Source organism: Arachis hypogaea, chromosome 10 (assembly GCF_003086295.3).
Source record: "Arachis hypogaea cultivar Tifrunner chromosome 10, arahy.Tifrunner.gnm2.J5K5, whole genome shotgun sequence".
In the NCBI taxonomy this organism is placed as follows: domain Eukaryota; kingdom Viridiplantae; phylum Streptophyta; class Magnoliopsida; order Fabales; family Fabaceae; genus Arachis; species Arachis hypogaea.
The window spans coordinates 21,787,419-21,859,507 of NC_092045.1; the positions used below are offsets into that span (position 1 = coordinate 21,787,419).

At 32.5% G+C, this 72,089-nt stretch overlaps 2 protein-coding genes and 1 long non-coding RNA gene across 3 annotated transcripts; 2 read left to right on the forward strand and 1 right to left on the reverse strand.

The window, feature by feature from the left end:
- Positions 1–18,128: 18,128 nt before the first annotated feature.
- LOC112715362 (cation/H(+) antiporter 15-like) lies at positions 18,129–22,302 on the forward strand. Its single transcript, XM_025767122.3, has 5 exons — positions 18,129–18,506; positions 18,837–19,808; positions 20,254–20,674; positions 20,987–21,203; positions 21,594–22,302. Exons 1-5 carry the CDS (start codon positions 18,276–18,278, stop codon positions 22,234–22,236), a joined length of 2,484 nt encoding a protein of 827 aa, XP_025622907.1. The 5' UTR covers positions 18,129–18,275; the 3' UTR covers positions 22,237–22,302.
- Positions 22,303–29,047: 6,745 nt separating this feature from the next.
- LOC112715364 (laccase-12) lies at positions 29,048–34,305 on the reverse strand. The gene is made up of 7 exons (XM_025767123.3): positions 33,955–34,305; positions 33,719–33,870; positions 32,618–32,862; positions 32,106–32,234; positions 31,375–31,837; positions 29,903–30,378; positions 29,048–29,443 (listed from the first exon to the last, which is right to left on the reverse strand). Exons 1-7 carry the CDS (start codon positions 34,054–34,056, stop codon positions 29,313–29,315), a joined length of 1,698 nt encoding a protein of 565 aa, XP_025622908.1. The 5' UTR covers positions 34,057–34,305; the 3' UTR covers positions 29,048–29,312.
- A 33,856-nt stretch (positions 34,306–68,161) lies between these two features.
- On the forward strand, positions 68,162–70,785 carry LOC114924573 (uncharacterized). The gene is made up of 8 exons (XR_003811915.2): positions 68,162–68,570; positions 68,664–68,760; positions 68,873–69,000; positions 69,089–69,173; positions 69,265–69,627; positions 69,717–69,840; positions 69,970–70,277; positions 70,360–70,785. It is a non-coding gene; the product is annotated as an uncharacterized lncRNA (long non-coding RNA).
- The last annotated feature ends 1,304 nt before the right edge of the window (positions 70,786–72,089 follow it).

Genomic DNA, 72,089 nt, shown 5'->3' on the forward strand with positions numbered 1-72,089 from the left:
AAGTTCAGAATTGACGTAAGTATGCCTAGACAAGGTTCATGCAAGTAAGGAGTAAAAATTCGAAAAGATGGATAATTCATTACGAGTGTTGCAAAACTTATCGGGTACTCGCGGGTTACTTATATTTGTTTTTTATGGCTAAATGACGAGAGCTGATAAGGTTAGGAATTAGCGAGTAGGCTCGGGATAAGATCGGTTCTGGTTTGTTTGATGGCATTGTAAGAGATGAATTTGTGATTGATCGTGATAAAAGTTGGCTGTGTGTGAGTCGAGAGCAAACACACAATTGTATTTAAGTTAAAATGTGTAGTAAAGCATGGAGGGCTTGAGTAATTTAAAAGAATTATCAACTCCAATTGTTAAAAGGGCTTCCAAATTTAAACAAAACTATGAACTAAGAAGTAGAATCGGAAGAGCTACCAAATAACCAACTATAATGTTGAAATAAGCTCGAGTAATAATGAGTATGGAAATGTTTGGGCTGCTGACTTGTGATGTAACCATGGTACATGGACGATTTGACAAAGGTGATATTTGAATTGGCTTTTAAATTGAACTGTATAAGTTAATTATCGAAAGTCTTTCTGTTGTTGTCTTCCTCTTCCTCTGATATCATCGGTATTTCACATTGAGAGCGCTTAATCGAACAGACTTCGTTTCTACTACTCACTTCATCTAGCTTTCCAAGTTTTGTCGACTTTGACAGTGTTATTGTACATAATGTAACTAAGAATGATTCGGTCCTCAGCTCTAATCTTTATCGCTACCCACACTCTCTCGCCACCTGAGCAATTTGTAGCTACAAGCTAAATCCGTGTCATGCCTCTTCCTCGCAGTTTTGGGTTGTTAGGATTGACACCTACGGTTCTGGTTTATCTTAAGTATGGATAAGTGCGATGTCTCACTTCCTATAACACAAATAAAATTCAGGAATCAGTTTCAGCCTGCCCCCTCCTCGTTGTTACCCACCATTACCTCGGGCCCTCCTACATGGACAAACTATCGCCCTATGCCTCTGATTCGCTTATCTATAAGAGTCTTGATCATTTGTCCAACGCCAACCCGAAATTTCACTAAACTCTGCAAGCTTTGATGGCAATACCCTACTCCGAACAATTTGGTTTGGTTCTAAATCCAACACTAGGTTTGACATTTCAATGTTAGATCTTTCTTCCCTATCCTAGTCTATGAGTAATCATGGTATCCTAGAATGATACATTACCCCTCAAATTCAATCATTGCAATTACCTTAACCTTGTAATTGTGATCGATCTGCATCATGAGTTTCCTCTACGTGGACTAGGACAGTCCTTAACTAGATGTCCTGGTGATCCGCACCGGTAACACATGCCTTGCTTGTTTTTATGCTGCCTATTTGGTCGGTAGTTCTCAGTCCTCTTGAACTCTTGACTCCTTGGTGCCAGGTTTGATGGTGGTCCCTTCGGCGAAACTCCCATTTATCATTCTTTGCCACAGCTGCATTCCTCACACATTCTTCAGCTATTCGACTCTTGTTCACAAGTTCAGAAAACACCCTGATCTCCATCGGTACAACAAAGCTCAGAATATCACTTTGAAGGCCCCCCTCGTACTTAATGCACTTCCATTCCGCAAAATTCTCAGGTGCACCTTGGAAAATGCGAGAAAATCGGCATAGTTCTTCGAATTTATTAGTATACTCAACAACAATCATTTGGCCTTATTTTAATTGAAGCAATTCAAGTTCTTTGGCATTTCTGACTGAGCTTGGAAAATACTTTCTGTAAAATTCTGTGCGGAATACTTCCCAAGAGATTATAATACCGTCTGGCTGCAAGATACGCCGTGTTCACTGCCACTAATACTGAGCCTCGTCTTGGAGCTGATAAGTTCCAAATTCAACCCACTGCTCTTTAGGAACCTGCTGAGCCTGCAATGCCTGCTTCATTGCCTGAATCTAGTTATCCGCTTCAATGGGGTTTGAAGTTCCTCTGAAGGTCGGAGGGTGAACCTTCAGAAAAGAGGAAAGCATCATAGGGCCCTCTTCGCCATTATTTTCATTGTACCCATTGTTCATCTGGTTCCCTAGCGCTTCGGCTATCGCAGCCATGTTACCCAGGGCAGCCATGAAATCTACAAGGTCATTCCCTGTCGGTTCGGGATTAGCATTCCCTAATCTACCTCTGCGTCGCCTGCAACTACATCCACGAGTCGCCATATAGTTCCTGTTCACACCAAACAAATGATATCAAGGTGATCTGTTTTAATATCGCAAGTCTAGTGCTTCAAGTCCCAAATGCATGCTTATGAACGTTTATTGTAACACCCTAATTACCCTAAGCCTTACCTCATGTCGGCAAAGGTTAATCAAAGGTTACGACAAATATATATATATAAGGAGTAATAATTCTAGAAGTCCGATAGAGAAAATAAGCTCAAATACGAAATTACAAAGAGTGAACGTTCACACAAAGCTACAAGTGTAAAAGACAAGATCGACTATGTGAGATAGCAAGATATATGTAGTTATATAAGAGTATAATAATCATAAGATACTAGTCTAAGTCTGCGGAGTTTAGGTCGACTAATTAAATATAGACATATAGAGTTTTGACAGTAAAACAGCTTATATAGTATCTCTCTCAAAGTAAGCCTCTAAGGTAAAATAAATACAAAAGTGAGAGTACTAATAAAAATAAATCGAAAGACTCCAAAAACATGATAAAGATCATCCACTCTGTCACCGTCAAGCAACTCACCAAGGTGGGTCGCGACCTGTATCTGAAAAACAACAACAGCATATGGTATGGGAACCGGAGGTTCTCAGTATGGTAACAGTACCCAATATGTAAGATGTAAGGCTCTGGGACGCCGAAGGCAATCCTAGAACTTCACATCGAACACGGATATTCAAGCTTAGAATAAAATAAATAAATAAAGAACTTAAACCATAAACCGGGTTATCTAAACTTAGGGGAATTCTAACTAATACTAATCACACTGTTGTATCCCACAGCCTTCGCCAACCTAACCTCCGTGCGATCCCAGCGCCACCACCTACCTAACCTCCTCAACACCAGACAATCACAAATAATGCAAACAAGTAATACACAGGTAGTAATCATATATAACAAGTAATTCAATAAGCAAGTAAGCATATTATACAATTAGGCAAACTCAAGTAATCAAAGCAAACAAACACATAAGAGATGCATATGATGAATGCCTGTCCTATTGGCTTGTGATATCACTTGTCGGTCCGTAAATGCCAACTCGACACATCCTTCCGGATGTAGTCTTTTCTGCCACGCCAGAGATATAGTGCCATGCACACTCATGTATCAGCGAATCTGCTACGCTAGAGAGATAGGCCCCGCACACTTCATGAAGCAAAGAAGGAAACAATCACAATAAATCATGTAGCAGAAAAATCTGCCACGCCAGGGATATAGGCCCTGCACACTCTCAATGACAACTACTCCTGTAGTAGAGACATCTGCTACGCCAGAGATATAGGCTCCGCACACTCTCATCAACAACTAGTCATGCAGTAGAGAAATCTGATACGCTGGGGATATAGGCCCCGCACACTCTCATATAATCCAATAACTTCATCGACCTCAAATCATCACCAGACATCACCATTTCTCATCTCAAATCACTTTCAATTATCAATTCTCAACATTCCAAGGATATAGTGCCTCGCACACTTTCCTTCAATATCCGTCAAGCTCATAATAACCATCATCAGTTCTTAATTCCATTCCGAACTCATTCGTTCATCAATTTCTCAATTCATTGTCAGTAATCACTAAGTTCACTACTCTTCCTTCTCTCTCAACCAAACTCATCCTCAATACACCAGAAACTTAAACCTCCATTCTCTAACTTTTCAAAGTAAAACCCAAATTAAATCTCCTAGGACCTTTCCCATGTTTTGATACCCGAAAATAAGTCAAAGAGTCTTAAATAGGTGTCACAGAAGTTTACAAGCTTGTTGAGAAGGTGAAACAGTTAAAAATAAGATTTTAGTTGAGAAACAGGACATGTGCATACGGACAAGGGTGTGCGTGCGCATGCCCAGGAAAGTTTTCAAATGTGTGCGTACGCATAGAGGTGTGCGTACACACAGGTAGTAACATTTTTAACTCTGTTCATCCGCACAAGGCATGTGAACGCCCTCAACGGAGTGCACCTTCCAACGTGTGCGTGCGCACAGGTTGCCAAAACTTCGTTGGTTGTGTGCGCGCACAGGTTGTGCTAGCGCTCTCAACAGCAAGCCTTTCCTTGTGTGTGCATACACACAAGGCTGTGCGTGCACACAGGTTCAAAAACTCACAGGGGTGTGCATGCGCACATAAACCAAAAATTACAAATTCTGCAGCATGCACAGAATTCAGATTTTGACACCAAACTTTGAATGATCATAACTTCCTCTACAAAAATCCATTTCCTACAAACTTTAATTCCACTTAAAGATTCTTCAATTAACTTTAATTTAAAGCAATTTCAACAAATTTTTAAAAACTGAGGCTCAAGTTATGATCCGACAAAATTCACTGACATTGGAATTTTTGCTAGTAAAGAATTTCATAAAAACAGTCGCGTTGTAGATATAGTCTCTAAACCGACAGAAATCCCTTCGTACAAACGTTTTGGTTGTCACAAGTAATAAACCCCTAAATAAATTGATAACCGAAGTATTTAAACCTCGGGTCGTCTTCTCAAGGAATTGCAGGGAGGTATGTTCTTATTATTGGCTATGAAAAAGGAAAAAATGGGGTTTTGGAAGTAAGGGGGCAGTATGTTGCACAAAAAAAAATAAGAAAAATAAATAAGTAACTATAAAATAAACTCTTGACAAGGTATGGGAACTGGAAGTCCTTTCCTGGTTATCCTTATCGATTGTAATGAGAATTGGATTTTTCTCCCACTTTGTTAACCTCTAACTATGAAGGTAAGTTAAGTGGATGAATTAATTCTAATTCTCAACTAACAATGAGTTTGATAACTCAAGAGTCACCAATTATTTAACCAAGGCCAAAAGGGGAAAAACTAAATCTACTAGAATAACAATATCTTCAGATTGGGAATAATAAAAAGAAAGCAAACACAATTCTGAAATACCTCAATTATATTAAATAAAATATTCAAATCATAACATGGAAAAGTTCATAAATTAAATTGGGATAAATAAAAATAAAAAGGAATATTGAACCTGAATCGAGAGTCACTCTTAAAAACCAAGAGAAGTCCTAAATCCTAGTTTCTAAAAATCCTAATTTCTAATCCTAATCCTAATCCTAAGAGAGAGGAGAGAACCTCCCTCTCTGAAAACCACATCTAAAATAATAAAAAGAGAATTATGAATCACCTCCTAATGAATGGATGCATTCCCCAACTTTATAGCCTCTAATATGTGTTTTCTGGGCCAAAAACTGGGTCAGAAACAGCCCAGAAGTCACTTCCAGCGCTTTCTGATCCGTACAGGTCGTGGAAAAGTGACGCAGCCGCATGGCTCACGCGGTTGCGCGGGTTGCGTTCCTGCCAGGTCACACGTCCGCGTGACTCACGCGTTTGCGTCGCTTGGCGTCGGGGCAGCTATGGCAAATTATATATTAAATCGAAGCCCCGGACGTTAGCTTTCCAACGCAACTGGAACCGCGTCGTTTGGACCTCTGTAGCTAAAGTTATAGCCGTTTGAGTGCAGAGAGGTCAGGCTGGACAGCTTAGTAATTTCTCCAACTTCTTGTATTCATTCCACTTTTGCATGCTTCCTTTCCATCCTCCAAGCCATTCCTGCTTTATAATCTCTGAAGACACTTAACACACATATCAAGGCATCTAATGGTAATAAGAGAGGATTAATAATAAGCAAATATAAGTCCAAAGAAATATGTTTTCAATCAAAGCACATAATTATGAAGGCAACTGTAAAACCATGCAAATAGTATGAATAAGTGGGTAAAGAGTTGATAAAAACCACTCAATTGAGCACAAGATAAACTATAAAATAGTGGTTTATCAACATCCCCACACTTAAACAATAGCATGTCCTGATGAAGAAGAATGGTAGAATGTATGAAATGCAACCTATAAATGTAACTACATGCTAAGATGTTTCTACCTACTTGGTTAAAAGTAAATAAATCTTTCAAGAATAAATATGAACTGGATTTCACTAATTCAAATCACAAAATACAATACAAATAACTTGCAAGAAGAAGATAGCTCATGAAAGCAGGGAACATAGAATTGAGCGCTGAACCCTTACTGGTAGTGTATATCACTCTAACTCTCAAGTGTCTAAGGTCAATTCTCTCAATTCTCTACTAATCTTGCTTTCTATAGCTTGCTTTTTATCTAACAATCAACAAAAATTTAATGCACCAATACACAAATCAAGAGGTCTTTTAAAGGTTGTAATGGGGTTAGGGTCAAGGTAGGATTGCATTTTGGCCAAGTGGATTAAAATCTGAATCCTTAATTAACATAAACTTTTCCACCTAACTTAGGACAATCCATATAATCATAATATAAAATCTGACTTCCCATTAACTATGTTTTCCACATATTTATGCATTCCAAGTTTTGAGTACAGCTCATATGCATTGATTTCACTATTTATTTTGGGGCATTTTGTCCCCTTTTTATTAATTGCTCTTTTTTTTTCTCTTTTTTTTTCAATGCATATGATTAAAGTATTGAATGCAATAATATGTGCTCACTATTATTTTGCACATTTTCACTAAAATATACAACACCCAATTATTCAAACCAAATAATTTCAAACTCAACTTCCCCACACTTAAATCATGAGCACTTTACTAGTCTAAGCTAACCAAGGATTCAAATTAAGGACATTATTGTTTTTCGCTTAGAGTTAGTAATGAGCTAAAGTAAAGAACAAATGGGTATATTAGGCTCAAATTGGTTTGCAAAAAGATAATGAAAGGGTAAGGCCATATGGGTATGTAAGCTTAGTGAAACAAAGGCCTCAATCATATCAGTGCATGCATACATTAAACAATGGAAATATAGAATTAAGCAAGAAAAATATCACAATTTTAGAGAGAAAAAAACACACACCAAAAATAAAATATTGGTTGATAAAATGCAACCAATTCAAATAGGCTCAAAATCTCACAGGTTTTGTGTGTCCGAACTCTAAACCATGTTCCAAAATAATATTTCTTCAAACAAGTGTAACATTAAATTTTATTCAAATTAGTGAAATGCTCTAAAAGGTTTCTTGAAAAAGAAAATATTACTTTAACCAAGTGGTAAAATATGCACAAAATCAAGAAAATATGCAATCAGATATGCAAATGCAACAATGAACAAACAAATAAAATAAAAATTTTAGTGTTGAGTCAAGAAATAACTAACCCATGGAGATCGGTATCGACCTCCCCACACTTAAAGATTGCACCGTCCTCGGTGCATGCTGAGATGTACAGGTGGACGGGTTGTTCCAACTGATGCCTTTCTTCAAGGATTGTGCAGATGGACTTGTTTGTCTCCCCATGTAAACGTCTTCCGGTTTCCCTCCGGGTGGCCATCTTGAAAAAAAAAAGGGAAGAAAAGTAACCCAGAAATAAAGATAAGAAAATAAATAAAGTATGGGTGGGTTAATGCCAAATGATAAGGGTGTCAATTACATGGTAGTTACAACATGTAAGTGAGAAAACAATAGAAGCCATGGCATACCAGTGGTATAAAAATGTGTAACATAGGGGAGGAGAGTGGGTAATGGAAGTATTAATACAAGCTCATGTCAATGCAAATGGAGTGCAAGTATCATAAAAGATTGGCATTGGCAGATAATTAATATCATCCCACAGTGTAAAACAAGTTACCAAAATAAATTCAAGAAAATATGCAACGGTTGAATAAGAAAAATTTTTTAACACCAATAAAAATTCAGAAAAGGAAAGAAAAATATGCACAATTTTAAAATGCAATGAATGAAATATCCAAATAAATGAAGTAAAATAGGATGAAGGTGAAAAAGAATGAGAAGTGAAAGAAATAAAGTAAGAAAGAAAGAAGAAAGAAGAAAAGATAGAAGAAATTAGGATTGGGGAAGAAAAGATAAGATATTCGACAAATCGGGATATGTTGTGCGGCGCAGGCAACGCGACCGCGTGGGGCACGCGTTCGCGTGGATGCACTTCAAGTATGGTGACGCGATCGCGTGACCCATGTTATGCTTCTGGCGCGAGTGCAGCCTCGCGCCAACACAACTCTCTGTTCAAATTAATTTATTTGCCAAAATTGGGGTGACGCGATTGCGTGGGTCACGTGATCGCGTGGGCGGCCAAGATTGGAGGATGACGCGGACGCGTGGGGCACGCGTTCGCATGGTAAGGCTTGTGCTTCTAGCGCCAGTACAGCCTTACTTCAGCACAACTTTTGGCCATGCACCCCTTTTATGTCGATTACCAGGTCACGCGGCCGCGTGGGTGACGCGGTCGCGTGGGAGGCATGTTTCTCATGGGACGCGGACGCGTCAGCGACATGGTCGCGTGGATCAATTTGTGCCATTAGCGCGCCTCCAGCCACGCTTTCGCGTGACTCTCTGTTCAACCTTATTTTCTTCCAAACGCACATACGACGCGGACGCGTCGGCGACGCTGTTGCATCGCGTGCGAAAAATCCCTTTTTCTTTTTTTTTCTGAAAAATGAAGAATGCAGTGTTAATATGAATGTGATGCAAAACTCCAGGTTCAATATAATAAAATAAAATAAAACTAGAAAACAAATAAAACTAAATAAAAATGAAAAAGGAACAATCATACCATGGTGGGTTATCTCCCACCTAGCACTTTTGGTTAAAGTCCTTAAGTTGGACGTTGGTTGAGCTTCCTGTTATGGCGGCTTGTGTTTAAATTCATCCAGAAATCTCCACCAATGCTTGGAATGCCAATGGCCTCCGGTGTCCCAAACTAGGCATGTGAAGCTTCTGAGCAGCTTCAAACAGACTTTCAGACTCCCGGGGTGATGAATATCAGAATATTTTTCAGGATCCCAAACTCTGGTTCCAAATTCACTTTTGTTGTGATCTATACTTTTCCATCTGGGCGGTTTGGAAATTAGATTCTCACCACGGTGGCCAAACGTTCTCCGTGATCCATTCAATTGAGCATGATACCAATCCTTGCGCTTCGAGTTGAAGCGTGGAATCTTATTGAACCTTGTGCACCGGCTCTGAGTATGAGCCATTTCCCTTTTGCTCTTAAAGCCGCAGAGAGCTCTAAGCTGGCCATCTGTTTCAAGCAAACCATATTCAAGTGGAAAAGTAAAGATAAAAGTTAAGGATTTTACCCACTTGGAGACTGTGTTGGGTGGTAATGGCCTTGGGATGGGTGTTTCTAGTGGCTCTGCAAGCTCTACTCCCTTGTGGTCTTCAGTGAATTCCTCCACCTTTTTGCAAATTTCTTCAACTTCACCCATGTCTTGATCAAAGTCATTGATATCTTCCTCGTCACTTGAGTCATAAATAGGAGGTTGAGAAAAGTCGACCTCTGCATCATTTTCGTATTCACTTGGGGAGGATTCTTCTGTCTCAAGAAATTCACTTGCATATGCAAGTTCATCACTGAGAGAACAGGACTCGTGATCATCATCATCAAGGAAACCTGCGTCCTGGGTTATTCCGTCCAGTTCTTCATAAGATATTTGCATTGGAGGCGGTGCAAAATCCTCCTCAGCGTCAATTGTAACATCCTTGACGGAGTTCTCCACAACAACCGACTCTTCCTCTTCTGCAATGTCAGCTTTCTCTACTTGTTCTAATACGAAGTTATGCTCTATGCTGTTCACTGGAGCTTCCAGCATCTCCTTTGTACTGCGTTCTTCATTAGATTCTCCACATAAAGCCATGGGGGTCTGTTGAGGGGCTGAGCGTCCGAAAGATAATTGTTTTAGCCTTTCCACTATTGCTTGCTCCAGTTGATGAAAGACTGTAGTACATTGTTTTATTGATTCTTCGAGGCTACCCTGTGATTCTGACTTTGATGGATATCGGTAATGTGTATGGGGGAGTGGTGGTTCTTGGGAGTAATTGGATTGGTATTGGGGCGGATAAGGATCGTATGATGGCGAATGGCAAAAAGAAGCTTGTGAGTGTGGTGGTTCGAGGTCATGTTGAGAGGATGGTCTATAGGCACGGGGTGGGGCTTGTTGGTAGTTACAAGGTTGTCCACCATATCCTTCAGCTGGATATGCATTGTAGAATGGTCGTCGTCCATGATATCTTGGAGGGTGTTGTTGCCAAAAGGGTTGATTAGATCCTCTTGACTGCATCCATCCTTGATTGGTCTGACCTTGATGCATATTCCTGCTGTGGTTTCTATTTCCTTCAACAAAGTTAGAACGAAACTCAAAGCGAGAGGGGTGAGAATTCATAGTAGATATCAGAAATAAGGGGGAAAAAGGAGAAACAAGTAAACAAGTAAAAGAAAAATATTTACAATAACCAATAATAAGGCACACGTTTGCAATTTCCCGGCAACGGCGCCATTTTGACGTTGGGATTTTTGCTAGTAAAGAATTTCATAAAAACAGTCGCGTTGTAGATATAGTCTCTAAACCGACAGAAATCCCTTCGTACAAACGTTTTGGTTGTCACAAGTAACAAACCCCTAAATAAATTGATAACCGAAGTATTTAAACCTCGGGTCGTCTTCTCAAGAAATTGCAGGGAGGTATGTTCTTATTATTGGCTATAAAAAAGGTAAAATTGGGGTTTTGGAAGTAAGGGGGCAGTATGTTGCACAAAAAAAATAATAAGAAAAATAAATAAGTAATTATAAAATAAACTCTTGACAAGGTATGGGAATTGGAAGTCCTTTCCTGGTTATCCTTATCGATTGTAATGAGAATTGGATTTTTCTCCCACTTTGTTAACCTCTAACTATGAAGGTAAGTTAAGTGGATGAATTAATTCTAATTCTCAACTAACAATGAGTTTGATAACTCAAGAGTCACCAATTATTTAACCAAGGCCAAAAGGGGAAAAACTAAATCTACTAGAATAACAATATCTTTAGATTGGGAATAATAAAAAAAAGCAAACACAATTCTGAAATACCTCAATTATATTAAATAAAATATTCAAATCATAACATGGAAAAGTTCATAAATTAAATTGGGATAAATAAAAATAAAAAGGAATATTGAACCTGAATCGAGAGTCACTCTTAAAAACCAAGAGAAGTCCTAAATCCTAGTTTCTAAAAATCCTAATTTCTAATCCTAATCCTAATCCTAAGAGAGAGGAGAGAACCTCCTTCTCTGAAAACCACATCTAAAATAATAAAAAGAGAATTATGAATCGCCTCCTAATGAATGGATGCATTCCCCAACTTTATAGCCTCTAATATGTGTTTTCTGGGCCAAAAACTGGGTCAGAAACAGCCCAGAAGTCACTTCCAGCACTTTCTGGTCCATACAGGTCGCGGAAAAGTGACGCGGCCGCATGGCTCACGCGGCAGCGCGGGTTGCGTTCCTGCCAGGTCACGCGTCCGCGTGACTCACGCGTTTGCGTCGTCTGGTGTCGGGGCAGCTATGACAAATTATATATCAAATCGAAGCCCCGAACGTTAGCTTTCCAACGCAACTAGAACCGCATCGTTTGGATCTCTGTAGCTAAAGTTATAGCCGTTTGAGTGGGAAGAGGTCAGGCTGGACAGCTTAGCAATTTCTCCAACTTCTTGTATTCCTTCCACTTTTGCATGCTTCCTTTCCATCCTCCAAGCCATTCCTGCCTTATAATATCTGAAGACACTTAACAAACATATCAAGGCATCTAATGGTAATAAGAGAGGATTAATAATAAGCAAATATAAGTCCAAAGAAACATGTTTTCAATCAAAGCACATAATTAGGAAGGCAAATGTAAAACCATGCAAATAGTATGAATAAGTGGGTAAAGAGTTGATAAAAACCACTCAATTGAGCACAAGATAAACCATAAAATAGTGGTTTATCATTCACCAAAAATCTGTTTTTACCAAAAGTCTCAAAACCTCAATTTTACCAAAATTCCCAATTTAAAACCAAACTAATCACAACCCAAACAAAGCTAAAACATCATAGAAGTCCATACGATTCTGCTCCCAACTCAACCATCCATATTATCCCAATTACATCATTCAACACCATCAAAATCCTTAATCATCAACATCCAAAATCATCATAAACACTCATAATCATCATCAACCAACAACAACATCAACAACCACTTCAAATCCTCATCCATTTCAATAATCATCACTTAAAAATATCAACATTAACCAAATCTATCTAAATTTTTATTCCTCACATTATCCTCATAAAACTCACATCCTCTAACAATAGTCATCAAAATCAACATTCATACTCCTCATCAATTAACCTCTATATTAGCAATCATAATCAACATTCATATTACCACAATCAACATACACACTCATCAACCTCAACCAACATCATCAATATCATCCATCCCTCATCAACAACAAATAAATCACAACATTCTTCATCCACCTCCATACAACTTATCATCAATTTTACATACAATTAAACATACACTCAAATATTCAACCCTATCTTAAGGTCAATTATCCTCCATGCACGAAACCACCAAAAAGCCAAGACAATTCCAAAAAGCACCAAAGCTCAAACTAACAACACACATATCACCAAAATCAAAACCTAGAAACCACAACATACAAAACTAAAAGGGTTTATGAGGAACTTTACCTTGTCAAAAGAGGATTGGGACAATTTCCAACAATTACCCGCTTCTAGAGATCACCTAAACAAGTAAAGTCACAAAATCTACTAAAAAATCATAACCAAAAAATGCAGAGATCTAGGGCTGGAAAATGGAGCTTGAGCTTCAATTTCTTACCATATTTTCTTCAATAGAAATGAATATCTCAACGATAGCTTCGCGTGGCCACAAACGGCTCGTCAATCAGAGTTCCGTAGCTCAAGTTATGGCTTCCGGAAGGTGAGGATGAATAGTGACATTCCCCTCTTCTCCTCTCTTCTCAATTCTGCGCCGCGGCCCTCTCTCTCAAGTTAGGTCATAATGAGCTAAATGCTCATTAATTGGCCTTATATATGTTGGGCCTTGGGCCCAGTTTAGGCTCAATCCAACCCGCTAGCGTTTTTAGTCCGTTTGGCCCACTTTGGGCCAAAACCTTTAAGATTAGTGTCCGGTTTTCAATTCTAAATTATTTTTGTCCTTTCAAATAAATAAATCAATTTTCAAAATCTTATTTTCCAAAATACGCGATACTGGACATACTAGAGCCGGTACTGCCAGCTTAAGCATTAGTACGTGTTTTTATAAAATTTTTTTGAAAAAGATACATTTTCCAACTTAGAAAAATTTATTGAAATCAAATTTCATCTTTATATTTTCAAATTAAAACCTCTAAATTTTGAATCTACTCCGGGCACTTAAAATTATTATTTTATCAAAACGGTTATGCCGGTTCTTACATTTATGCCATATATCAGTTAGATATCCTAATAGCACATAGGCACATATACAGAGAATGCACAGAAGCATAGTCAGTCCATCTCTCAGGCTCTATAGGAATGAACTGCTCTGATACCATAATGTAACACCCTACCACACAGAGCTTTACACCTAGGATGTAAAACAGAGGTAGCGAGGCACTTTGACTCTAAGGATAAAATATATACATATAATAGTAGAAAGAATGTGATAAACTAGGAGCCTTGCAAAATAGTTGAAACAAAAATCACGAAAATAAAAAGTGCAACACTCAGGAAATGTGATTACTTGTGTATTAAAAAAACTAAGGTTTAAAAGCATAAATAAATAGGAGATAGGAATATAGAGACAAGAAAACGATATAACAAGCTCCTAACCCAGCTTGCGAAACTAAGGCTAGCTAGAGAATATTTACATGCATATATACAATACCCCAAAATCCAAAATACAAAGATAAACCCTAATTCTCCATAAATCTCTAAGAGGTACAAAAGTAATATATAGATACATAGGGAGAATCTACACACACACACACACACACACACACACACACACACACACACACACACACATATATATATATATATAACAAAACAGAACAGAAATATAAACCCAAAAGCCCACTTCGCTGCAGAGAGCTCCAGACGCCTTGCGAGGTGCCTCTCGACCTACATCTGAAAAATACAACATTATATGGAATGAGAATCAGAGGTTCTCAACATAGCAAAGGTGCCACGCACATAATATATATAAGGTCCTGAGAATGCCAGAGGGAATCCTAGAACGCCGACACTCAGATTATAAAGTTTAAGAGGATTAAATGGAAGCCATAAAAGGTGGTCTTCTAGGATATCTAAGTCTAACTTAACTTAATCGTAACTCTAAGTCTTTCCTCATTTCCTCCATACCTCCATCTCCGATAGTTCGCATAGACAAACAAACAGACAAGACAAGCACAGGTAAAAAACAAGTAGTTCAAGTAACAATTACAACAATTAGTAGAATATAATCAATTAGGCATTCCCCATTAATGCATAGCAAACAAAGCACACATATACATATGATGAATGTCTAACCTACTGGCCATGAGCTCACGCGTCGGTTACTTTGCCAGAACCCGACACATTTGGTAGCTAACCCAGTCATTTGTCTCTAGGTTGCGCATCTCCAGGAGGATCATAAATAAAGGAGAGTGCCTTTCCACCTTCTCCTGGAGGTTTCACGAAGGAGAGTGCCTTTCCACATTGAAAAAGTGTGCCTTTCCACCTTACAACCAGAGAAGAATGTGGGGGAAACAATACGAAGGATAGTGCCTTTCCACCTTCTCCACATCCACATCACGATAAGAGAGGGAACTTCCATCCTCAATTTTTCATCCGAACACATTTTCAAGTTAATACGTAAGCGGGATCACACCCAAACCTTGCCATCTCGACCATTTCGGCCACATACACATCTCGACCATTCCAGCCACACACAGTCATCCCAAATCTCATCATTTATCATCATCATTTCCTTACATTCATTCTTTATAGCCATAGTTTAGCATGGTCTCATACATACACCTCATATCATTGCAATTTGTATCTAATTCATCATTTAAGATTATTACTTCACTCTCAAGTTATCACCTTTTCCTAGCTTCAGCTCATTACTAGACTTACTATTATAGGTTAAAGCTAAAAGAATGAAAACGGAGGTTTAGAAGTTTGAAATTATGCTTGGAAAGACAAAATACAGTTTTGTTGAAACGTGCAAAAAGGCTTGCTCGCGTACGCGTGGATCCTAGCCCAAGAGGGTTGGTCGCGTTGCGAGCGACTGAACGCGTACTCAAATTCCAGGCCCACACGTACGTGAGGACATGCGTTTTCCAAAAAAATTTTGCCAAGTCTGAAATGCTGTAGAATTCCAAACTTTCGACGCACATAACTTTTTTGTTTTAAAATATTTTTCATCCATTCTTTGAACGGCGTAAACTTCACGGACTTAATTTTCATTTAAAATAGATTTCAAATTCTTCAGAGGTTCGGAAGCCAAGTTATGACTCACCGAAGTTCGGCCAAAAAAAAACCAAATTTACATGATCCAAACCTTCATTTTCATAAACCAACCTCAACTCTTCCTTCCTTTACACATATAACCAATCACAACAATCATACCAATTATAATACCAAAACTTCCATCACCTTACTTTTGTCACTCACACATCAATATATACATAAACTCTTTACCCATAACTTATTACTCTAGTCACAATAATCACCATCAAACCACTACAATTCATATTCATTCACCTTCTCCACTTTACAAGCACCAATAAATCTTTAATTGGCATTCCAAATTCAGCACCAACAATTTAAACCAAAACTCAATATTTATCATCAAACACTAATCAAACACTAATCAATTTACATGTTTGTACATTCATCCCTATCTTATAGTCCACTAGCCTAAATCTTCACAGAACATTATATATTATATACGCGAAACCTAAACCATACCTTGGCCAATTTTCACACATTATCCCAAGCAACCCTCTTAGACGAAAAGGCAAAGATTTAACACCACAATTCAGCTCTAACACCCACCAAGTTTTCAATCAAACTTCCAATAGCTCCAAATCATATATATACACATACACCTAATACATGATTCATATACCTAAATACCGAATTCAATACCCAACATATAAAATTAAGGAATTAGATAGGATTCTTTAAATTCTCACCTTACCAAAGCGTCACACAACAAGAGTGAACATTTTTCTCAAGCTAATCGAGTCCTATAACATCAAGGATAAAAAATCTCAACACATGTAGTCATGATTTTCGAAAATCAAGGGGTAGAGAGACTCGGTGATCGAAAGAGAAGCTTACCAATGAAATTGTTCCGATAGGTTTGTAGAGATCGACGCGCTGGACGCGTGGCCACAAATAGTGCGACGATCGGAGCTTGGAGTGAGAAGTTATGGTGGTTGGAATCAAAGCCTAGGGTTGGAACCCTTCTCTTCTCTCCCCTTGCATAGCTTCAGCATTCTCGGCTGAATGGAGATGAAGAGTGTTGCTTCTCTTAAGTGTATGGGCTGATGGGTTGGATCTTGGGCTCATTTTGGTCTTGGTTCAATCGGTTCGACTCGTTCGACTCAATTTTAGGCTAAATTCTTTAAAATTTGTGTCAAAATTCTCGTTTTAATGAGTTTTATCCTAATTTAATATAAAATTCACATTTTTAATTTTTTTATTAAAATTTAATTTATTGACTATTTATTTACTAATTTAACGGGATTTACAAAAATATCCTTCAATAATCATTATTATAATTATATATTAGTAATAATAATATAAAATATATATTTATTATTAATGTAATATATTTAATTTATTTTTAATATTTTAACTTCTTACAAAAATATTTAATCTAAATTTTTTATATATTTCATGATTAATGATAACATATTAAAGACAAATAAATATATTATAATAATAAATATATTTTATATTATTATTTTTACTACTATAATAATATCAATAATAATTTTAAAAGTAATAAATATTATTTATTTTTGATATTTTTTATTAATCATAAAATATATAAAAAAATTTTGAATTAAATATTTTTATAACAAGATAAAATATTAAAAATAAATCAAATCTATAATAATAATAATAATAAATATATATATATAATACTAAAATAATTGTCACTAATTTATATATAAAAATAATTATTAAAGAGTATTTTTATAACAAGTTAAAATATTAAAAATAATTGAAATCTTTACAATAATAATATGTATATATTTTATATTATTATTTTTTTCTAAATTAATAAAATAATTGACTAATTTATCTATAAAAATGATTATTAAAGAGTATTTTAATTAAGTAGACTAAAATATATGTTATTTAATTCTAGCAAGAAAAAAAAAAAGTGTACATTTGAAAGATAGAGAAAACAATTAGTATTATTTAGACATCTTACAAGAAAGAAAAGGATCATTTTCTAAAAAAAAAAAATTATTAATGGCGTGTGAAGAATTATTTAAACGATAAATACATGAGCATATGGATCCATGTCTTTCTCTAGCTCTCTCTCTCTCTATATATATACACCAGCACTAAACTTGTCCTTTTACCTTGTTAATTTGAAATAATTTTTTCTAAGAATAAAATTTCATTAATTAAATTAGTCTTGGTTTTACAGTTAGCTTCATCTCTATTAATGTAAACAATAGCTTTTGGAAGGAGGTGATCTTCAAAGTGGGAATATTGGTGACTATGAAAGATGAAATAGATTTTAATTAATAGGATTAGTTAATGACTTGTTGTAATTGCGAAAATAAATCAATTCCAACTCATCCTTTGAAAATATTACATATTGCTAAATATCTAAATATATTGTTTTGCACACCCATCACAGAATAAATAATAATATATTACACTCACAACTCATCTTCCGATCAAATTTCAAGTGCCAGACATAAAAGTAACTGTCATATCTACCAAACTTAAAAAACTATGGAAAAATAAGCTATTTTCTGAATTTTCACTTTTAAAGATTTTGTGAGAAAAAAAAGTAAAGAAATTAAAAACGTTTGATTTATTGTCTTTTTCACTTAAGGGGTTATGTAGAATTGTGCACAAAATTGCACATAAATATTTGGGAAATTATCTGGTGCTGATAGAACTTTTATCGAATTTATGGAAGAATAATATTGAAGTAAGGTGGGACTCATCTTTTTATTTTTGAGCCCTACAAGTGAATTTCAGACACCATATTAATGGCAAAAGAAGGAGGAACCATCGTATCTGGTGAACATGGTATTACCACAATCTGTGTGCCTAGGAGGGATAGTTACTTGCATTCTGTAGGCATGTGGGTTGGAGATAATCCATTTGATTTTGTTGTTCCTGTCACGTTGTTCCAAATCATTATCTTCATTATAGCTTCCCGAATATTGTACATTGTTCTCAGGCCTCTAAGCACACCCAAATTCGTCTGCTATGTTCTGGTAACTTTTATCATATTTAAATTTTATTTTGTTTTTCTCAATATTCAACATATATATAAGATTAGCATTTGTTTAAGACGAAAAAAAGAACTTTATGAACACAAGATGTATTCATCCTGTCTATTTGTCTTTATATTATTTATACATACTTCACATATTTGTTTTTATTAGGGAAACCAATTATTAAACTAATTGGTAAGCAATTTTTTTATGATAGTAATGAAACTTGTCATGACATAATAATTAAATTTTGCATAAACACAAAAGATATATTAGCTACATTATAATTGATAGTGCCTACTTTTCTAAGTACTTGCCAAAACATTTCAGGGTGGCATTCTGGTAGGACCATCAATTTTGGGCAACCATTTATTTGAAGTTGTATATCCTCCTATACAATCTCCAATTTTATTCTTGTTGGGAAGGTTAGGTGCTGCATATAGTGTGTTCTTCATCACACTAAAAATGGACATAGTCCCAACTATAAAAGCAGCCAAAAAATATTGGAAATTAGGTTTCATGCCGTTCTTAAGTTCTTTTCTTGTTATGTACACCCTAGCACACTATACCAACTTGGAATATAGAGGTAAATTAAAGCAACCAAGCATCCCTTGTTGGACTAGTTTTCCCGTTGTCTCAGATTTCTTGATGGAACTCAACCTTATAACTATGGAAATAGGTCAGATCGCTCTGTCTACGGCTATCGTGTCCGAAATGTGTCAGTGGATTGTGTTGATAACCTACGTGTTAGCAACAAACACACTAAACTTCTCATTTGCAAACCTAAGTTTCCTTGTGGCCTTCTTGATGTTCTTGTGCTTTGTTGTAAGACCAATAATGAAGGTGATAATTAAAAGAACACCAAAGGGGGAACCGGTAAAACAAGGTTATGTTACTATGGTCCTTCTAGGTGTTATTGGCATGGCAACAATTAGTGATATCATTGGAATAACGTTCATAATGGGACCCACACTTTATGGTTTGTTTATCCCTAATGGTCCCCCTTTGGCAACAACAATAGTGGAGAGGTCTGAAGTTGTTATATCGGAACTTATTATGCCTTTTTTCTATTTGACGTTAGGCACAACCACAAAAATAAGTAGCATTACTGATGAATATTGGTACCAAAATTTGATGGTTGAGTTTGTTGTTTTGTGTGGGGTCATGACAAAAGTGCTTGTAACTATGGTCCTTGGCATGGCGCATAATTTAAGATTAAAACATGGGTTTATTCTTGGCCTTATGATGAGCATTGAAGGCATACTTGACCTAATCTTATTTCATGGAATGATGAGAGCACAGGTATGTACTATCTTATTAATCTTATTTTACAATTTATAACTTAAAAGTTAAATGTGACTTTTGATTATGTAATTTTTTGAATGATACTAACATTATAAATGTCAAAAAAAAAATATTAAAAATAACTTAAATGAAAGACATTTTAAATTCAAATAGTCATGTTCATGCACACTAGCTAAAATTTATTATATATAAAAATAATATTTGCATATAATAGGACATTTATTAACAATTCATGGGTTAGTTGTAAATATATATATATATATATATATATATATATATATATATATATTTGCTGATGTAAAAATACAGAATTGAATGTCAATGTATCAAAATTAGATTGATCATTAATGTTTACAAAGCATATTTGTATAATTACTACACTAAATTTTTATTATAATTTTAAATAAACCCATTTAACTAGGAATATCTCTTTTTTTTTTAGATTTTTGAAGATTACATATTTGTTATACTCGAGCTTCATGCTTTGTTGATAACCGCTATTTCTGCACCATTGATAAAGTTCTTATACAAACATCATCCTCGTTTGTCAAAAGAACCAAGTGCACATGATGCAAGAGTGAGAACAATCCAAAGAACTTCTTTAACATCAGAATTTAGCATCATTTCTTGCGTACACAAAGACACAGATGTTCCTAGCATGATTGCGCTTCTAGAATCCTTTAACACCTACCAAGAGAGTCCTCTGTGTGTCCACGTCATACACCTTGTTGAGCTCTTGGGAAAAAGTACACCCATTCTTCTTCCTTTGAAAAAGAAAAACAAGAAGGTCAAATCATCCGCCATTTATCTTGAAACCAACCAGATCATGCGAGCATTTGAGAATTACTCGCAAAACTCTGCAGGTACAATGATAACTAGAATTTCAATTTAATTCTTAAAATCTTTTGATCTTGTCATTTTAAATGGGTCAATCAATTTTACAAATAAAAAATGTTAGAGGAACAATATAATTTTTTTTTTCTGTAATTAACCATCAATACTTAAAAATATAAATTAAAAGTATATTGTTAGATTGTTATACTAAAGAAATTGGTATGATGGCTATACTAAAAGTGTTGGTCAAAATAAATAAATTTTACCGATCTTGTAACTTTTCTCTAAAATTTATACTAACTTTGACAATTTTACTATTTAAAATTTTTTTAACTTGACAGGTGCGGTAACCGTGCTTTCCTATGTCAACATTGCGCCTTACAAGATCATGCATGAGTCTGTTTGTAATCTTGCTGACCACAACCGGATATCTTTGATTCTCATCCCTTTCTATGAATACAACCAAAGCATTAATAGCCATGACGGAACCTTTATTCGCGACCTTAACACCTCCTTTCAACTAAATGCAAGATGCACAATAGGCATCCTAGTGGACAGGTATATTTCCATACATGGGATGATAAAATATATGACCAGTTCTTTTTAATCCTTTTATAATAGTATGAAACATTGTGTGCCTCTTAATTACATCCAAAAATTTTAAAGGGTTAACCATGACTAAATATTAAAAATTGTTCACTAAAAAATTTGAAATTCAACATTTTAGTTCCTAATAATTTTTTTTATAAGTTCTCTAGCATTATTTTCTTCTAACATATTAGTCCCTTTATAATTTTAAAGAAAGACTAATTTATTTTATATAATGATATTTTTGTATGTCTTGACACTATCTAGTGTCTGTGTATATATAATTCCTTGGAACTATTAATAACTTTTTTTTTTTATCTTTCACTGTAAACAACTAATTTGTGGTATCATATATATCAGATATTCAACATTGGCTTTGAATGCATCGTTATCATGTTTTCATGTGGCTATCTTCTTCCTTGGTGGGCAAGACGATAGAGAAGCACTAGCATTAGGTATTAGAATGTTGGACCGTATAACCATAAAGGTCACACTAGTACAATTCATTGTACAAGAGCAACACAACTTTGATAGCAGCAACCCATCATCATCATCATCATTAGGGTTAGATAATAATAATAATAATAATAATAATAATAATAATAATAATATTAATAAACCAGTAGAAGAAGAACAAGCAGAAGCAGATAAGATATTGGACGAATGCTTGGTAGATGAATTCAAGGGGAAGAAGGTTGTCCACAACAATGCTAATTTTCATGAAATTTTGGTAGAAGATTCCATAGGTGTTTTAGAAGCGATTCGGGGCATGGAGATGGAGATATATGACCTTGTCATTGTCGGAAAGAGGCATCAATCTATGAGTATTACGGATGAAGAAATGATGGATTTTATGGACAACGCGGATCAATTAGGAGTTATTGGCGACATGTTAGCGTCCACAGAGTTTTATGGTGGGAAAATTTCACTCTTGGTGATGCAATGTGGAGGGAGGAAGGTTTTGGAAAAGAAAACCTCTACTAATCGAGGTTTAAAACTTTAAGATTTTAGAAGGTCTTTTTTGTTTTAACCAATAATTTAATCAATCATATTTCATGTACATTAGAAATCTGTTATCAGTATAGAAATATGAAGTGGCTTCACATTCATAATTGCACGAACACGACTATGCCGCACGCATCGTCTCTTCTATGTCACCGTACACTGCTCACATCTTTTACTAACTAGAGCAGAAGCACTGTTCCTCCTTTCGTCGTGACCAAAATCATGGCCGACGCCGCACCTCTCTCTTCGTTTATCTTCCTTCTCTTTCTCTACGTTATCGCACTACACACCTCTTTCTCAACCATTGTATGGAAACTTATTTAAGTCGGAAATTATTGACATTTTCTATCCACCAGTTTTTATGGGCATATTAAAATAGAATTATGCTAAGTGTATACTAAAATCAGCCACCAAAATTAGCCACCAGTATAAAATACATGTTGGACTACAAATACACATTGAAAATAAATTAAACCACATATGTATTTATATATATAAATACATTAGTGACTGATTTTAGTGGCTAATTTTAGTATACAAATAGCATTTTCTATTAAAATATTATTAGAGACGTTAGTAGTTAGAAGTTAAGTTAATAATTACTAGTAATTAGTAAATGAATATTTACGAGGTGAGTTAGTAATATTCTTATAAATAGGATAACTCTTGTATCATGTAACAACAATTTTGATATAACAACTTCACATATAAGATTATCTTCTTATTCTATTCTTCTCCTAGAAAATTAACAAATAAATTAAAAATTAGGTTTGATTAATTGTGGGATTTGGATTTGATTTAGAGTTGGAAAGTACTTTGTTATTAGCTAATGGGTACTCGCATTCTGCATTGCTTTTCTTAATTTGTTTTTAAGAATCAAATTTTTTTTATTAAGATGATTTCTTTGCTGGTCAATTATATGATTTAATTGCTACTCATTATTGTACTCTATATATCAAGCAAGATGGTGACAGCATTAATTGTCATTGGTTAGTGGTTAGTGGTTACTTATTTTCTATACCATGAACAAAAATTTAAAATTAACATATTTGTGTGTGTTTGGCGTTCACGATGTTGATTGCACTTTCTTAGGTGGTGTGAGCATTTCTTGATTTATATTATTAAGCATACCATGTAGAAATCTATGCCAAGCCTCACGACTATTTTATATATAAAACACTAGAACTGATAGTACAACTAATACTTATATACTTAGCTCTACTCTCTACAGTCGTCCAAACTCAGCCAACCTGAGTTTGTCAAAATATTTGGGGGAATACTGAGAGAGGCTAGAAATATGAGTACCAGCGACAAGCCCCTTGGTGACTTGATCACGAACAAAATAAAAGTCTAGTTCAAAGTGTATGGTTCGATTGTGTAAAATAGGATTATAAGCAAGGAGCACAGCGGACATATTGTTACAAAAAACTGTAGGTGACATAGTACAAGGTTATTGTATCTCAATGAGTAAATGCTGAATCCAAATGAGCTCAGTAAATACCGTTGCAAGCGCACGAAATTCTAGTTTGGTAGAGCTTCTATTCATTGTTGATTGCTTGCTACATTTCCAAGAGACAAGATTTACGCCAAGAAAAACACAGAAGACAGAAGTAGACTTGTGATAAATCAGAAGCCCAATCTGAATCTGCAAAAGCTGTAAGGCGCAAGTCAGTGGATTTCTAGAAGTGTAAAGCAAATATCAAACGTACCTGCAAGGTAGTGGAGATTCTCTTCAAGGCTATCCAATGTTCTTGCTTGTGAGAGGCCATAAATTGGCTAATTTTATTGACCCAATATGCAATATCAGGTTTTATGATTATGATGTATTGTAAACCTCCCAACAAAGAACGAAATAATGTAGGATCATCACATCACTTGCCATCTGTTGCTGTTAAACGATTAGAGCTCATCATAAGTGTAACACCCTAATTAGTCTAAGTCTTACCTCGCGTCGTAAAGCAAAAGTTAATCAGAGATTACGACAGTTCTAAACTCATACATAATATATATAGAAAGAATAGTATAATTTAGAAGCCCGATGAAGGATATAGTTCAAAAACAGGATTTTAAAAGCGTAAAACATACTAACGAAGCTACTAGCTTAAGGCACAAGAAACAGATAAGATATAACAAAAGATAAGTATATAATATCATAGGAAACTAGTCACGACTCGCGGAGTTTAAACCGGCTAGCCATATACAGGTAAGCAACTCATCGAGGTGGGTTGCGACCTGCATCTGAAAAACACAACAAAAATATGGTATGAGAATCGGAGGTTCTCAATATGGTAACAGTGCCCAGTAATGTAGGACATAAGACCCCGAGACGCCAAAGGCAATCCTAAACTCCATATCCATCACAAGATTTCATTACTTAAGCATTGTAAAATAGATAAGCATGATATACCAACATTGACTTAAATAAACCAGGTAATCTATCTTAGGGAATTTCTACTCTAACCAAACACCGCTGTCCCACAGCCTTCACCAACCGATCCTCCATGCGATCCCATCGCCACCGCCTTCTGAACCTCCTCAATCCCAGTAGAAAATATAGGTAATATATAATGCAAGTAAAGCACAAGTAGAAGCATATAAGGCAAATAATTCAGATAGCAAGTAAGCATGTTATTCAATTAGGCAAGCCATTACAAGTAAACAAAGCATACAAATAGATAGAAAATGCATATGATGAATGCCTGCCCTACTGGCTGTGATATTACATTGTTGGTTCAATTGCCAACCCGACACATCTCCATGGAGACGTCGCCCTTCGGATTTCTCATATGGGAACCCCCGAGATATAGTGCTCGGATCACTGTCTAGGTACCGGCGCCTGCACGCTCTATAGATCCGAAGGGATGCGAGCGGGATACTCTTACCTCAGACCTCACATCTCAACGTAAGCAGGATTAACCACCGTCCTTACGCCACTGCCGCTACCTTGACAGGCGGGATTAACCACCGTCCCTGCCGGGCGCATAGCGTCTCATAATCTTAGTAAAAACAATATTTCAGTGGTTTTTAAAAAGCATTTTCAATATACAGAGATCCATCATCTCAATCCGAGTCCCCGACTCATCTCAACCACTATCCATTCATAACTCAGTTTCCAAATACCACAAGTTCATCATTTCTCATCTCATATATCAATCATCCTTCACCTAACGTCAAACCATTCTCAGCACACCAGAAACATAGGCCTCCATTTTCTAATTTATCATAAAATCATGTACTAGAACCCTTAAGTTATACCCCATGTTCTAATACTTAAAACTAGGCCCAAAAGTCTTTAAATGGTGTTGTAGAAGTTTGCAATCTTGTTGGGAAGGTAGAATAGTTGAAAACAAGTAAATTTGAGAAACAGGACGTGTGCGGCCGCACAGGGGTCTGTGCGTACGGACGCCCAAAAAATTTTAAAATGTGTGCGTACGCGCAGGTGGAAAAACTTACAGAATCTGTGGAAAAACTTACAGAATCTATTCACTCGCACAACCTGTGCCAGCGACCCTAACAGAATGGCCTTCCCAACGTGTGCGTCCGCACAGGTTGAAATTCTTCCTTAGATATGTGAGCGCACAAACTGGTATATATGAAGTTGGGTCAGGATACAAAGTTGCTTATGAGTTCTTTCATTCTCCTACTTCATTGAGACCTCAGAACATACAGAATAATAGAGTATGTAATAGTATTTGGGAATTGAAATTACCTCATAAAATTAAGATTTTCTTATGGAAGAGTCTTCATGAAAAGCTTCTGATTTTGCAACAAATCCATAGCCGGTTTGCTTCCACCCCCGCCACTTGCCCAAGATGCATGCTGAAAGATGAATCAATTTCTCATGCCTTGTTCCAATGTCTTCTATCTTGAGTCTAAGTTTAATAACCCCTGACCTATGGCAGAGAGAAGAGGAGACCTTCATCAATTGGTGGCAACGAGCCTTATCTTGGGCAGCGGCTCAAATCGAAGGTAGACAAAAGATCCTCTTCATCGTGTCACTATGTTGGAGCACTTGAAAAGGGAGGAATATGTATGTCTTTGAGAAACTAATAAGCCCAACGCCGGAGATAGTGCAAGAAGCCAGCAGTTTAGTGCGTGAACTCAATAGCCATACCTGATGAATGCTGCTCATTTCTCTTTATTCTTATTTTACTCTTACTTAAACTTTTTGTCTTCTAATCATATTTGGTGATAATTGGGAATACCCAATTTTTTTTGTACTTTCTTATGGAAACAACTTTATTTTATAATAATAAAATAATATCTATCTTAGAGAAAAAAATAAGTTAAAATAGCAATTTAAAAAGATGAGAATATTAAAATTTTTAGATTTATAAAAATAAATATATGATTACCCATCATCAAATTCTAATTCAATAAAATTGCCATTCTTTTCAAGAGTTCTCTCATTTCTAATTCCAGCAAAATATCCAACAACATCTGAAATGATTTAAAATAAAAAAATTGTTGTCAATAAGTTTGTTTAAAAAAAAAACATAGCCAAAATTATTAATAAAATAAATAAATCTATAAATAAATTATACTTTTTCTAAAACAATAAACTTACCTACTAAGTAGGTTTAATCTTACTCAGGAGCATTGAGAGTGTCAAAACTCACAAAATTAAATCCATATCGTGAGATACTTGACGATTCTGAGAGTCTGTACACATCCGTACGTTGGTTTAAATTAACCACATACTCATGATGTGAAGTCTTGAAGTTACCCTCATTGAGTTCAAAACCAAAATAATTTGGTACGATATTCTTTCCTTTAGCAAATTCACGAATCGAGATATAAGAACCCTCTTAACCGAGGCGTGTATTTTTTCTCCCGAGAATTGATAAATAAAAATTAAAGAACAATTAGTTGGGGATAAACAAACAAATTTAAAATAAAATATAAAATTATTAGTAGAAAACTCACATCTTCATCGAATCAAACCATCTCAATTGAGTATGGCAATGAAGAATTTTCGTAACTTGGCAGTGTCTATAACCATATCACTCGTATACGTATACACAAATTGTCGATTGTAGGATTGATTTCTGTAATTTTGTGATACCAGCCATTAGAATAAGTAGAGAAATTTTAGATTTTGAATGTATGTAAAAAAAAGGGTTTGATGTACTTTGAATTGTGGTACTATACATATCTCATAACTTATATACTTTTATAGTTGACTCATAATTAAAATTTTTTAAATTTGATTAACTTTAATTTAAATTTGAATTAAATTTGTAGATAAAGTAAATAATATATTAACAATTTTAAAAATTCTAAATTAACGTAAATATATCTAAATTTACGTATGTAGCTACAATTTTTGAAAAAAATCTACAAAAATTTAAAAAATAATGCTAAAAAGAATCAACAAATTTTAAAAAAATAGTGTTAAAATTTAAAAAATAACAACCTAAATAAAATAATTTAAAATTTAAAAAATAACAACCTAAATATAACAACCAAAACAAATTATTTAAAATTTAAAAATAACAACCTAAGCAAATAAACTCACAGACTCAATGTATGAGACCACATCAACATATGAGCTCTCCATTTGTATTACTATAAAGATGTTGTGCCTAAAAATTGATGATTCATGATTTGTTTTGGTTAGCTTGTTTCTAAGACTACGTTTGTTTTGTCTATCCTTTAATAGATAAACACAGAAACATAGACATTAAAGACACAGACACAATAAAACATAAATTTTTTAAACTTGTTTGGTATACAACTATAAAACAGAAGACACAAATCACAATTATATTAAATTTTAATATTCCCCTTGTTACAAATTGTTATTAGTACCACTACTACACACTACTATCTCAATCAAACTATCACCATTAATAATCAGTGACCATGTCAACAAAAAATAACTACCAATAACAATCTAAAATTAAATAGTGTGTTTATGTCTCAAGTTTAGTGTTCTACTCCTCTCTACTATATACAAATTTTGTGTCTTTGCATGCCTTTGTCTTTTCATATCTATCAAAATTTTATGTCTTACTAATCAAATAAAAAATGTGTATTTCTATGTCTTTGGCTTGGGTAAACACACCCACTAACCAAAGGCATGCTAAAAGAACGTGTTGATAGAAAGTGGAAATGTGTGGTTTCTTGAAAAATGAAGTGCATGGTTTGTCCAAATTCAAGGATTTGCCTATCTATCTAGACTCTAAATACTGAGTCCTATTGAGGTGATTTGCCTAGCTATTTGGTCAAAGTATAAATGGATGGGACTTAGGCTTCACTTGCTCTTCTTAATAGAAATTGAGCAATAACTTATTGCTTCATGTGAACGAAGTCTATCTTGGAAATCCAAAAGTATTACTCTAATTTATCACTATGATGATTGTTAGACAAAGACAGAAAATGTTTATAAACCGGGATCATGTTTTACATTAAAATGTATTGGGTTAGGAGTGGAAAATAAGGATCATGTTTTTCGCTCATTAGAGGTGTTAGTTGTGGTATTTAAATGTATTTTACTCTGGTTGATTTTTTGTGAGTTCTAGTCTCTTGTTCCTCATGTTTTGAACATGTTACTTGTCTTTCCAAAATAAATAAATAAACAAATGGTTGATTATTAGTAATTTTTTTTGTTAATTTTTCTTTAGTATTTATCCTTTTTCTAAAATCGAAGACAGATTATTTTTGCTATTTTTCCATCGTAATTAAGAATTTTAACTTGTGACCTGTGAGGCAGATACATTTAGCACTAAGCCACTAACATTTGTTTCTCTTTTCCTAACAGATCTGTAACATTGTGTTTGTTACATGAATTTTGAAAAAAAAAACAATAATAATAATAATAGGATCAATTAAACTAATCGGGCTAAGATTACAGTGTGTGTTGGACCACATCACAATGCCCAAAGTCCTTAACCCAATTTTGATTTTTCTCTAAATAAAAAATATTGGAAACATACCCAAAAATCCACAAAAATATCAAAATATCCTTCCCCAAATGTTGGGAAACATACACCAATAATAACAACTTCGGAACTAAGCAAAAAATACAACCCTTTCATTATTGGGTTGAAGAATTCAATGATTTTGGTGGTCCTAACAGAGAGGCAGATCCAACGGAGGGGGCTCTATGGATTGCAATTCTCCATTTCCATTCTCTACTAAGAGAATTGTGGCCAAACCCCATGTAATGTGAACATCCAAGTGACAATGCATAAGCCAGGCACCTAAAATATAAGATCAAATCAAACATCAAAATATTATTAATCACTTTATCATCACAAGATTTATAACTAGTGCTATTTAAATTAAATCTATTAAAGCTACTTGAAGTTGTCTAATAATAGTGAAAAGACTTAAATAATATGCATAAGGTCCTAAGAATCATTATATAAGTTAAAAATGGAAATTTAAGGGTGTGTTGGATTTATATTTATATTTTTATTTTCATTTTTTTTAATTCTGTGAAAAAAATAGAATATAAAAACAGAAAACTTGATTTTATTATTTTTAATATTTTTTACTTTTCTTTAACAAAAATCTAAAGACAAAAAATATTGAAAATAAAAACGCAAACTAAAGGTACTCAAAATATTGGAATAGTAAAATTTTCCTTCATTTGTAATTAAAATATTTTTTAATGAAATAATTTATTAGAAGGATAAATAAATAATTTTATTTTTGACCTGGATTATCAGCAACAAACCGAATAACTGCCCATCCATTCACAGGCACAGCCACAGTGTTCCTCAAAGGTGGATCAACAAGGTTGAACTTTGATGCATCTTTCTTGGCATCAAAATTTCCAAAACCTTGAGCAACAATGTAGAAATCATAGCCATGAAGATGAATAGGGTGGTTCTCAGGGGTCACAATGCTAGTGTCCTGAATTACAATCTGCACTCTTGACCCATACTTTAGCTTGTAAGCCTTGGTCCCTCGAATCGGCTGCCACAACGAACGGCTAACGTTGCCCGTGTAGTCGAATTTCACGGCTGGCTGCGCCGGAAAATCAGTGGTGAACACTCCCGGAATTCCAAGTTGGTGTGCTTGAAGGATGGAAATCTTGTTTGGGAGAACAAATGAGACATTGTTTATGCTTGCAGTGAACCTTGTCCCGTTTGGTCCTTGGCATCGATTTTTCCTAAAATTTGGTGGGCACCTATTTTCCAACATTTTAGGTAAATTTTTAGATATCATTAATTGGGACTAAAAAGGATTTAAGGCAATAAAAATAGAGTTCAGAAACATAGGAACACACTTAGATGGAGGGAACATATAGTCCAAAATTAGAACTAAGTCACAAAAGAGAACATATCATAAAACGGTTAGTAACAACTAACTACAAGACGAGCGCGGTGAGCAGAGGATCTAAGTTTAATTCACGTCATTCTTTTGCTTTTTCTAAAAAAAGAGGAAGTTATAAAACTAAAAAATTATGAAATATTTATTACTTATTAGTGAAAAAAAAGTGTGCACAAGTATTCAATATCGTTTCAAGACTCTTAAAATAATTATTATTATAAATTTGATGTGTTACTTAGTTGTTGGTAAAAAATTATTAGTCATCTAAACTTTTTAATTAAAAAATATTCTTAAGAAATATGACATTAACTAATTTTTTTCAACTAACATCAGTAATTTTTTAAAAATTATTTTGTTTATTTTAAATTTTACATCATAAATCATAATTCTTTAATTTTGAACCCTAAATTATAAATACTAAATTTTTAAAAATAAAAACTTTTAGAATTAAAAAAAATAACTAATGTTTATTAACTAAAAATTAAGTTTTTTATATTTTTCAACTTTAAAATAAAAAATATTTAAAAAATTAACTTTTAATTAGTTAACATTAACTAATTTCTTTTAAAAATTATAATTTAAAATTTAGAATTAAAAATTTATAATTTAAAATAATTTAAAAAATTTAACTGATTTTATCAAAAAAAAGTTATTTGATTATTCTTTCAAAAATGTTATTTTTAAATTAAAATCAGTCACTAAATTTAATTGTTATATATTTTTATAATTTATTTTTAATATTTATTTTATATTTAAATATTTATTTTATAATAATAATTAATTTTTATGACTAATTTTAGTGGATATCTAACATCTTGGTTGTTTAAAGTATTTGTGCATAGGGCATATATACCTGTTGAGTCCCAAGCCAACGGTGAAAAACAAATTGTCGTCAATCTGAGTAGGAACCTCAACTTTTCTTGGGCTGAAGAAGCTTCTGCTGAATGCAGTAACTGTATTTGTGTCATTGTAAGCAGGAAGTGATGGCATCACTGGTTTCATAACAGAACTTTTCCTGTATTGCAGTATGGCGGTTGTGGTGGTGTTGTCAAAAGCAGCGTTTTGTGCTGATTGGTAGGCACGCGCCGCCATGTAGTACCGGGAAGCTGGCTGGTCGCCGGTGATCAAGACGTCGGTGGTTTGCCCCGGGCCCAGCATAAGGACTTTGGTGGTGAATGGCCTTACGTAAGAGGCATCGGCGCCAACCACCGTCAGCTTATGGTTGGCGACGGTGAAAAACAGTGGTTGGTTGAGTGCTGCGTTTACCACACGGAGGAGGTTGGTCTCGCCGGAATCAATTGTAACAATGCTAGTCCCTGCATTGCAAATTATTATTACTTAAAAACAATATTAATGATTATTGTTAATACTAGTGTCTAATATTAATGATTTCATTTTTCTTTTCAACAGTTTCCCCATCAAAAGTTCACTTCATTATTATGATTATTGTTATTGTATGTGTCCACTTTCGACACATAATTATTTAAAATCCTTTTCCTAAAGTAAAATTTATTAGCCAAGACATATATCATGTGACATGTTCCATTATTTGTAATCAAAATTAACAAAGAATAATAATCAAACCTTTGGTAGAGCACTTATAGAGATCACCAGGTTGACCATTAATAGTGTAGGCATCAGAGACATTAGGAGCTGCTCCTGTTCTTGTGGCCTGCCTCACCACATCGATAGGGTTTGCATCCCACCATTCCCCTAATCATCATTATCATCACTTTCAATATTAATTAATTTAGTTTGGTCATTTTTAATGAAATACTTTTAAATTTGGTTTGGCCATTTTTTCATTTGTATAAATTTGATAATAATTTTTTTTATCAAAAACAAAAAGACTTAAATTCACGACTTTTTAGGTGAGTATAGAAAGATTATGCCATTTAAACTATAATTTATTGGTATAAATTATCTTTTATTATGATAGTATGAAGTTATAGTTTAACATTAACTTGTTAATAAAAACTAATGCAACCTATAAAAAGCTACCGCATTAAAGCTCTAAGTAATAATAATGTGAAATGTTACACAATGAATGTCAACTAATAATTAATTAGCTAGATTGCATAAATAAGAATAATTACCTAGAAGAATGGGTGTTTCTCGGTGAGGCTTAGGGAAAGGGTAGGGGTGTCCTTGTATAGGACGAATGATTAAAGCTCCATAAACAGTGGCCCTTAGCCATGAGCTATGAGCATGCCACCAAAGAGTACCTTCTTGTCCTTGAATTGTGAACCTGTATGTGTAACTCTCTCCAGGTCTAATGGGACACTGTGTCACAAATTCTGGTCCATCTGCCCACCCTGTTCTCATTTGCCTAACACCGTGCCTAAGCAAAAATATATACAACAATATAATTAAATAATAATATACTATGTTTCTAAATTTAGAAACATTACTGTACTCAACCATTGAGACTACCTTATTTTCAGACAATTTATCTGTTGCTACAATTTTTTTCTTTATTTTGTAGTATTATATATGTTAAAAATATAAATACATCATATTTCAAAAAATTTATAAAACCATATATACTATAACAAAAATCACTTTTAGTGACAATAGCATAATGATCTATATATATCTTATTTAATTATATTTTTGCAATAATTATATATTTGTTATTATTATTGTATGTTATAATGTAGTTATCTATTTTTTATAATTATTAAAAAGATTTTTATTAATAATAGTATAATTGTCGCCAAAATTATTTAGTGACAAAATATAAGATAACTAATATCTAATTGCTATTGAAAACAAAATAAATAATCGTAAAATGTGATTTTTAATTAGTCACAAAAAAAAATGTGATTTTTAATTGTGCGTAACCTAATCAACACGAGCTAGCACATATAGACAAGGATATTGTGTCTCTTAATTAACCATTTCTTCTAAGTTAGATTCTCTCAAAAGATTAAGAGTCACTCGGTTTAATTTATTTTATAGTATCCATTCGGGAGATTAGTCATTGGATCTTCAACCCAATGGATATCTTGATCCAAACCAAAAAAAAACAAATATAGAGAAAATGATCGATATGTCCAGATTTTAAAAAAATTAAGAACTTAAATATATTTTTAAATTTTCGAAAACTTAAATGTTTATTGACCAAAATGTCAAAGACCTATTTATTTTTTTTCAAAAATTTTTTTGATGTTATGTATGCACTATTAGGTATATACCAGTGAATGGTGACATTGTAGCGAGCTTTGTTAGTGACTTTGACGACCAAAGTGTCTCCATTGTTGACTTCCAAAGTAGGGCCAGGATATTGTCCATTCACAGTTATTCTATTGTGAGTTTTGCACAGCCTCTTCACTGGTGTTGCTTCAACCTATATATTAAAATTAAATAAAAGAAAAAAAAGGGGTTGGGGAATAAGAAATAAGAATGAAGAGAGGGTAATGAGAGAACTTACAACAAACTCGTGCTCACAAATTTTGGCATTTGCTGAGGAAAATGCGGAAGTTAAGAGAACAAACATGGCTAACAGAAAGATGAGAATAGTAGGATACTCCATGTTTTAGAGTTTAATTATTATTTGTGCTAATAATGCTATGGAGATTAAGGTTTTTGCTATATGCAAGTAAGAGTGTATTAAGAGAGGGTGCTTTTATAGGGAAGATTAAAGAAGAGAGAGATATGTTGGAATATTTGGTTTAGTTAAGAAATAATCCGTGGTCAGAATGAATGCTGGGAAAACATGGTTCGTGCCAATAAAAGTTGTTGCACCCACTTGTTAATTGATGAGTTCGTAAATGCTTGCTTCAGAAGTCTTCAAATTAGGGGTTGAATTTTATATATTCGCATATATAGTTAATAATAAAATATATTAATTTTAATCTACTAACCTTTTTCTAATTTTTTTAAATATATAGGATTTATTTGGGTGAGTTTAAAAAAAAAAATTTTCGAGTGGTTTTTTTTTAAAAAATTATTAAAAAAGTAAAAATAATTTTATATTTAGATATCTCATGTAAAAAATTTTTTATTATTAATTATATTTAAACATAATAATAATATAAAAAAATTATTTATTTATTATGTGAAAAATATTTTTTTAAAAAATTTTTTTAAAAAAAATGTATATGATGATTTCTAAGAATTTTTTTTAATAATTTTATTTTATTATTAAAAATTTACTAAACACACGAAAAATAAAAAATATATTTTTTATATAAAAAGATTTTTTTTTCAATAATTTAATGACGTTCAAATAATTTCAGAGTGAGATGTGATCGATCAATAATTGATTCCATATTCATATTTTTAGTAATTTACTTGTAACTAACCTGCTTGTTTAATTTCTTGTTTAGAAATAGTAGTATATCATTCAAAAAGAGACCAAATAAAAGCTAGGCACAAGAGTGTTTATATATTATTCCTTGCTCTATATTACAATTTTATGCTCCACAAAATACCATTGGATTGAGCAACAAAAGCAATGCTAGGGGCCAGCAATTTTTATGATTGTTAGCTATCAACTAGCCATCAATGATGATTTCATGGTGTGAGATTGGTATGAAATTTCATCCAATGGTTCACCTTCCTCTGCTGGTTACATGCTGGCCAAAATTCAATAAAACTGCTGGCCCCCTAGACTTTTCCGAGCAATAATAACGGTTATAAAAAAAGTAGCTCTTGTATTATATGTGACTTTTGGATAATATTTTACTTGCGGCTGAAGAGTTTCATTATTATTATTTTAATTAGATAAGGGTTCATCCTTTAATACTTCTTATTAAATAAGAGCGTTTTATTTTTTTTATTAATTATGCAAATTTTAACTTTTCATTCTATTTTGTTTTATATGAATAGTTGAGATTTAAATAATAACGTAACCTGCTAATAATCAAGTTAACCATAATTTTTTGAATTTTTTAAATGGGCTCATATATTCTTTTACACAATGAAAAACAAAATAAAATAAAAGTTAATTGTTTTATTTATTATCTCTAATAGCAAGTCCTTTTAATTGGTTTGAGAAATAATGTGCTTAACTCTTCTTACCATTTTGTTAAAACAAATATATATATATATATATATAATATTTGAAACAACATTATGTCATAAAATTATTATATTGAAATTAAGTTAAATTTTTAAAACAAAAATTTAATTATTATATATAATATTTTTGTAAAACTAAGTATTTATTTAGTGACATGTATACCGCCGTCAACATCATCAGGATACTTATACTAAACTTTGATTGATTCAAGTGTCCATTCAAAGGGAAGAAAAATAAAAAAAAGATTAGTGTTAAAAGTAGATCGACTATACCATATTAGCATTAGGTAGTTGCGCAACAAATAAAGTACTAAACCAAAAGTAGTGATCTGATTGGATCCAACAAGAATTTAGTTAGACATAGATATTATGAAAAACATTATTTTTAAGTTATAACTATAAGTGTTAAATTAGGTGACCTGTCAACCTAAGCTACATGGAAGATATATAATAACAACATTATCTATTATCTATATCTATATGTATTCAGTTATAATCATATACTCAAAGATACGTACTTGGTTGAACAAGCCACAACAACGTCACTTCACCAACGTTAGTCGTCATCATATCATATATAGTGCTATTAATTAGTGCAACATCTTTTTTATTAATTAAATCTATAATGTCAAAGACAACATATATAGGAGGATTTTGGTTTCCTAATTATCTCTGTTAATTTTTTGAAAGATGAGTTTAATTGTTTTATGTATGTAGTATTAGTATATAAGAATTTTGTGCTTATTATGTTACGATAAAATATAGAAAAGTAATTTTTATTTAATTAATATTAATTATCTTTTTAATTTATTTTTTTATTTTTTGAATGGTTTATATTTTAAGTTTATAATTTAGGATTTAGAGGAGGTTATAGTTTATAATTTAAGATTTAGAATTTAAAATAAATAAAATATTTTTAAAAAATTGACTAATGTTGATTGAAAAAAATTAGTTCTCTAGCTTTATTTATTTAATAATAATAATAATAATAATAATAATAATAATAATAATAATAATAATAATAATAATAATAATTAAGTGTTATTATATAAACAAAAGTATATAGTAATTAATTTCTATTTTTTATTATCTTAAGAAAAAAATTTATTTGTGTAATAATATATATATTATTCAATGTCAGTATAAAACAAAATACTCATAGTAGTTTTCAATAGTTAAGAACTTTTTATTTGTATTTGTTACGTGGATAACCTGAATTTTAATGGATTGGGCTTGTAAGGCTGGTTCAAATCGTCAAATGTCTAGATGCGGTGGTTTTTAACTTGCTATGTGTCTAAGAACCGCCGTTCGACTTGCGCGTGTGAGGGAATGAGGGGTGGTACCTGTAAAGACACTCTGATGCCTAAGTCAGCAAAGAGTTTAGCAGGTTTAGAGAATATTGAAACTTAGAGATACTTGAGGGGTGTCAGTGTATTTATAGTGGTGATCCAATAACCACCGTTGGAGTAGTTTCATCTTTTAAGGTGGATAAACGTTTCTTTATCTTAGGATAGTTGAGATACGACTCTTGGAAGTGGGTTGAGAGATTTTAGGGACAGTTATTTATTTGAATAAGTGTTATCTGCCATCTATTCTTGGGGCCTAACTTCCTAGGAAAGGAGTCTGTGTTGAATCCGACCTCTTTCAAGAAAGTCGGTGGGAAACGAAGGCCAATTTTTAAATTGGACCTTTTGGTGTGCTTGGATTTAGAATCATAGTGTTGGGTCTGAGTATGAACTGTATTTATATTTTTTGTTTTATTATAAATTGATACAATTTTGTCTATCTTATTATCATTTTCTATTTTTCGTTTTCATTTCAAGGAAAAAATTGTCTGAGAACAAGATTTATACAACATTAAAACACAACACATCATGGCAAGTATATGTGAACAGTAACCAACGACTTGTGATTAATGCCTTCATTGGAGACTTTTGTTTGTGGTTTGTAGTAGTGGAGCTTTGTTTAATAATTTACTAATTTAGCTTTTTTTTAGGTTATTAGCTGTAAATTTTCTTGAATATTCTTTAGCCAAAACTAGTGAATAATTACTCATTTAACTTTTTGATGAATAAAAAGTTGATCATAAAATCCATTGTAAAAATCGAATTTACTAATTTTAACTTACTTAGATATGGACCTCTACGAGGATGAGGATCTTATGCTGATGACCAATTATGAAAAATGATTTGACATCTGAAATCTCATAGTCAACTAAAGGGTGGGGAACATAGAAAAGTCTTTGGAACTTGTCTATTGTAATGTCATATGTGATGTGAAATCATACAATATTTAAATCTTAAATCACAAGGAAAGATCATCTAGTTTTTTTTTTCTTTTAAAAAAAAAGAAAAATATAATCTTGTAAATTGAAATTTAGAAATAATAAATTCATCAATTAAAATTTAAAATATGTTTAACTATTTGGAAAAGAAAAACATAACGCTAACTAGTATCTTTTAAAAATTTGCATGTGTACAAAAGATTAATATATTTATTTTAGCAAGCTAAGGAATAAATGTTAGGACATCAAAATGAGAAATATTAAGAAACTAATATTTTTAATATTTTTTATATTTGACCTAATACCAGCTAATTTCTATTTTTTTTAAATTAAAAGTGGTGACCCCTAATATTCTACTAAAATAATAGTGAATGAAAACTGAAAAATTCCTTATCTCTCACATTTTTAGTCATACATAAGATTCTATTCAAGTAAATAAAGTAATAAAATTAATAATTATTTTAAGAGAGAATTTAGAAAAAGGAAATAAAAATTGAATATTAGACTCTAAGTTCAAATAAAACATAATGAAAAAGATAAATAACTAAACTTTTAGAATACTTGATAATTGTTAAAAACTACTAATATATTAATTGAAGATAAATAACTAAATTATAGATTCAATATTATCATTGTCTTCTTGGACACTACAAACAAAATTGAAAATTTATTTTTGTAAAGTTATTAAGTGTTTCAAGAACATTAATATTTTAGTAGTTTTAGTCATTTGTATAAAGTATATATAATTAAAATTAAAGACTAAAATGATTAAAATATCAATATTTTTAGAATACTTGATCATTTTTCTTCATCTTTATTTTCTTGTTATTTTATTCTTTCCCTACAAACAGTTAGACAGTTAGTTACCACACCCTCCCTGTCTGAATGTGAAGTGATAAAGTGCTATGAATAATTGATTAGCGAGATAGATAATTATTCTGCTTTCAGAGATTAACATGATGAAAGAGATATAATGTAACCAAATTGAGATTTGATAGGTGAACAAGAAACCCAAGATATGACATTAGATAGGGTTGGTAGCTGGTACAGTTTGTTACTCACCGTCTTAGATTCTTAACAAGTAATAAATTAATATAATAAGTTGTTAGATCGATATAAAATGTGGGAACTATGAAAAAATAAAATTGTGCATTGAATTCCTTATTCGTTGAATAATAATTCTCAAATTAAATAACTATATGCATAAAATGGAAGGAATTTTTGATTTTTTTTAAAACAATTGACATAGTTATTTACTATACAATATTACAATCCCTAAACAAAAATCCCGCGAAACATGTGATAAAAACAAAATTGTACATGAACATACATTTCAATTTTCTTTTAAGAAATTTTCTCATGTGAAATTACACTACTTAGATGAGAAGAAAGCAATACTTTTTCTTTAATAGTACTACATGAATACTAAACCACACAAAACATTTATACTATATAGAAGTACAAATTAGTTTCACAATGTCTATAAAATGCGAATCAAATTCATACTTATAATAAACTTTATATTCAATTTAAATTATAATCAAATTTTCGCGATTATGACCTAAAAAATATGCTTTCATATTAATTATTGAATTTTTATGTTCACTTAGTATTGTTATTCCTTTTCTCATCTCCTCATCATAGTCAAAGTAAAAACAAAATAATAGATAAAAGTAATTTCTTTTCTCTAGAAGACTTTTAACTTTTTATACTATTGCTTTTCCTTGTTTTCTCTAGGTATTTTCTTTCTTTGTTTTCATTTTCATGGGTTGTTATAAAGTGGTTGCATACTACTTCTTATTTTTAACTTTAATGCCACGCTGAATGTTCACTCCATCACAAGAAAAATTACAAAATTTAATATAATAGATGATGAAATGAACGACCAATTGATCGATCATGCTCTTTTGTTTCTAATAATAACATGGGGCCTTCTTAAAGATCACGCTCAAAATTATATGTTTACTTTTTAATTTTGTAAAAACTAAAAACAAATAAAAGCACGTTGCTCTCATGGAACCCTAATAATGGATTAAATAGGAGTCTATATGTAATAAATTCAATAATAATGCTATGTGGACCTCGGAGTGAAAGGTCGAAAGTCGCTATAATATAATAATGTTGTATTAACTTTTAATGTATGCATGCATGCATTTCGTGGGCATCCAATGTCCAAATTAATGGCAAAAAAATTTATTTATGATTGGTCAAATAGTTAGCTTATTTGTCAGTTTAAATAAGTATTGAAAAATTTAAATTCGTCTTATGTATACAATAATTTATTGGCCAATAATAAACTTTTAAATAGAACTTAAATTCGTAATAAATTAATTCTTAATCTATTAGGTTAAAAATTTTGTGAGAAGAAAAATTGATGGCACAAAAGATTTAGAAAGTACCACAGTTTCTTGTATAAGGATGAAGAAATTAAATGGACTTAAGCTCAAACAAATTCATGTGGTTACACATGGTAGAAATATTGAAAGCCCAACAACTAAGTTGAGTCAAACATCAACCTATTAATTATTATTGATTCTAAAAAAATAGATCAACTTGAAATTTGACCTCCATCAAGCTTGAACTAAACTAGCAATTATTGGTGGGTTCAATCGAGCTTTTATAATGAAAAAATTTTCTTTTGAAGACCTAATTTCCCTTTGAAATTTTAATTGATTACTAAATTATATTTTTCCAACCGCTCATAAGTCATAACTAGTAATGCTAACTTCACATTGCCAAAAATACGGAGAAATTGAATTGGTCAAACTGTACTTTGTTGGACTAAACTGAAAAATGAAAGAAAAGGAAGAAATGTTAATTACACATTTAATTAAAAGTGACTGTAAAAATGTTGATTTCGGTCCTAATTTTGAATGTGCTTTTTAGGAGTGTATAAATGAGCATTTTTGGATGTAGAATTAGTTTTTGATGTATTTAGAGACGTTTTGTTAACTATGCTTATTTAGAAGTGAAATGCTAAGGGTTAGCAAATTTTGTAATTTGTCGCTATTAATTAGTCATTATCAATATTTTTAATGGTGTGAAATTATATCTAATGATATAAAATTAGAGTAAAGCTAGGGAACCAAAAACATATCAGCCAAAATCCAGCCAAATACCTTTGGATGAATTCAAAATCTCTACGAGTTAATATATATGGATGTTTCTTCTACTAAGTATCAGAATGTTTCTTTTTCATATTAAATGGATGTTCTTTTATGTATTTTTCGAATTTGTGTTTGTTTGAGGTGGATAGGTTAATGTGAGAGAAAAGAGGAAAGTTTTTATAAGTTTTAATTAGGTTTACTTAATCAATTTAAAATCAGCGCCGTCAATGATATCTAGTGTAACGATGAATTGTGCCACCAAATAGAAGAGAAAGTTTGATTCGGATTTGACCAAAGGAAAATGAATTTTGGATCGGGCTTGCTGAAAGGGTTCCGTGATCCCAGGGATGATTATTGGGGATTTGAAACATATCAATCAATGAGAGATTTTATTCAAAACGGTAATTAATAACAAACATTAAAAATTAAATAAAAATTAAATTAATTAATTTAATATTATTTTGTTTATCTTTTAACTGATCCCCTTTTGGTTCCACATATTTTTCCATAAAATTATTTATTTTTTTAATAATTAAATACTAACTAAATTTTAATAAAAATACTCATCCCTAAATTTTCTCTATTTAAACAACGGGAAAGAAAATAAAGAATACATACAAAACATACTGGCATTGATGAAGTTTTATGAAAGAAACTATACAGGGAGAAAAATGTCTGAGAACAAAAAAATTTCAACCAAAAACCGTCAGAATGTTTATCACTTTCATATATTAGACTTTCAAAACCCACGCCCCTATCATATATTGATTTGTCATTAATTAGATAATTTTCTTATACACTAATTATAATAAAGACTAATAAAGTAATTAATATTTTTTTAATTGGTATTAATACTAATTTATTTATTTTTTAAAAGCCTCAATGAAACCTTAATCACCGTATAGCACTAAATCTTGATAATCGTATAGCACTAATAGCACTAGTAGTGTAAGGATATTAATCTGATTTTTTAATCACACATTAATGGTAATATCGATTATACATTTAGTATTATTTTAGAAAAATAATATAATTATTTTAATGAGAGATTTAATTAGTAATAACTTATATTTTTTAATTTTTATTCTTTGTATTTTAACTCTTCCCAAGTATTAACTAATTTAATATTTTTTTTGTAATGACATTTGAATTCGGCTTAAGCACGAAACCTATGTTTGAAGGAGTCGAAGATTTTAACATTTATTAAATTCACCAGAACACGAAAATTCGTACGAGCTCTAACGAGATATGCTTATAAATTAATTTAATATTTTAAAATGATATTTATGTTTATTTATAGACAAATTTAATATTTAATTACATATAAAATATTTTATTTTCAAATGTTACCATAATTAGATTTGAAAAAAGAATGTCATATAATACTTAAATTAATTTATTTAGTTAACAAATTTATTCATAAACTCCGCCTATGTTACACTTGCGGTACATAGCCGGTCCCAAGCCCGAATAAAGGATGAGTGTTGTGTTAGGTCTTCGGCAACCAACATAAAAATATAGCTGAATCCCCATGACATGAATCAAAGACATTATTGCGCTAAAGTTAGGTCGTTGCCCGGAAGCAACGCGCCGTATGGCTCGAGTACGGTGTCAAAGCAAGAGCCGCTGCATCGGTGCCCGGATGTAGTGTTAAATGAGTAAGGGTTCTCGCGTTTTCGTGAATGGACGAGGGTAAATAAGCTATTTCACAAAGTAAAAAGTAAAGGTCGAAACGACAGAAGGTGGAGATTTGGGACATGGAACATAGGCACTCTAATAGGAAAGTCCATGGAGGTGGTGCACACCATGACAAGGAGGAAGATTAACATTATGTGCCTACAAGAAACGAAATGGATTGGTGCAAAGGCTAGGGAGTTGGATACTTCTGGTTTCAAACTTTGGTATACAGGAAAGGTGAAGAATAGGAATGGAGTTGGAATAATTGTGGATAAGCACTGGAAGAAGGACGTAGTGGATGTCAAGAGGGTGGGAAATCGGATCATCTCTATCAAACTTGTAGTGGAGGGAGGTGCTTTCCATGTGATTAGCGCCTATGCACCACAAGTGGGTTCGGACGAACAACACAAGATAAGGTTTTGGGAGGATCTAGAGAGTTTGGTTCAAGGCATATCTTTGGGAGATAAGATTTTCTTAGGAGGAGATTTAAATGGCCATGTTGGGAGAGAAGTGACTGGATATGGGAGTATTCACGGAGGCCATGGTTTCGGGGTGATCAATGCCGAGGGTAAAACTATTTTGGACTTTTCCTCAACCTTTGATCTTCTCATCGCAAATACATGTTTTAAAAAGAGAGACGAACATCTTATAACCTATAAGAGTGGCATGACAAGCTCTCAAATTGACTTCTTCTTGTTGAGGAGAGTCGACCAAAAATTTTGCATTAACTGTAAAATTATCCCGAAAAAGAGTTTGACAACACAACATAGGGTGCTCGTCATGGATTTTCGTGTTGAGCAAAAGTTGAGGAAAAGACATTATACGAAGAACCCAAAGACGAGGTGGTGGCGGATGAAAGGTGAGGAACAAAGAAGCTTCCTAAGACAGGTAGGAGAAGAGGCAAAGTGGGATGGGAATGGAAGCGCGGAAGAGATGTGGAGGGAGATGGCAGAAGTTATTAGAAGAACAGTAAAAGAAAGTTTTGGTGAATCTAAAGGAATAGGACCAAAAGACAAGGAGTCCTGGTGGTGGAATGCGAGTATACAAGAAAAGATAAAGATAAAAAGGGAATGCTTTAAAGAGTGGTCTTTATGCCGCAATGCAGATAACTGGGAAAAATATAAGGCGGCTAAGAAAGAGACAAAAGTGGCTGTAAGTGAAGTAAGAACAAGAGCACATGAGGGTCCCTACCAGTCTTTGGACACGAAAGAAGGAGAAAAAGGTATATATAGAATCGCAAAGAGCTGGGAAAGAAGAACGCGAGATTTGGATCAGGTTAAGTGCATAAAGGATAAGGATGGAGATGTGTTGGCTCAAGAGGAGAAGATTAATGAAAGGTGGAAGAGCTACTTCTACGAGTTATTTAATGAGGGACAGAAGACTCTTCCGAGCCTTGGTCGATTATGCACAAGGGAAGAAGATCAAAACTTTGACTACTATCGAAGTATTCGAGACTTCGAGGTAAAAGAGGCTCTAAAGCAGATGAAAAATGGCAGGGCAGTAGGACCTGATAATATCCCGATTGAGGTTTGGAAGGGTCTTGGAGAAAAAGGCATCAACTAGTTAACCAAGCTTTTTAATGAGATTTTAAGGTCAAAGAAGATGCCTGATGACTGGAGAAAGAGCACCTTAGTACCTATCTACAAGAATAAGGGAGATATACAAAGTTGCGAAAACTATAGAGGGATTAAGCTTATGAGTCATACTATGAAGTTATGGAAAAGGGTGATAGAATAGAGGTTGAGAAAAGAGACACAAGTAACAGAGAACCAATTTGGATTTATGTCAGACAGATCTACCACTGAAGCGATATACCTATTAAGAATGAGGATGGAGAGGTATCGTAGTAATAAAAGGGATCTACATATGGTGTTTATTGATTTGGAAAAAGCGTATGATAGGGTACCAAGGGAGGTCTTATGAAAGGTTTTAGAAAAGAGGAGAGTAAGGATCGCATATATTCGGGCAATTAAAGACATGTATGATGGGGCCACAACTATCGTGAAGACTCAAAGTGGTGTGATAGAGGAATTCCCTATTGGTATAGGATTGCACCAGGGATCGTCCTTAAGTCCATACCTTTTCACATTAGTCTTGGAAGTACTCACAGACCACATCCAAGAGCCTGTGCCATGGTGCATACTTTTTGCCGATGATATCGTCCTTATGGGAGAGTCAAGGGAAAACCTAAATAAGAAGTTGGAGTTATGGAGAGAAGCTTTAGAAGTGTATGGTCTGTGCATAAGCCGTAGCAAGATGGAATATATGGAATGTAAGTTCAGTCTGAGAAGGGAAAACCTCAATATAGAGGTGAAGATTGGAGAAAACATCATACAAAAAGTTAAAAGTTTTAAGTATCTTGGGTGCATCATACAGGATAATGGAGAGATTGAACAGGATGTAAATCATAGGATCCAAGCAGGTTGGTCAAAATGGTGGAGTGCATCTGGTTTTATATGCGACAAAAAAGTGCCTCTAAAACTTAAAGGTAAATTCTATCGCACCGCTATAAGACCGGCTATGCTGTATGGTACGGAGTGTTGGGTGGCTAAAGGGGAGCACGAACATAAGCTGAGTGTGGCAGAGATGAAGATGTTGAGATAGATGAGTGGTCATACGCGATTGGATAAAATAAGGAATGAAGATATAAGGGAGAGAGTTGGAGTAGCACCCATTGTGGAAAAGATGGTTGAATCGCATCTTAGATGGTTTGGACATGTGAGAAGAAGACCGATAGAACATCCAGTCAGAAGGGTGGATGAGATGGAAGATGGACAAAGGGCGAAAGGTAGAGGAAAACCTAAGAAGACCATCCATGAGGTGGTCAAACGAGATCTACATGTAAACGGTCTCTCTGTAGACATGATACATGACAGAGCATAATGACGTCGTTTGATTCATGTAGCCGACCCCACTTAGTGGGACAAGGCTTTGTTGTTGTTTGTTGTTTGTTTTAACAAATTTATTCATAACATTCATGAATTCATACACATAACATCTATAATTAAGTATACATCACATTTATAATTTCATACTTATAACATTCATAATTTTATATTCATAACATCCATAATTTTATATATATAATATTTATAATTAATAAATTTTTATAATTAATATTATTAAATTTCAAACTATATGTCTTATGGTATATTTCAAATTATCTCACATATGCACAGTAAATTATATTTTAATTATTTTTATATTTCTTATTTGATATTCATATGTATACTTATTTATTGATTCTAATATGATGAGATAATAATTATTTTTAAAAAATTATTTCTAAATTTTTGTTTATATTTATTTTTATTTTATAATAGTCTATATGGAAAAATATGAGTTGTATAGTAGAAGTTATTAAAATTCTTTAATTTAACAACCATAATTTTATACATATAACATCTATAATTTTAACACATAACATTCATAATTAATGAATTGGTATTGATTTATTAGTATTTATTATTTATTATTTTCTTTTGCATATCACAAACCAATAATTTTGGCCAATGCTGAGTTATAGCTCAAATGACATAGTCTTCACATTTTCATCTAAGAGGTTGCGAATTCGAATCTCTCTATCTTTGATAAAAAAAAATCCAATAATTTTGAATGTTTCTAACTTTTAATAAATAAAGATCAATCAAATTTAAGATGTTTTAGTTTTTTTATAACATGTGTTGAGGTGATTTAAAATATTTTTTAAAATTAGTAATATAAGAATTTAAAATTTTTATTTAAAAAAAGATTATAAAATTGTAAACGTAATAATGAGAGAAAATTTTTAAAATTTGATTCACATTAAATTTGAGATAACTTTTAATGTAAGTAAATAAAAAAATAATTATTAAAAAATTAATTTGAGTTAACTAAATTAAAAAAATAATTTACATTTTTTTATAAATAAAAATATTATAAATTATATATTTTTATTTATTATTTATAATATTTTAGATACGTAGCATTATTTATATAAAAAATGAAATTAGAAGGTTTGCACTACGGAAAAAGAAAGGAAATCAAAACCAAATTCAATTTACTAGCAAATAAATGAGAAACATATTTTGTGAAATTTGGAGGTTAAAAGGAATCAAATGAAATTTAATTTTATTTGCAAATAAACAAAAAACGTATTTTGTAGGATTTGAAAGTTAGTTAGCTAAAAAAAATTGAAAAGGGGATATATGAGATTAAGGCAACTGTAGTATGCAACTATAATTGAATATGAGATCATATTGGCCGAGTGATAGTGGAATAGTTCTTTGTTATTTAATATTTTTTTTATGTGTGTGCACGTGCACGTATTCCTGGATGTAGACGTAAGGCGATTTTTTTAATGACAACATTCAAATTGAGTCTTTTATCTCAAGGAATATTTTTTTTATAGTTAATGGATAAAACGGATTAAAAAAAAAGAAAAAAATACTAATTAAGAACTATAGAAACCAATAAAAAAATTAGATCAATGCTAACAGCTAACAACTAACAGCTAATAGATTAGAGACACAAGATAATTTTATAGTTTAGGATTTGATTCGTGACGAAAATTCCAAGAGTAAATCTCACCACATCCAAATTAAATTAGTCTCGTTTTTATTAATAAAGATAATCATATCCTTAGTGAAAAATGTACAAATTAATGTTGGACTTTTTTTTATTATATAAAATTTAAGTTCAATTTTTTTAGTGTCTCTTGTACTCTTTTGTTACTAGATTAAAATTTAAAATTTTTAAAAAAGAGAATGTAGAATCACAAAATGAGAGAAAAAAATTAATAAAACTTTTAATTTTATGTAAAGCAGTAATCTGTAGACATTAGTTTTTCATTTATTCTTTATTAGATCGATCTGAAATTTGGATTGCAGGTTTACCTCATCTTGTTCATTCGGGAGGTGGAGATGTTAATTGAAGATCTGTAATGAGAGAAATTGGCTTCGCACAACAATTCTGATTTGAGGTATTTTTTTTCATCTTCTTATAACTCATTTGTAAGCTATGGTGCTTTAGTGTTTTGGCAGGTTATATGTATGATTTGTGCTTTATTTAAGACACTCTTATATCTCATATTTGATTATAGTAGAGCTATTTTATTGGTCTTGATAACTCATAATTTTTACCTCTCACATTGAGAGATTTTCAATGTTAAAATCTTGGTGTAATCTTGTTATTGTTATACTTAATATATTTTACTTGCTCATAGTTGTTGTCATATTATGTTGTGAGTAATTTCATATTATTCTTGTGTTATATATTTGTGTTGTTTTTACTGCAGGCTTTTTCATACTAGCTAGTATCAGAGTTTGTTGGTATTTTTTTAGGCTTGTGATTCTATGAACAATGAAAGCTAATACTAATATAAGTTGGATGATCACTCTTAATAGTCCTAATTATGATTTGTGAAAGTCAAAGATAGAAGATTTGCTTTATGTTAAGAATTTTCATCAACCAATTTTTTGTATTGAAAAGCCGAATGAATGATAAATCTGATGATGATTAGGCTTTATTCCATAGACAAATTTATAGATATATTAGGCAGTAAATTGACGATAATGTGTTAAACCATATTATTAGAGAGATGCATGCTTAGACCCTTTGGATTAAGTTTGAATAGTTGTATGTCTGAAAAACACAAAATAACAAGATATTTTTTATTAAGAAGTTGTTAGCCTTGAAATATATAGATGGGACATCAATGACAAATAACTTAAATAACTTTCAGAGAATCATGTCAATTATCTTCCGTAGGTATCAAGTTTGATGAAGAGGTTTAAGGATTGTTACTTCTTGACTGCTTACTAGATTCGTGAAAAATTCTCAAAATTTTATTATCCAATTCTACTCCTAATGGTGTAATCTTTATGGATCTTATCAAGAGCATTGAATGTTTGTGAACGGCCTAGATAAGGGGGTAGAATCTATGAATCTTGTCATTAGACAATGATTTTGTAAATATATCTGAAAGTTGATTATCAGATTTTATATGTTAAATGTCAATAGTTCTCTTTTCTCACAGAACCTAAAGCTCTGTGGTTAGTGGTTACACCATCCATGAGTGATATGTTCTCATATATGTTGGCCAAAACATCCTTGTGTAAAATGCCTAGATCATTGTCCCACTTACCAGATAGATAAGCAATGACATTAATATTACAGTAACCTAGGGTTACACCAATGAATTTTTTGTTCAAATGAATTTCACGACCCTTAATATAAATGAACAGATTCTTCATGGTAGTACATGTTGGCATAAAATTCTCGAACTAAATCGGGGTAAACTGGCTTTCTAATTTCAAAAATAATTTTTCAGTCCAAATAAATAATATTTTCAACAAAGTTTATCCATTTTTTAGCCAGAGCCTTTAAATCAGCCACATAGGTTGAGCACAAAGGACGGTTAGATACTATAACTCTATAAAATTCAAAATTCATGCTAGAAGAAAATCGAAAAAAAATCAAAATAAGAGTGTGAAAGGTTACCGAAATGAGATTTAAACCAAACTCGATCAGGGTTTGTAGTTCTTTTACAAATTTAGGAAAGGGTCTACGGTTATCTTTGATTGCTTTACTCGAAGGTGCAAAATGTCCTTGTGGACGAGATGAAGAACATGGAGGAAGAGACAAGGGTGGTTCTTTCTCAATCATGGGCTTCTTCCCTTTGGCGGTTAGCCCTAGATGTTCCAGCCTTAGATGGTGCCGTTGATGGACGATGAGAGGTTGTCTTCGTCCTTGCCATAATTTTTGGAACAAGAGAGGAATGTGAAGAGGAATGAGAGTATATGTAAATGAGGGTGTGTACTTGACTTTTTAGGGGAGAATTTCTTGGAGTACGATAGATACTAGTGTCTCTTTTAGTAACCACTTTCTTTCTCATCTTTATGAATACTCAATGAATGTAGTTTTTGAGAATTGATGAAAGAGAAGAAGTACGGTTTAAAAAGAGTAACTGCTATAAATACTTGAGTTTTTGAAAATACCAAATGTTTTTGAAGAAAATAAAAATGTGTTTAAAAATAAATAATTTTAAAAAGATATGCAAGCAAGCAGTTGAAAAGATAAGTCAAAATAAATTAAAAAAAAGCTGAACTTGATTTGACTTGGTGAAAAATCATAAAAACAAGTATTTTGAATTTATAACTAAAAACAATAAGGCCCATTTCATAAAATAGAATTTCTCTTTTTTGGGCTAAATGGTGGTGTTAAGGAAACACAATAAACCACCAACAAGATTCAATTTTGATCCATATTAATTTAAAAGTATCAACACTCAGTCTTATATAAAAAAAACTTAGAGGAATTCATCATTTGTCCAGTTTTGTCTCCTGTCGACCTGAGAGACAAAAACAACTAAAGAGTAACATTATCAAATTAATTCAATAATTCAGTACAAACAATACCCAAGGCAATTCTCAACTTGCAAAATCTGTCATCAGACAATGATTTTGTAAATATATCCGTAAGTTGATCATCAGGTTTTATAAATTGAATGTCAATGGTTCCCTTTTGTACATGTTCTCTAATATAGTGAAATTTAACTTCAATGTGCTTAGTTCTAGAGTGCAGAATAAGATTTTAAAAATGTTTATTGCACTCATATTATCATACATTAAGAAATACTATTAACTTGTAATTTATAATCTTCAAGTTGGATTTTAAGTCACAATAATTGAGAACAACAAGAGAATGCAGCTATGTATTTAGCCTCAGCTGTAGAGTAGGAGTGGCAAGCCAAATCCTCCAAATCTTCTTCTTTTTTTTTTACTATTAAGTATTAAATAATATAAATTACCAAAAAAGGATTAAATAATATATATAATTTCACAACTATTTTAATAAATTTATAATTTTTAAAGATATAAAAAAATTATAATATCTAAATTCACAAATATTAAAGTCTTTATAATTATAAATATGTATAAATATAATCATAAACCAAGTTTTTTGAAACAAAATAATAAAACCAACATTGTCTAAAGTAAAATAAATATTGTCCAAAATATATAATTAAACATATACAAGTTTAGAACATAATCAATCAAATGTAAAATATAATCCAAAACACTAAGTTAGAACATCTTCAAAAAAATTCTAATCCCGACAGGGAAGCCTGCCCCGCCAAAACCCACGATTTAAGCGGTGCGAGTTAGGCGATCTTTTAATGTATGGCGGTCTCAATTTTTCAGCCCGACCTGCTTTTTTTGGCGGTTATGTGGGCCAACCCGGTGGGTTTAGACACGTTTGCCTACTGTAGACAATGCTACATTGGCTTGCTTCTTGCTTCTTGCTGGACCACACATTGAGTGATTCTCCAAGAAAGCAACAAATCCTTAAAGTGCTCTTTCGATCAACTCGATCACTGGCCAAATCTGCATCGCAATAACCCACTACACAAAATCCATCAGATTTAAGATATCAAAGATCGAAATCAGAAGTGTCATGTATATATCTAATATTCTCTTGACGACTGAAAGATGAGATTCTTTTGGGTGTGATTGGAATCTAGAGCAAACTCCAATACTTTGAACTATATCCAGTCTAGAGGAGGTGAGATACATGAGAGTCTGATTATTCTTCTATACCTTGTCTCATCCACATTTTTGCCATTTTCATCATTTTCAAGTCTGGAATTTGGATGCATTAGTGCGTTCATTGGTTTCGAATTTTCTAACCAAATTTCTTAACCAATTCTTTGGCATATTTACCTTGGTGCACAAAAATGTCACTAGGAATTTTTTGATTTGGAGTCCAAGCATACTCATATCAAACTCATTAGTCATTAAGTTTCCAAACTCAGCACACAAGACTACATTAGCTAAGCCAAACACAATATCATTCGCATAAACTTGAATTAGAATGAAATGATCATTAAATTCTTGTATAAAAAGAATTGTATCCATAGTACCTCTTTGAAAATTATTTTTCAATAAGAAAGAGCTAAGTCTTTCATACCAAACTTTAGGAGTTTTCTCAAATCATAAAGCACTTTTGAAAGTTTAAAAATATGGTTTGGAAATCTTTGTTTGCAAAATCGGGAGGTTGTGCCACGTATACTTCTTTAACAATAATAGCATTTAAGAAGGCACACTTGACATCCATTTAAAAAAGTTTGAACCTTTTGTGTGCGGCATAAGCAAGCAACAATCTTATTGCTTCTATTTTTGCAACCAGAGCAAATCACTTATCGAAGTCAATTTTCTCTTTTTGATCACATTCTTGTGTCACTAGTCTTGCTTTATTTTTTGTAATGCTACTATCGTCACCTAATTTGTTCTGAAAGATCCATTTAGTTCTCATCACCCTTTTCCCATTGGAACTTAGCACCAATTGCCAAACTTCATTTTTCTCAAATTGGATGAGCTCTTCTTCTATAGTTTTGAGTCATGATGGATCTTCAAGGGCTTTTTTTATATTTTGAGGTTCAATTTGAGATATAAAGGCAAAGTCATTTTGTTCCATCCTCTTTCTACTTTAAGATCTTATGGGGATTCCTTGTGATGAGTCTCTGATTATAAATTTTTATGGATATTTTTTTAAGAACATCCATTCTCTGAGTTTAGGTGATGCGAGAGCAGATCCGATCTAATTTGATTCAAGATTGTTGAGATTTACATAGTCTTCTGCTACAGTAGGAGACAAAATAGATTTGTCTCCTACAATTTGGTCTACAAAATCATAATCATGGGCTTCTTGTAAGGATTATGATTTGTTTTGAACTTGGGTTCTATTTAGGTCTTGTTCATCTTGATTTCTTGCATCATTATCTTCTACAACACTTGAAATTGAGTTAGATTCACAAAAAGTAACATGTATGGTCTCTTCAATGATCCTATATTCTTTAAGGTATACTCTATAAGTCCTGCTATTGGTTGATGAGTAGCCTACAAATGCACATTCATATGATTTTAGATCAAATTTTTTTAAATTGTCTTTTCTGTTCAAAATAAAATATTTACATAAAAAATATAAAAGTATTTGAGATTTAGAAGAGTTCCTTTCCATAGCTCATAGAAAATTTTCTTTAAAAATTTTTGAATGATGGTTTTATTCAAAATATAGTACGCTGTGTTCACAGCTTTAGCCCATAGAAATTTGGATACATCACTTTCACAAAGCATGACTCGAGCAATTTCTTATAGGATTCTATTTCTTCTTTCAATAACTCCAATTTGTTGAGGTATTCTAGGACAAGAGAAATTATGTGATATACCAAATTCATCACAAAAAGATTCAAAATCTTAGTATTTAAATTCTTTTTCGTGATCACTTCTTATGGAAATAATTTTCAAATTTTTTTATTTTGAATATTCTTGCCTAAAATAGTGAAAGCTGAAAAAGCAACATTCTTATGAGTAAGGAATAGAATCCAACCGAATCTAGTATAATCATCAACCATAACTAAGCCATAGTACTTACCTCCTAGATTTTGAATTCTAGTAGGACCAAAAAGATCAACATGTAGCACTTCCAATGGTCTCTTAGTTAAAACATCTTCCTTAGGTTTAAAAGAGATTTTAGTTTGTTTACCCATTTGATAAGTATCACAAGTGATATCTTTGTCGAATTGTATTTTAGGAAGACATTTAACTAAATCCATTTTGACAAGTTTAGAAATTTGAAACATACTAGCATGTCCTAACCTTTTGTGCTATAATCACTTTTTGAAATCTATGGATCTAAATAAAATGTGCCACATTTTGTTCTTTAAGTTCCTTCAAAATAAGACCATACACTTTATTACATTTTTTGGCAACAAATAAATGATCACCATATTTTTCATCAACAACTAAGCATTCTAACCTTTTAAAAATAACCCAATATCCCAAATTACAAAGTTGACTAATGTTTAGAAGGTTGTGCTTCAAACCATCAACCAAAAATACATTATAAATGAATATTTTTTACTAACTTTACCTACAACTATGATTTTTCCTTTTCTATCATTACCAAAAGTCACAGAACCTTTATCATATTTATTAAGTTTGATGAAAAAAGTAGACTTTTTGATCATGTGTCTTAAACATCAACTATCTAAGTACCAGATGTCTTTTTTATTCTTAGATGAAAGACAAATTTGCACAACACTTTAGGTGTCCTTAGATATCCAAATCGATTTGGATCCTTTGAAGTTAAACCATCTTGGTTGCCCAAGAGAATTAAAATCTTTAACAATCTTGTACATTTTATTTCTAATTTTTCTTTCAAAAATGAAGCATCGATGAGATGAATGTTTATGTTTCTTGCATGTTTGATAATGATTCTTCTTTGCTGATTTTTTAAAATAATATGAGATTTGAAATCTTTCATTTTTGAAAGTCGAGACTTCATTTTTAACACTTGGTTTCACAAAAACAGTTTCATATTTATCAAAATGCCCCAATCTAGATTTTTCAAACAATGATCTTTACTAATTAGTAAGAAGTCTAAGTTACTGGAACTTTAAGCAAATTTAGTTATATATTGATTTAGACCTCTAATCACTTTGTGCAACCTTTCATTTTCCTCAATTCTGTCCATTAAAAAATAACCGAGTGATTTTCTTTATGTTTTTTATTTTCAGATTTAAGCCATTTATTTTCTTTCACTAAATCAACTGTATTTTTGGCTTCACTTAATTTTTTTAAGGTATCCATTTTCAGCTTTTAAAGAATCATTTTCAGCCTCACGTTCATGGCATTTTTTCAAAAATTTTTCAACATGATCAGTTAAATCATTAATCATTTGAAGAAGTTCATCATTAGTTAGTGTTGAGTTTAGAGAACTAAACTATAATTAAGATGATGACTAAACATTATTGGGTTATTTATTTGTATGATTTTATTGTGTTTGTGTACAAAAAATTAATTAATTTTCATTAGCCCAAGAAGCATGAAAAACAAGCCCACACTAATACTCCAAATCTTGATCCAAGATGGGAAACGGCTAAACTAAAAAAAAAGGAAACAAGCCACATGTTATGAGTAGAAAAGCGAATTAATTATGGCCCAAGGAACAAATGTTTAAAGTCCATAACAAATTCAGTCTTGAACAAAATTGATTGAAAATAAGTGGCTAAAGAAAGAAAAACAAAAAGGGACCAAATAAAAGAAACCAAGCCCAAGAGGTATAGTATCCCAAGAACTAAGTGTGATGAATTAAAGAAAACCAAGAGGCCACAACCTCCATATGGTGATCACAAAAAACATTCACTTTCTCTCATGCATTGGTAACTAAAACTTAGAATTCAATTTGATTTAATTTCATTGAAAGCTTTCATCGAAAGCTTTTCTCTTCTCTCTCCTCTTTCTCTTGCTTCAGTCAAATCAATCTTTTAAAGAAGAAGAAAGAAGAAAAATGGAAGGCACATATGGAAGGTATATGAAAAAAGGCAAAAAGATTTTTGCCAAGAAAGGAAAAAAGACTTTGGTCCAGAAGCAAATCTATCCTGGTAAAAGCACAACAGAAAGTTTATTTCCTCTTTTGTGCTACAAAGAAGAAGAAAGCTTCAAAATCTCAAACATGGAAGAAGCAAAAATAGAAAACGTGAAGCCATCTTGGGTCAGAAGCTCATCAACGGTCAGAATAAAAACTTAGAACTAAAGTAAGAACGCATGGCTCAGATTCAATATTATTGAAGAAAAAGGTTGAAAGAGAAGATTGAAGGTATAGGTTGCATGTTTGATTCGGTCACTGCTTTTATCCTCTCTCTCCTCTGTCACGTCGCTGTTGCATGTTTGGGACTTCCTTATGTTGTTTTTCCTTTTGTTTCTCTCTTTCATTTTTTTCATGGATTTGATAACTATTTGCTAGCTACAACATCTTAGTTCGACAATCATTTTATGGGCATAGGAGCATTTGCATGATGATATTATTTCTTAATCTGTGGCAATCCTTCTGTTATTCAAGTCAAACCATACACACCAAACTAATTTCATCAACTAAGATAATAATAATCAAACTTCAGCAACTATAATAATCAAACAAATTCAGCAACCAAATTCAGCAAGCAAAATCTAATGAAATTCACCAAACAATGTACATATTTTAGAAAGAAACTTACAGTAGTCCATTGTGGCATGTCTTTAGATGGTTCTCACAATTTCACCTATTTCATTACAAACAAACCACAATCATGCATGTTTGATTATTTGGGTACATCCATATATTCAATTGTTGGAGTTGAGGGAGTTTGAACATATCCAAGATCCGCAATTGTTATTATGTTGTCAAGATAACTTGCCTAATAAAAAAGTCATGAAATTGCAAACTTATATGATAATCCAATATGAAGACTTAAAGAAAAGTTGTTATAACAAAACAAACTTATAATATATTGATCTATTTTTTTCCGTTCAGCAGTCTTAGATGTGAACAAATGGTCGAAAACATAAAACTTATTATTACAAACATCTAATGCATATAACCACCAATGACGGTTATAGAAAAAAGGTAAGAAAACAAGTTTTGTTTCTCGCATCCTAATTTTGTCAAAATTTGGGATCCTAGACGCACATTCTATATCAATTGATGTATAGCTCTTTCTATCCTGCCCATCTTTATAAAAACTCAACAATTGTAAATTTGTAATTAGAATCAAATTGATCATAAATTAGAATAGAACAAAATATGTCAAATAAAAAAAACAAGAATAAATACATAGTAAAATTTCTTACCACCGGGTCTAAATTTATGCAATATATATCGTTCTTGAATCTTGTTTGTTGTAACTCATTAAGCATGCATGAATAATAGTTGACCACCTTAATACAAGCAAAGCAAAAAATTAGTAGCCAAATAATTAAATTCAAGAATAAAATAAATACTTTATACTAAACAAAATATTTTGTTTTACTAATCCAATTATCTATTTCATTTGGTGGCTTTATTGTTTGCGCATTAGTCCTTTTAAGGAAGACCTTGCGCTGGCCACTAAATGTTGTCACAATTTTTTCTCCATCTTTCTGTTCGTCCATCACCCACTCATATAATTTCTTAGTCATATTAGAATCCAACACTAATTCCTCAATAATTGGTTCTGACACTTCTATTGGCATATCTGTTATTTGATTTAGAGATGGAGTCTTTGAATCCAACACTTGTTAGATTGGAACATCGATAAATTCATATTTTATGATTATTTTTTGCTTGAAAAGAGTGGATGTTTTATCAACTTATCTTGAATTTATTCTTTGAAATTGTATGTTTTTGTGAATCTCTTTCTAATTGTGCTTAATTGTGAAAACATGCTTTTTATGCTTAAAATTGGCAATTTTAATTCACTTTTCTTCCATTCGATGCCTTGATATGTTTGTTTGAGTGATTTAAGGTTTTGAAGGTAAGAATGACTTAAAAAAATTAGAGAAAAAGCATGCAAAAATGGAGAAATAATGAAGAAATGAAGTTTTAAAAATATGCTAGTTGTGCGTACGCATGTCTCATTCGTACGTATCTTTTGGAAAATTGCCTGAAGCATTTGAAGTATGAAACAAGGAAGGATTAACCAAGTAGTATAGAAGTAGTGTTAGAATAGATTTTTATCATGTTTTAGGGTAGAATTTTAGAGATAAAAATTTCAACTTCTCTCTAGAATTTTAGGATTTTAGCTTAGTTTTTTCTTTAATTTTAAGTTTTGATCTTATTATAGTTTAGTTTTCTTTATACTTGTTTGTTCTAGTATCTTAATTTTTCTAATTTCTCTTGTTAGTTTCTCTATTTTACTATTTATTAGTGTATGAATAATTATTAAATTTCAATTTTTTTTAATACAATTTGATGTTTTCATATTTATTGATGCTTGTTTGATTTGTTGCTATTGCTTTCTTGCATTAGTTAGTCATGGATTTATTATTTCATGCAATTTATGATTTTTTTTATGCGCACAAAGTGTTTGATAAAATGCTTCTTTTAGTTTTATAGTAGAATTTTGCATTCTTGGCTTGGATTGGTAACTTGGGTGACCTTGAGTTACTAATGTCTAAGTTAATTGATAATTTAAAGATTTTAATTAATCTTGTTTCCATTGATGCTAATCTTTTTTTAATTCAATTAGTAAGTTGATTAGGACTTTGGGATTGGGATTAATTAAGCCTGGTTGACTTTTTTCACCAATTAGAGGTTGATGAATTGGGTTAGTTCTTTTGTAATTATCATGTTGTGGTTAATGATAAAGATAGTGATCAATCATCAACCCATGCTAAGACTTTTCATAGTTAATTTCTTTAATTGTCTTAGTTTAATTGCCTTGATATTTAGTTATTGTTTGCTCATTTAGTTTTTTTTCTATTTACATTTCTTGTTTATTGTTATCAAACTCCCAATTTTTTATAGCCAATGGTATGCATACTCGATTGCAATTCTGTAGGAGAACGACTCAGGATTTAAAGCTTCCGGTTATTTGATTTGAATTATGACAATATTTTCTAAACTTTGATAGGACTATTTGCCGGTTTAGGATTATGCTTGCCAGTATTTGGCTATCATCAAACATCAATTGAATTCAAGGTCATAGCTGTTGGAAGTGTTGGAGAAAATTCAACTTCAAGGTCGAAGTTAGTTACTGATGGTGAGCATGTTTTCTTTTCATTCCAGCTGTGGATAATGCAAAAAAAATCAAGGATGTAATCAAACTGAAAACATATTTGCTGTTTATATTTCATCAAGATTTAAATTGTACTATGGGAAGGATAATCAAATTCAATATTCATGTATAATCAAACTCAATAAACATGTATAATCAAACCCAATAGTCAAATATAGCACTAAACTTGAGTATAATCAAACTGATTAAACAAATTACTATTATTTGCTACTTCAAACACAAAGAATATCAAACTAACTTAATTTTCATTGGAATTTGTGTTTGCTTCTTGATTCTTTTATCTCTTTGATTTTATAGTTCTTTTTTGTCCTTGTTAGGATTGTCTACTACTTTTCTCTTTCCACTTTGCTTACAGCCTCTTTCACAACATTTTTTTTTGGTCGAACTGGCCGTTAGGCACAGTTTGCTCATCCTTTGACGTAACCAGCCCCTATAATATGTGTATTTAGTGAAATTCATTTATTATAGATAGAAAATAAAATTTTAGAAAATGAACAATGTAAGTACCAATGGACTTTTTCTTTCTAATGTTAATTAGTCAGAAATGAGATCCTTTGTCCAATAGAAAAGCCAAGGCGATTGTAGTTCTTTTTCAAAATCAAAGGGTCCATATTTTTACTTATATAAGTATAAAATATGAATTCAATTAATTAAACTTAGATTATAATCAAACATACTTTAGATAATAATCAAACTACCCAATAAATCAAGCTACTCAATAAAATTATAAACAAAACAACTATACTATCAATCAATTGTTAAAATTAGCATACTGAGACTTCAGTTCAAAACTCTAACTTAAAAAATTTGAGTATAAATTTGTTTGAGAGTACAAAATATGCACAACACAAATTGATTTATAGAAGCTCAAAATGAAGAAAGAAAATACAGTAAAAAATGCAGTCGAAGAAGCTAATAGAAGCTTAAAACGAACAAGAAAAATATCGTTGAAGAAGATGATAGAAGTATAAGGAATAGAAACTTACCTTGTAGAATCAAATAAGAAAAACGTAGTTAAAGAAGTTCGCACTTGAGACAGAGGGCACTACGCCTGAGACAGAGAACACAACACCTAAAACAGAGGAAGGAGAATCGCAACCGCGCCTGAAAGAAAGCGAAGGAGAATCGTGCTGCTGGAGAGAGGGGGAAGAAAAATCCTACTACTGGATAGAGAGGAAAGGAGAATCGCGCTTGAGAGTGAGAATAAAGATGGAGTTGCGTGAGAGAGTGAGAGTGAGGGAAGGAGAAAAAGGAATGGTGGTTTCAGCGCGTGTAAAGAGTGAGAGTGAGGCTGAGAGTGGGGTTTTGATTTTTAATTTTTGAATTTTGTATTGCATACATATACAAATACGATAACTAAAAATAGTGGCTAAAAATGGTGTGCATATAGCATAGCTGATCTTATATATATTCACATATTTTTTAAAATGCTTTATAATCTTCCAAAATATTTTAGGATCTTCCAAAACTTTATAGAACAATCTAAAACTTTTTAGATTTTTTTAAATTCTATAAAATCACTATCAAAATTAACATTCTCAAAATTTACCAGACATTATGCACCTACAGCCAATTAAGCATCTAGTGGTACTTGGTAGGACTATAGAAGGACCTACTTTATAAAGCAATGGGAAAGATGTAATTTGCTTTCTTCCACATATCATTTAGGGATCAATACAGTCACTATATGGCTAAGATTTTAACCAAATCAAACTTAGAGAGTAATTCTATGTATATATCTTCATTAGTCATTACTATTATATTATATCCAAGTAAGAAGTAGCTAACATCTCAAATTATCACCATTGTAAACAAGGAAGAAATTGCAGCAAGTGTCATAAACTCATAATCACCACTCTAAAATAACTATATATTATATAAACTCTTCAGAATTCAGATAGTGTTTGATTCATCATTTTCCACAACAATTTTGGAGTGTGTATCGATTATAATTCCTGTGATAAAATTTAAAGCTGAAACAATGTAATAACTAATAATTAGTAGTAAATTTTGAACCATTTATTTAACAATGAATAAATTATGTGAAACATTAGTTTAACTTTACATAGCCCTTTCTAATAAATCGATCATTGTCAAAGAGAGACTTAATGACCTAACGTGCTTGTTTTGTAGCATTATTGTCAGAGTAATGTTAGGTAAATATAAGTGCATGTTATGATGAAGAGATAAATATTTATTTTTATAGATAATTAAATATTTTTTAAAAAACATGTCATTTTATTTTTATTAATTTTTTAAGATAGATTATATACATTATTTTTCATTTTCTTCACACAAATACATCTTTTTCATAGAATTAATCTTCAATATCAGTCAATTTTTTAAAACTATTTTGTTTATTTTAAATTATAATTCTTAAATTATAAAATTTTAATTTAAATTCTAAATTCTAAATCTAAAACTAAAACGTTAAAATTGGCTAATCCTGTAACAATCCTTGAAAACAATGTTTCTTTGGTAGTGGACTCTGCTACGTGGCATCCACCCAGGTCTTCTATTCTTTCAATCAACGCGTGTTTTATCATATCACTCATTAACAATTGATTGATGGTATATCATATCATATATCATATATCATATCATGTATTCATGTATCATATGATCATATCATATCATATATATCATACATCATCATATATCATCATGTATATCCATATATAAAGGATGTACAACTACATAAAGGCATACTACTCTCACCAGTATGTGATTTATTGAGTAGGTTATTATCCGAGTCTTCAAGCCAGATTAAATGTATTTCCTTTATGAGTCGGTTTGTATTGGGACTAACAAATCCTCTGACATCATCATCGTAGTATTGGTGTTGTCTTTTCAAATTTGAAATCAGATAATCTAATTATTATAAATAGCACAGAGATTAACATTGCACTGGATGGTGACTTCATTAATTGATTGTTTTATATTTATTTTAATTATTTTTTGTTTCACATACTGAATATATATATATATATATATATATATATATATATATATGCATTCTTTGTTAAAACTAAGGTTGTGAGAACTGGACCGATCAATAAACCGATGAGAAAACTAGTTTACTGGTTTAATGATTCGACCGGAGTTCAACCGGGATTCAACTAGTTTAATTAAATATTAAATAAAATTATTAAAATTTTAATATATAATTTTAAATATTTAAATTTCAATAAAATTTAACCTAATAAAATTTAAAATTTAAAATTTCAATCTATAACCTAATAATAAAAAATAACAAACAATTGAATTTAAAACACAGTAATAACCACTAACCATTGAATTTGCAAACATAATTATAATTTAAATTTTGAACATACATAATCATAATTTGAACAAACAGACAAAATTATAAAAATATTATTAAATCAAACAATCAAATTATGAAATCCAATTGCAATAACAAATTAAAAACAGAACAAAAACAGAATAAAAAAACTTGATTAATTCATTTAATTAACAAAATTAAAAGCTAAAAAGCAAAAGACAGCAACAATCAACAGAAATTAAATGCAGAAGACAACAATGAAGCACAACAATTAACCCAGACAAACAAGCAACAATCAACATGATCAAATCCAAAAAATAGCAATTAACTCCCAAAATTGAAAATTGAAGCAGGGCAGGAATCTACTTACAAACTCAGAAATTCATAAACTCAAGCTAAGAAGAAATCAGTAAACTTAGAATCAGAAATCAGAACCCAAATGAATTACAAAAACAAGCAAAATTAAATTGAAGATCGGCAGCGAAGGAGGAATCCAAGTGATGGCGATGGAAGAGGGGAAGTGAGCTCAAGCACAGAGGGATTGAAGACAAGCTTGACGCGCGAGAGAAGGGGATCGACGGAGACACGATTTCAGGGTGGCCAACGACGACGAAGACAGAGAGAGGGCTCGACAGCGACAGAGAGACGACAGCGAGGGGAAGAGAAACGATGACAGCGACGAGTATACCTTCACCTTCCACAGGCGACGATTCTTGATGCCACCACGGTCAGTTCCACCCAGTGGCGACAGCACCCTCTATCCGTTCCGCGATGAGACCTAGCGACGCGAGGAGATGCATGGGATCCAGGAGAAGAGGATCGGCGACGACGAGGCTGGACGTTGGCTGAGGATACGAGTTCGTCGGCGACAACGGCGTTGGGCATTGGACGGTGGCTTCTGCTGCTGTTGGCTGGGAGGGCGAAAGAAAAGGGGGCTAGGGTTCCGTAGAGTGGAGAGAGTGAGGAGGGGGGGTGGGTCTTGTGCGTGAGTGAGACAGAGAAAACGGGGAAGGGTAAAGGATTTATATATTTTTTATTTTTTTCTTTTTTTTTAAATAGAAAACCGAAAAAACCGTTCGGTTCAAACGATTCACCGGTTAACCGCCGGTTCGACCGATTTTCTGCCAGACGGTTTTACACCTCAACCGAACCGGTTAGATGACCGGTTCCCGGTTAATCCGGTTGAACCGGCCGGTCCGGTTCGGTTTTCAGAACAATGGTTAAAACTATGTCGGTCATATAATTTTATTGAGACTTATATAAATGCATTATGTAATTTAATGTAATTGTGATGATATCTATCTTATGACAACAACTATAACTATTACATTATATTAAAAGTGTATCCGTACCATAATCATGATCAGAGGTAGCTATAAGATATGCTCAGCTGTGTGCATATACCCTCACATCCAACTATCTTTCCAACCCTTCATTTCCAAGACCACCATTTTAAACATTTGCTTCCTTCAAACCCAGTAACCCACTGTTGTTCTTCAAGTTCTCTCCCTCAGGTAAGTCATGCCCTTGATCTTATTTTTTTAATTACAGTCCACATATATTTTGAAGTTTCATGACCATCATATATGTGTTGTGATCAAATTCATTAGAACTGTTACTGCCTACCATCATTTAACATCAACTTTGTTTTGTCATCAGGCTATATATTGTTGTTCATGTCAAATGGATAGCTTGAACTCTTACTATCAAGGGCGATACTTTTACATGGACATAAACCCAGATTTGGTAAGCATTTTATCCAAACCATGTGCTATTTTTTTCTAGCAATGTCCGATAATCTCTCTTTATGTCAGATGATAGTCTACTATACATTTGACTTATGATGATTTTTATCTTGAAGGGGATGGGTAAACTTCCATACACATTCTTTCAGAGATTCAAAGATGTCATCCCAAATTCCACGACATTTTGTAATTTTGCTGGTAATGAGGTTGATGTGGTTATTGACAAGTGTCACTGAACGGGTATAGTTGTTCATGGCTATAATAATCTTGCTACACTTTATGGCTTGAAAGAAGGAGGTTGGTTGAGTGTATATTATGTTGGTCGAGACAAGTTCCTGGTCATTAATGTCAAGGACCATTACTTGTGGTCTAAGGAGCTGTGTTCCCTACCACTGAAGCTCACTGTTGAGGTCAAGCCATCCATTCCTATTGACGAAGTAATCAACATATCTGATGAAAGTCCCGTCGTTGACCAAGTTGAATTTGTAGCAATTCCTGAAATCCTGCATCAACAAGATAATTCTACTCCCTTTAATCCAAATTCGGCTGACACAATTAACCAGCATCATATTCTTCCACAATCTATTGTCAACACATTGACTTGCGTTGCTCCCACTGCTTTTGCCGGTCTTGAACCTTATTCAAGTAAAGTCATGCCCTCCCCTAACAAGCATATCGAACAGGAGCAATCTATTCCAATACCACAGTTACTATCTTTTTCTGGTGTTCTTTCCTCGCTCAGTCTAACATTTCCACCAACTGGTAACATATCTGCCCCGCTAGAGCAGACTATTCACCATTCAAACACTAGCCCTAATGTTGTTACCAATCATAATACAATGTCTCCCAATAGCTGCAGCCCCACACAACCACCACCACCTCATAATAGCCACGTCGTCCTGCCACCGTACTTTCCTCTATGACTAGAGTATTATTCTGTGGTTAGGATGATATCCAAGTATCAGTCAACTCACTACTCTATGGTATGTTCTTTCAAATTTATATACCATGTTGTGCATGTTTAACTTTATTAAAAACTATTTAGTTGCACTGAAGGGTTCAACAACCTGATAAATTCATTTAGCAGCTTCTTCCTTCTGCTTTTTCGTCGCAAGCATTTCCTTCGAGACTCGATTTTGTTCATGTTATGGAGCTCCGCAACCCACCTATGCTAATGAAGCTTCGCTGGCAGAGTCTGAGGTCATCAGAAGCCTTCCTTACAAGGGGATGGAGAAGATTTTCTATTGACCATGGACTAAAGTGTGGAAGTGTTGTCAGATTTTCAATGCCCACTAATGATGAAACCACCATCTTTGTCACTATATTACGTCTATAAAGACCAAATCACTTAATTATGTCTGATGACTAAACAATGGGTCTGACTTTTAATGTATTTTGTTAGCTTTTTAATATGTTAGTGTTATATGTTATGGAATTAATTGTACTGATCCCAAATATAATATTAATGAAGTTGGATTTTTAATGCTTGAAAGAATGGTTGCAACCTTCATGGATTACAACTTGGCGTGCATTTTTTTATAACATATTTCATGCATACCATGTACAATTAAGTATATAGCCATATGTGCTAATAGAGAATTAAGTATTCTTATAAGTCCCACATTCATTTGAAGAAGACATACTCAAATTTTAATGTTCCTGGCTTTTTGACCTCTTAAAACAGCCATTATTTCCTTAGGGATTCAATATTAACATAAATTGATGGTTTTGAAGAAAGCAATGTTTTAATAAATATTCACAATTAACGTGAGTACATGTTTTTTTATACTAATCGGTTCAATCGGTTCAAGCAATTAAATAAGTGCCAATCACTATACTGAGTGGGTTGAAACAAAAAGGGTGTGAGAAACCCTTGGTGACTTCTTGATCGAGCCCGTCAAAGACTGCAATACGAGTTGAACCGATCGGTCTTTCTTAAAGAATTTTCCCTTTTTTTAATTGTTTAATGAAAAAAATGGTCCACCATCCTCTAACCCTAACCCACTCCCCAAATCAGATTTAATGCAAAACCTCATTACCGAGCCCATGTCATCATCAAAACTACCAGCCCCCACCATCACCGTAGTTATCTCCTCGGTCGACAGTACCGTCGCAGCCGACAACATAACAGCTGCAGGGTATTGTGCCGAACCAAACGTCTCTCCCATTGACGTTCTTCTCCTCGTCGTGAACCACTTGATCGGAGGACTCCTTTTGCCATCACGAGGGGTTCTTGGTTGGTCATCATTTTCTCGCCGTCGCGAGCTCTGTGCACAGCGTCACCGCCTTCCAGCGCTTTGTACCCCAACACACTCCTTTCTCTACATTTCTCTCAATTATGTTGTGGAGTATTCACCTCGCCGGCGCCTTATTTCCTCCCTCGCTGTCAGTAAACACGACTTCGACATTTTATTACTAATTTTTAAGTTTATTTTATTTATCTTGATTTGTGAGTTGCTGATTGATGTTTTCTCTCATTCTAAATTGTTGATGGTGCCCTGATCTAATTCTAAGTTGTTGAATCTGGATGCTGATTTTTTTATTGTAATTTTAATACTCAATTTCTCGCATTCTGGTTTTTTTGTGTGCTAAAATTGGGGTAGTTGCTTTTTTTCCTCCATCATTTAGTCGAACAATAATGTGTAACAAACTATGGGGTACCAGCAACACATCATCTTTGTTGCTCCCAAATAAAATGACAAAAGTTTCATATTTATTTTAACTCTTACATTATTTTGTATTTCTATGTGTGCTTAATTTTTAACAAATGTACCTAATTATTCTTTTTCCTGCAGAAGCAATCTTTAACTGTGGAAAAATGTTTCTGAAAATTAATAAGAAATGGAATGTGAAAAATTTTAGCATAAATACATTTTGATTTATTCAACCAGCAACATTTGACTTGGTAGAAACTAAAACAAAACTACTGTTTTAATTTTCTTTGGGATAAATCTAATGAGAATGAATCGACCAGAGTCGAGTTTATCTAAATTATATAGTAAATTTTTGAAAAACTTATTTTATATTTGATTAAGTCAGTTAAATCCCGATTGAAACTCGGTTAACCTCTGAATCGAATATGCAGTTTTAAGCAATTCAATTATGCTACCTGTCAAAAATAACTCCAATGTTATAGTTTGTTACATCCATAGGTGATTGTTTTGTTACGGTCGTTAGCAATTCCCCCTGTGCACAACACAAATAATGATTTAGGGTTCTTCGGACAGAGGTTACCCTATTCGTATATTCTCATTCTTTCAAAAGTAAAGACACGCCAAACGTTTTTGGAATTATATGCATGTAGATATAACTATAGATAGATAGATACATAGGGGTAGCCTTTAATGCTCCGTTCGCCTCAAGATGCCATTCAAAATGAACTTATGTTAATTGGTGTCCCATGGTCAAATTTTATTTTCTTGTTATCAATATATATATATATATATATATATATATAAAAGATACGTAATAATTCATATATATATATATATATATTTATTTATTTATTAACTGTATCAATTATTTGTTTTGCTTTGTGTTTTGTTTATTTCTTATTCATAGGCTATGCATATATTTTTATACTATTATCTCTCTTTTTTGTTTTAAGTGATGAATTATTATGAGTCACATGATGCCTCATAAGAACATCTAATTGTATGTTATGGTATCGCTTGTTATTAAAAGTAAAGATAGGATTAACCTTTTTGGCAATAGAAGCATATGAATATAACAAGACACACCTAGACAAGTGTAACCATGCATATCCTATGCGTGTGCACATGCCATTCATGGTGAACCAATCTTATGCTATGTTCTATTGTACAAGTATACACCCTTATTTATTTAGTTATTTATTTAATTATTTTATACTTGATTGATATATATATGTGAGACCTTTATTCTTTAACTCTTGAATCTTCAATAATACTAAGAAATTATTATAAGTGATATTTGTGTTTTGTTAGTATTTCATTTAATTTAATTGTCGATCATTTATTGCTCATATATTTTTTTTCATATGTTCTCTTTTTTAATGGTTTCTAGAACTAAAAAGTTATAATTATAAGATACATAATAATATATTTTTTGTTATTAAAGGTAAAGATAAACGTAACCTTTTTTGGCAACTTATGCCTGCCATTCTTGATAATCACATCTTTTTTATGATCATTCTACAAATCTACATTCTTATATTTATGTGTTTATTTGTAGTTGTTATAGGTCTTTTTATTTTATATTTTTATTTTTATTTATGTTATATATATATATATATATATATATATATATATATATATATATAATCTTTATTCTTAATTTATTTAATCTTCAATAATACTGGGTAATTATTACAAGAAATACGTTCCTTTTGTTGTTATCTCATTTAATTTAATTTTAATTTACTTATTGCTCATATATTTTGTATATCGCGCTCATTTTTTATTTTATTGGAAATGTTATACTTGATATCACCAGGTCGTATGAGTCATACTAATTAACATTAACTTATGTTAATCAATAACAAATAGTTAAGTTATGAAATTATCACATCATGCTACTACGTGTATACATTCAGAACAGCTCTCTGAAGTGTAGCAACCATTTTTTGGGCACTTAGAGTTTCTAATGTTGTCTCGACCTCATGACAACAACCTCATTCATCCCTTTCATATCCAAGCGCCACAAGTGGTTATAAATACATCACCAAGACCAGGTAGTCCAACATCTCTTGCTTGACACCTAAACTAGAATTTGTTGCAACTAAAAACATGTATTGTTTTGAAATGGCAAGCACCTACAACTACTTGAAGGATATTGATGCATTTAATGACAATTTGATCTATAGGATCAAGCTGAGGGTATTGAAAATCTGGTCATTGTCCGAGTAGAAATACGTAAGACCAACTTTGGAGTTTGTGGCAATGGATCAGCTGGTGAGCTAGCTAACATAATGTAGCTTTTTAGTTTTATTTCTTTATGTGTTGGTTTTATCAGCAGACCAGGGCTATGTAAAAATTAGCTGACTTAATGAATTACCACGTGAATTGTACGTTCATATGCGTCATGTACCGTTATGATTTGCATAAAGGGAGATCGTATCCAATGTTCCATTAGGAATCCACAGCAGAGGCTGTTTGAGGCTGAGTTGGTGGAGGGAAAAATATATACCATCTACAACTTTTCAGTTGCCGTTAATGATAAAAAATACAAGGCCACTAATCATGCTAGCAGGATTTACTTTAAGAGGGATACTCAACTTTGATTGGTTGATGATTCATCCTTTCCTGAGAATGTCTTCCGATTTGTTCCCAACGAAGTCATACTCAACCACACCAATGCTCAATCACATCTTATAGGTAACATGTAATTGCTAAGATATTCTATTTATAAATCATTGTTAATGATGTCAAATAATCTGATGGGCAAATGTAATCACTTTTACTTTTCAGATGTCATTGGTCTTCTGACGGCCAAGGGTGACATAATTGAATTTACTAAAAATGGAAAGAAGAGCAACTACATCGTTTTGGAGCTCGATGACATGCAGTTAGGGCTAAAGTTGATCCCATCTAATATCTATTCCAATTTCTATCATAGACTAGACTCATGTTATTAGGAAGTTTTTTTAAAGGTATACGACTTACACTATTTAAACCAGGGAAAAAGGAAAAATTCGCTATACACTTTGGGAGGAGTTCGCAACTAAGTTGGTCAAACATATTGAAGAGCAGCTGACGTTTGAGTATATCCTAATTGTATAATTCCCCAAGTTCAATCTATTTAAAGGTTTGTCACCCATGTGTTCTTGGAATTGTAAGTCATCGACATCTCATTGCTCATGTACTGAATTGAGGGAATACTATGTTTGTGGCAGGTACAATGGGGATATCAAATACCACCCATAATTCAATTCTTTACATCAATGCAAACTTTCAGGCGGTAAAGGATTTTCATAAAAGGTACTACATTTCATCCTGTTATTTCGTTAAATAACTGTTTCATCAGCTTCATCAAACGAATGACGTGTATGTATATTTAAAATACTACCAGTGTCATCATGTCCGGTGTTCCACCTCCAAATCAACTCTCCCAAATAGCGACTGAACCTGTATACTCCATTGAGGAAGATCTCATTAATAACTCAATATATAAATCCATTTTTGAGCTCAAAGAATGAATTGAGGTTAGTCATTAAATAACATGATTATTTTTTGTTTCGGCAAATTCATAGAACTTATGAGTTATTACTTTTAAGAATGGGAGCTTTGTTATAATTGGAACTGTTGTTGCAATCGATCCTAAGAACGGATGGTGGTACAAAAGCTGCAAACATTGTTTCCATTCTCTGAATGAGGATGACAACTCATAATACTGTGCCAAATGCGACACGTATTCCACCATTCACACTCCACAGTATGCATCAAAACCTTTTGTTAAAAATTTTACTAAACAAGCATGCCTAAATTTACATTCATCCTTTCTAACGTATTTTTTTTAAACAGGTATAGCATTAATATTAAGGTTGTTGATGACATTGATTCAGCTGCATTTATGCTGTATGACAAAGAAGCTTCCAAATTTCTTGGGATCTCAGCTTCTGATCTCAGACTTGCACAACTGACCAGGGTATTGTATACTATATGCATATACTATAGATACTATAGATGCACATAAGATGATTCATTGCTATCGTTTTATGTTAATCTGAACTTCATTACTCAGCACATCATTTCAAATTTTCCATCCTAACTCTAGGGTGGCACCAATGAGGAATACCCGACAGAGCTTAATTCCTTTAGGGGGAAAAGATTTCTCTTCAAAGTCTCCGTGAAGATGGAAGATCTTAATTCATTCCAACCGTGCAAGATAATTGTCATGAAGCTTTACGGAGACATGTCTGTCATATCAAAATTTATTCAGAAGCATGATATATATTAGGTGTCAATTGCATTGAATTATTTCATTTGAATGAAGTTAGTTTTCAATTGAACTTATGCAATCTCCATGATTCAGCAAAATCTGGCATTAGAGAACTCAGAACTACTCAGCATGCAACACCTAAGGTTACCGTCATTCTAAACAGCTCACATATTATTTTACTAAATCTAACGAAAATCTATTTTTATAAGTGGCTTCAAATTTCAGGACACATGTTCACCTTCTGTTGAGATTTTGGTCGGCGACACTAATAAGGGTTATTCAACTCTAAAGAGAAACATTGTTGGTGGCGGATGGACAAAACAGCTTATTGATCTCTATCCGGATTCTACCGAAGGATCATCCACAAAGTGTAGGAAATTGAAAATGGCCAAGTTGCTGGTGTTGATAAACCCCATCAAAATTAGTGCATCCAAAGCCTACAAGAGAAATTATGCACAGATTAATGATAAACCTATAGGATCACACTATGTTTCGTACTGTTAATGCTACTTTTAGTTAAGGCCTTATGTGTTGTCCTAAACTTAGGAAATTTTATAAGTTTCCCTTTACCTGTGTTTTCCAAAGAATGTATGCCTATACAGTCAAACCATGCATGTTGTTATGTTTGTCTGATGCTTACTACCCTGTATGTGCGGCAGGAGCAGTATCCATGATATGCACCTGCTTACTATGATGTTGCTTTTAATGCTATCTTAGTATTTAATATGGTCACCCCTTCTAAATATCACTTAAATTACTATTATGTTGATTTCCTTGTGTTAGGACAAAGAATGAGACCATTCTAATGCATGCGTAGTATACTTATGCATCTTTTGGTGGTTTCAAAATCATAAGACATTTATGTTGGAATATTTAATTTATAATGTATTCACAAAGCATGTTTTTTCCGAGACTATCATCTCTTTAAGATGCCAATTAGTTCACCATTCAATGAGGTGCATAAATTACAGGATGAATCCTCATGAATAAAAGCACCCACAACAAAACTAAAATTTATTATTACGCAACATGCTAGAATGGCACATCCGTGTGTACTTTTTCTCCGTTTTTGATATTCAAATATTAATATTTAAATTTTGATACAGCAAAACACCATTCAACCTGAATGAGTTTTACTCGGCACAATTTTTTAATAGTCTACATATTTAAATTTTTTTGTACCCGTATAGCCAAAGCTTTCCTTCTTTACCCTCTCATGCATAGGTGTCATTTTTACCAGTGTTCTCCCTTTCTATAAACCCCACTACAAGTACATTTGTTCTCACTGTTTCACGCCACTGTCCTATCCTCTTTACATGTACTGACATTCATATTTTCAATGGCAATATTCATTTTCATTCACCTGTGTTTATCACTTCCCCTGGGTTTATTTTAGCCCTGGCACTATCTCCTTCAATTTGTTTAACGATTGAATAACATACTTCTGAACCATACCAATCTTTCTATACATTTCTATCCATTCAAGACATCCAAACATGGGGAGAAACAGGCTCATTCCGTCGGATTTTGACAATGATCGCATATTCTATCTTCATGTAGACCCTGTTGCTGTAAGTTGTTTCATTCAGACCCCAAATATAGTTACCCTTCCCAAATTTCATATATTGTGCTTTGCTTTGGTTTCTTAATTACTATGACACTCATTATTATTATATTATGTATTTACAGGTTACCCATGAGTTACCATCCTTGTTCTATAGAAAATATAACCATCTCTTTCGTGATAGACTGATTGTTATAGACGCTAACGACAATCAAATTGAGCTATCATTGGGCAGATGTTTCTCTACTGGGTATATTATTAATGGATTTCATAACTTGGTGGGGGTGTTACGGGCTTGCTCATGGTAGTTGGATGAAGTTATTGTATGTTGGGGAAGATATATTTATTGTGATAAAGGTTAAGGATAGCTGTATGACCACTAAAGAATTCT

What these genes read in the sequence shown, in the direction of transcription:
- LOC112715362 (XM_025767122.3), top strand. Translation starts at nt 18,276, where the DNA reads ATGGCAAAAGAAGGAGGAACCATCGTATCTGGTGAACATGGTATTACC. An exon ending in AATTCGTCTGCTATGTTCTG is followed by an intron (nt 18,507 to 18,836) that starts GTAACTTTTATC and finishes AAAACATTTCAG; the next exon opens with GGTGGCATTCTGGTAGGACC. An exon ending in ATAGGCATCCTAGTGGACAG is followed by an intron (nt 21,204 to 21,593) that starts GTATATTTCCAT and finishes CATATATATCAG; the next exon opens with ATATTCAACATTGGCTTTGA.
- LOC112715364 (XM_025767123.3), bottom strand. Translation starts at nt 34,056, where the DNA reads ATGGAGTATCCTACTATTCTCATCTTTCTGTTAGCCATGTTTGTTCTC. An exon ending in TTTGTGAGCACGAGTTTGTT is followed by an intron (nt 33,871 to 33,954) that starts GTAAGTTCTCTC and finishes TTTAATATATAG; the next exon opens with GTTGAAGCAACACCAGTGAA. An exon ending in GTTGGCTTGGGACTCAACAG is followed by an intron (nt 30,379 to 31,374) that starts GTATATATGCCC and finishes GTTGGAAAATAG; the next exon opens with GTGCCCACCAAATTTTAGGA.